Below are 69,152 nucleotides of genomic sequence, written 5' to 3'. Positions count from 1 at the left end.
TCTTTGTCTAAAGTTCTTGTGTATCTGTTCGATCTTGCCCCCCCCCCTTCCCTCCTCAATGATCCTTAGGTCAAAAAAGTCAGCCCGTATAGTTTTTACTGAAATAATACCTGAATTCAACGTTGACATTGTTTTTTTGCGGGGGGAGGGGTTTTTTCTTTTAGTTTTTTGTTTATCTCTGTACACTACCAATTGTAAATAAACGTCTAGCCTTCTTACCTGTAACTAAATATAATTTTTATGCAATAAATTATATTTCCTAGTTTAATGAGAGGTTTCAGGGGTCGTGTCTTTGTGTCTTTATGTCAGACGTCAACACTGCCAGTGGTAATGAGACGGGCGGGGGGGGGGGGGGGGGGGGGTAGAAGTCTTTCATCTTACAGTAATATGACAGGTGTCAGGTGAACACAAGTCCCCAGCAACATGTGTCAAGGTAAGGTTCCCCTCTGGTCCTCTGTCACTCTGAGAGGCTCTAATTGGGCCTGTGTCACTCTAAGTGGTGAGAGGCATTTTGAGATCAAAATGACTTCTGCACATCATCTTTATGTTCTTGACCCAAAATGAACTTGGTCTTGACCAAAATGTAGTGAATCTACAGACTTCTACAAATCTACAAACCCAAGGAATCTGGTCTAGCTGAAACGTTGGCCCATGCGCCACCTAGAGGAAATACTGGGGTATTTTCCACATCTCAGTTATAGTGACTCAGTAGGTGTATTATTCTGCTCCTGCTAAAATATACCAGGCTTTAGTGTACTTCTGCTCAGACCCCAGCAGTTTGTTAAAGTCTATTATATACTATTATATATACACTCAAGAAATGTTATAAATTGGTTATTACTGGATCTTGTCATCAGTAGTACCAGTAATAGTAATCAGTAATACCAGTAATATACCAGTAATGTTAACGCTCTCTGAGTAAGAACCTCGATTGGTAACAATGTTAACACTCTCTGAGTAAGACCTTTATTGGGAGTGATCTTTGATAGTGCCTTTAAATTCACTAAACAGATCAGTTCAGTGGTTAGGAACAGCTTTTTCCACCTCAGAACCCTAGTGAAGACCAAGGCCTATCTCTCCCAGAGCGACCTGCAGAGAGGGATCCACGACCTTCATCACAACTCGGCTGGAACTACAGCAATGCTCTCTATACTGGCATTGATCAGGCATCACTCCGCCGCCCACAGCTCGTCCAAAATGCGGCTGCCCGACTCCTCACCAGCACTAAAAAACGTGAGCACATCACCCCAGTCCTGGCCTCACTCCACTGGCTCACCTTCCGTCACCGCATTGATTTTAAATTACTTTTAACTGTTTTTTAAATCCCTAAATGGCCCCACAGTACCTAACCGAGCTCCTGCGTCTCCACACCCATCCAGAGCCCTAAGGTCAGCCGACCAACTGTTGCTACAAGTCTAGGCTCATAACCAGAGGGGACAGAGCTTTTTCCATAGCCGCCCCTAAACTGTGGAATAGCCTCCCCCTCCACATCAGGTCGGCCCAGGCCTGGAGGTCTTTAAGTCCCGGCTGAAGACTCATCTCTTCTCCCTGGCCTTTGACAGAGCTGAGCCTGCCTCCTAGGTCGCTACTTTTAGTCCTTTTATGCCTTATTTTTGTATTCCACTGCACTTTTCCTTCTTTTATTCTTCTTTTATTTTTTATTTCTATCTGAATCCCTGCACTTATTCGTAGTTGCACATTTTGTTGATATTTAGTATATGAATTGTATATGTATTTCTTCTTTGCTCTATGCTTTTATCTGTGAAGCACTTTGGTACTGTAGAACTGTTGTGCTATATAAATAAAGTTGATTATGATTATAAGAAAATAAATAATAATAATAATAATAATAATAATAATAATAATAATAATAATAAATAATAATAATAATAATAATAATAATAATAATAATAATAATAATAATAATAATAATAATAATAATAATAATAATAATAATAATAATATAATAATAATAATAATAATAATAATAATAATAATAATAATAATAATAATAATAATAATAATAATAATAATAATAATAATAATAATAATAATAATAATAATAATAATAATAATAATAATAATAATAAAAAAAAAATATATATATATCAAATATATATAAACAGGCACCATGTCCTTCCGGACATAATTTACACACAAAATAAAATTACCACTGCATTGCTATTGCATACTCTATCTTGTATCGCCCTCTGCTGGAGATGTTGATTCACACAAAACAGGTTATCCTATAACCCTAGTTATATGATTACTGGCAAGGCATTTGGCTTCACCTATTGGACTATGCCTGCGCCTATACTGTAGATGCTTGTTGAAAGATCTTTTCATGCACCTATCATTCACCTAACCACGCCCACCTCCCTAGTATATAACCAGGTGACCTCTCTAGTATATAACCAGATGAAGTGGCGATGACCACCTCCATGCTCACCCTTCCAAGCCCATATTTCACACGAAAAAAGAACTGGGACCTTGGGGCTAAAAAGCTAGATGCTTTGCCAGTAATCATATAACTAAGGATAACCTTTGTTATATTTCATACTGGCTTCATGTCTTGCTTCGCCTATTGGACTAATGGGTGGAAAGCAAGCGCGTAGCCCTGATAAATGTACCCCCTGAGGTCCCTTCTAGACCATGGAAAACAGTGAGGGTCTTAAACCCTCTGGAGTCGGACCTCGCTGTTTGCACCCGCGTGTGGGTAAACAAAGGCCGAGAGGATGTCTCAGAAATGGCCAGAGTGTCACGCATTTCAGAAATCGGTCAAAATAGAGAAATGGCATTTTTGAGTGCTTTGAGATGTTATATGTCTGCTTATTGGCAAAACTTAATACGACTTGTAAATACGTTAATTGTTATTAGATTGTAAGGCTGTTTCCCCTCGCAATAATATGAAATAACTACAATGTCGAGGGGAGGGGCTGATTTAAGTGTCGGGGGGGGGGGGCAGTTTCAGTGACGGTGATCTCCATAAATAAACACTGACTAAGCTCCGAGCAGAAAGGCTATGGACAACAACACAGCATTAGCCTTGGCAGCAGCTATCAATCGTATTGGAGAATTCTGTGTTCAGGGTTAGGGTTATAAGGGGATGCAGACCAGAGAAAGACTTTCATCTTGTTTACATCAGGGTCCCCCATTTTCAATTCATAATGACATTTATGACATACACAACATACAGATATACAGATATAATAGTCTAATCTAATCATGACATTTATGACATACAGATATACAGTACTGTTACATTTGTGACATATGAGATATGCAAATATACAGTACTGTTAAACAGTAAATATACAGTAAATTATCCTAACAGTCAAATATATACATACGAGGGGGAGGGAACTTTATAGGAGGGGGTGGGAGGGAGGGGGGTTCAGACATTTATGGGGGCCAGTTTCGAATTGCAGCCTCTCGTAGGTGCTCTTTGAGAGCGGTTTTGAAGGTAGCTAGTAGGGCTGGGCGATATGACGATATTATATAAATATCGGGTACAGTTCATTAACGATACACTTTTTAAACGTATCGTGGATATCGTGATGTTTTGCCCAAGAGGCTTGTGTCGCGTCAATCTGGTCCACACGTTGACACTTTTGAACAGCGCCGCCCCACACACACACTACTGCATCAAAAGTGACTACTTATGATAACAAAGGCATTCGTTTTGTGGCATTAACGTTATAATAATAATAATGCAGGACCTGTTCAGAGGTCTCTATATAGTTACACTTTCAATAACATCAGCGTATTTACATAGTGCCGACCGAGGTCGACCTAGATATAGCAAGCTCGTTCATATCTCAGCCCGTGCTGACTCAGTTGTGCCCATTCTGCGGTCTGTTAATAACGTTTTCAATCAGACAGATGTATGGAAAGGCTTTTATTATAACATCCGTTGAAGTAAAATCATTATGCCTCCAGTCGTTTAGTCCTTCTGCGGAGCTAAAAGCTAAACGTCGGCCGCGGCGAGCTGCCATTGTTATTGTCATTGAGCTCTCCAATGGCGGAAGTAAAAAATAAATACGCGCTTTCCGATTGGTGCTAAGAACAGCAGGGCGGGTGCAAGCGATGTGACGTAATTGGCAGACGCGACTGTCAATCAAAATGATTCTGTTTGCCGACTGAATGAATGAGAACGTTATTAAAAGATTGCAGCATGGGTACAAATAATACAGTACAGCTCAATACAACAACAGTCAACAGCGGACTGGAGGATGCAGACCAGAGAAAGACTTTCGTCTTGTTTACATCAGGGTCCCCCATTTTCAATTCATCATATTTCATATCTAAATCATATAATATCTCATTGCTAAATATATGCAATATATAATCTAATAATCCAATAATCTAAATCTAATATATAATATAAAAATGCTAAATGCATGGGTATTTTATTTTGTCTTTAATGTTAGCTTGCAAACTCAAATACTGTCTTGGTAAGCCTCATAATGAATTTTGGGGAAAAAAAGAAAAACATCGTGATGCGTATCGTGTATCGCCGAAAGGTCAGAAAATATCGTGATATCATATTTAGGCCATATCGCCCAGCCCTAGTAGCTAGTGACTCAAATTTTTTTACGGCTGTGGGTAGGGCATTCCACATTGATGTGGCATAATTGCGGAACGTGTTTAGTCCCTTGTTTGAGCCGAATCTGGGTTTAACATTTGTGGAACTCCCTTGGGTGTTGTGGTCGTGGTATTCACTGACCTTTGGGAAGTATTTCGACATGTACATGGGTACCTTAGTGGTGTAGTGTATCTTGTAGACCAGGCCCATTGCAAGTTGCTGTACTCTGTCGTCTACTCTAAGCCATCCTAGGTTGTCAAAGTGGGCAGGGGTGAGGTGGGTTCTAGTATATTAATGTAGCACTTGTATCACTAACAGTAACAGCTGTTTGCCACGGACCAGTTCTAGGTTTGAATGAGGAGAGGAGTAATATACACAGTTAAAGGAGTAGTAGACCAGAGACACGGTTATAACAGTGGCTGGTAGTTTATTCACAACAAGTGCGCTAGCTAGACAATTGCAATACATACAGTGACAGTGAGGTAAAGTGAAGTATCCCTTTTAGGTTCTTTCATTAACCACTCCTTCTTTCAGGAGGGTTAGTTCGATATCAGGTTCTAGGTTGATTGGATCAACACATTTGGTTCGGTTCAGACGTCTCTGAGGTTATCACTAGCTAAAAGCTAGGTTTAAAGTTGGACATTAGATGTATCCCTTTTTCGTGAGTAACTCATTATCTTTCTTCTGCAATTGCAGATCAGTAAACTCTATAACAGTTTATCATTCAGTAAACTCTATATCAGTTTATCATTTCAATAGGTAAGTGTTAAACATATTAATTTAAACCTTTAAGTGTGCAGGGAATGCAAGCAGTGGCGGCTGGTCAATGGGGGCGCTAGAGCGCCGCCCTCCCTGGTTAAAAGAGAGAAGAAGAAGAAATATTTTTATCTTTTTTTTTATAGCCCTATAAATAATATAAACATGTTTAAAATGAATAATATTTACTCATTTTAAGTATGTTTGTGTTTCCAATGCACAATATAACGTTAATATATCAAATATAAATAATTGTTTTCATGAACAGGAAGTGATTGTCTGATACAGAATACGTTCCGTAGCCGCATTTCTCTCGGGCTAGCCGTAGCCGCATTTCTCTCGGGCTAGACACAATAGCGCTTACAGTGGGCGTGCACGCCGTGCACTGGTTTCATCGCTGTATCCGTCGCAGTCAATCAGTGCGTAACGCGCTGTGCGTTGAAATATGATGTATTATGATGGAGGCCGGGCGCTTCTCCAAGCGATCTATTATCATCTAAGCAAGCAGCGTCGATACTTTCCGTAGCCGCATTTCTCGGAGACGCTCTCTGATTGGCCGACGCCAGTATTTTCCGTAGCCGCATTTCTCGGAGACGCTCTCTCTGATTGGCCGACGTCAGTTTCTGGTTAAGAAGTTAGTAGTTAGTTACTCGATGCTGTTGTGTTGTGATGCAGTCACTCTGGACAGTGGATATACATCGACAACAACAGTCTGGGACTGTGGGACAGTGGACATTATACACTTTATCAAGCCCTCCGGACCACGTTTCAACTAACTACAGTGAGTTAATGAGTTAATGCGGTCTGTCTCTCTCTTGCTCTCTCTCTCTCTCTCTGTCTCTGTCTCTGTCTCTCTCTCTCTCTCTCTCTCTCTCTCTCCCTCTCTTGCTCTCTCAACACAGTGTGTTAATTTCACTGTGGGTATTGCATAATGGCTGAATGAATGAATGGTAACTTGTTTAAAATGACAAGATAGGCCTATATATATGTGTTCATTATTGATTCGACGGGGTGCTAGAAAAACCTGGGCTGCGTTATACAGGCATTCAGAAAATAAAAGCTATTTACCATCTTTCATTGCTTCATCATCTTTTCATTGCTTTTAAAATGAATAATCAATCAGGCTACTTTTAGCTATTCTAAGCTAAAGTAGGCTACCTTATCACAGCACGTGGGAATATCCATCTGTCTTATGCTAAGTTAGGCTAAAGTGCACTAGCATATGCAAACATTCCTCACATTCCATATTAAACTCTCAAAAGCAGTCAAAATGTATATAGACCATGTTCTTATCATACAGCATATCAATACAATTATAAGTACTTCTGAAATGGTTTCTTTCTAGTTTTCATTTAACCAAATTGAGCTTGGAGCTTCGCTAGCATGATTCAGGATGAAGCTACATTATTAGCTGCATTGAGCTAGCGATTTTGTACATTCGACAATGAACAGCACAATATTGATGAAACTCACCAAAACCGCTTCCGGAAGTGGTATGCTCTTTAACTGCAACAACTTCTTCGGTTTTGTAACTGGGGGAATCTTTTATGACTGTTTGATAACTATTTTGTGGCGCTAGTTCATTTCAGTATCCAGCAGCATTCAGCTGCGTCGGTCTCCGTCAATCTATAATCTCATCTGCCGTATGGCAAGGCTCACCTGGCGTAAGGCAAGGCGTGGCTGTTGTGACACCTATCTCGCGTCATGAGGTAATTTAAAGGGGCAGTGAGGCAATTCAAAGGATTTGGTCAAAACATTGCTAATCTCATATGAATATACATATGACCCAATAACATTAAAGGAAAACGCCAACATTTTGGGAAATTAGCTTATTTGCCATCTTCCCTGGAGTTAGACAAGAAGATACATACCATTTTCTTCTCTGTGTGTGCAGTAGGCTTAGGGAACGCCTGCACCGTTAGCGTAGCTTAGCTTCATCACTGGAAGTGGGGCAGTCCTTTACCCTGAAGTTCCCTACAGTCACGAAATACACTCCAAATACAACTCCAAAACGTTCCTGTAAACATGTTGTGACCTGTGTATTTACCACGTGGAGAAATACAAAATAATTGAATTAGACAATTACGTTTTCTAAGCAAATATACTTGGAACAATTTTTTGCCGAACCACTCCTCTCTGGGCTCAGTCAGTGATTTCACGCAGTGATACTTTCTAACGTGATGCCACGCAGTGTTTGTTTACATTCTCATTTCATTCAAAGGATCTGAACCGATTGAAGTTTATGGATACCATGCCTTCAAATCCTCTTACCTTGACGATTAAAAGAACCGGGCGGACACTAAAGCAGATAACGAGGCATAATTTTTACTTCCGGTCGGGGGGTTTCAAAATAAAAAAGCAACGTCTAAAGCAGCGGTTCTCAACAGGGGTGCCTCAGAGAGCTGCCAGGGGTGCCTTGAGATTTTTTTTTTTTTTTTTTTTATTATTCTTTTTGGATTACAGACAATTATCACTAAAGTGCTATCTGTTGCAGCTGCACTGTTTTCCATGAAAATACCATATTTTGATCAATTTGACCATTTCTCAAAATCTGAAAATCATTATTTAATAAAACACAGAAAAGGATCACCAAGTTACTCTGGATAAAAAAAACTTTACAGACAACATTGAGACAAAGCTTCCTGACACATCTCCATCCAAACTCTTGGAAGAACTAATTGAAATCTCATCTGATACTACCTGGAGAGCTCGTTTCAGAGTGTGGTGTTGAGTACCAACTATCTCATGATGCAGCAGTTAAGGTGTTGATACCATTCAGCACCACATATCTGTGTGAAGCTGGCTTTTCATCCATGACAGCTCTGAAAACAAAATATAGGGCCAAGTTGAGCCTTGACGATGACATGCGTGTTGCCTTGTCAAAGATCTCCCCACGTATTGACCGTATTATTAGCCAGCAGCAGCAGACCTCGCATTGAGCTAGAAATGTCCACTGAGTGAACGAGTGGTTATTTTCTGTATTTATTTATATTTTTTGAGAAATGGTAACTTGGTGATCCTTTTCTGTGAAATGGTCACACTTATCCAAATATGCTATTTTTATGGAAAAGAGTGCAGCTGCAACAGATAGCACTTTAGTGATAATTGTCTGTAATTTTATTTAAAGAAATATGCTATTTGATTTACTACTACAAGCAGTGTAATGTCAACAGTACTAAGCCATTTAGACCTGAAACACCTGTTAATAATGCATTATATAGCCTGCATATTAGTGTTGTCACGATACTGGAATTTCGACTTCGATACGATACCTTGAAAAGTATCGATACTTTCGATACTTTCAATACCAAAAAAAAAATGTATTAAAATCTTTTTTTTATTATAATTTTTTTTTTTTTTTTTTTCAAATTTTGCTTTTGTTGCTGGTTGATTCTCCTCAGCTTCTCTCTGGTACTATACGAGAAGATAAATACACTTTTAAAACCCTTTGTTTATCTTTAGATCAGAGAGAGAAAGAGAGAGTGGCTGCTGGAGATTTTAGGTCTACTGACTGAGCGCACCGAAAACAAGGGTGAGAGAGAGAGGGAGAGAGAGAGAGAGGGAGGGAGAGAGAGAGAGAGAGAGAGAGAGAGAGGGAGAGGGAGGGAGGGAGGGAGAGAGGGAGAGAGAGAGAGAGAGAGAGAGAGAGAGAGCTCCGTAGCTGAGCAGGATCGCATTTTGTCAACACACTGGGACCTGGAGGAAGCGATATAAGGAAACGTTATCTTTGAACCTGTTGTCAAGCGTCTTCAATATACCCCCCCCTCCTCACTAATGGAACTGGTGTTGCAGAGTCACGTTAGTTAGTTAGTTAGTTAGACACTGTAGTTTAGCGTTAGCTGAACGGCTAACTGGCGTTAGCCACAATAGCCAGTTGATCAATTCTATTCATGTCTCCTCCTCGACTTCCACTCCGCTCGACCGAACGTTGGAAACGGGGTAGTTGTGTCGAGTTCATGCGTGTACTGGTGTAGTGGGCTCGGCTTGACGTTACTCCGTTTCCATGAAGTAATAGGTGGCCAGCTAGCTAGCATTAAGCTAACGGAGGAACGACAGCTAACGTTGGCTAATAATAGCGTTGTTTACAAACTGAAGACAGGGCTGCGCTGCCCGGGGGAGGAGGCTGCAGCAGCTTGTGTCTGTTGCTCTGAGCGAGGAGGAGGAGGCGGAAGCGCAAGGCTCTGGCAGCGCGTCTGTCTGTCAACAACTTGCGGGAGCAAGCCAGCTGGTACCGATACTGCAGAAAGTATCGGTACTTCGGGAAATGAGTATTGAAGCCGTTTTAAATATTCAGTATCGATATGTATCGATACTTCGATATTTTTGACAACACTACTGCATATACACACAAATGTGTTTCCCGGTTTCTTAAATAAACATTATTTTGAAAGCAAGCACTTTTGTCATCATTGTAGCAAAAAAGACAGGACCGGAAAAGTCTTTATCGTATGTAGGGGTGCCCTGGAATATTTTATTGAACACAGGGGTGCCTTGGCAGCAGAAAGGTTGAGAACCCCTGGTCTAAAGCAACGGAAATACGTTTATTTTGTACATTATCTAACGTTAACACAAACCTAAACTAACGTTACAACTAACCTAAAGGTCAGGTTAAGACAAAAGGACTTCCAAGGGCTTTTGACCCCGTTTCACCTTTTGTATTTTGATATGGTATTTTGTATTTGATTGATGCACATTGTATATATGGGTACTGATATTTCTCCTGTAAGAAAATAGAGTTAAAGGGTAAATGCACCCAGTAAGATACTTGAACCACTGATATTTCTCCTGTAAGAGGGAGAGTTAAAGGGTAAATTCACGCAATAAGATACCTGAACTACTGATGTTCTCCTGTAAAGAGGACAAGTTAAAGGGTCAATGCACCCTGAGAAATTCGAACAGCTAAAACATGCGGAGGCGGAACGTGTGCATGTGCGCGCGGAGGCGGAACGTGTGCACGCGGAGGCGGAACGGGCTCGCGCGCAACTCAGGAGGCTTGGGGTAGAGGCACGGGCGGCACATCCCGAGGAACCTAGGTTCGATGTAACTAAATACCTACGTCTCGTACCACAGTTCCTAGAAAAGGATGTGGATAAGTATTTTTCCATGTTCGGAAATGTAGCCGCGACACTGAGGTGGCCGATCGAACACTGGACGTTGCTGCTCCAGAGCGTCCTTACGGGTAAAGCGCAACATGTGTATGCGTCGCTGTGCCCGAATACCCAGGACTACGCTATGGTCAAGGCTGCGATTCTCAGGGCATATGAGCTGGTGCCTGAGGCATACAGGCAGCGGTTCCGTGCTCTGAGGAAAAACAGCTTGCAGACCTATGTGGAGTTTGCGTATGAAAAAGAGTTATTGTTTGATCGGTGGTGCGCGTCGGAGAAAGTGGACAACCTACATAAGATGCGGGAACTCGTGCTCCTTGAGGAGTTCAAGTCGTATTGTTTGCCCGACAATGTTGCTATGTACATGAATGAGCATAAAGTAACCGAGTGTTCGGTGGCTGCGAGCCTGGCGGACGAGTTTGTACTAACGCACAAGACACTCTTTGACAGACCAAGTTATCCTGTGTGCAGTGTGGAGAGTAGGCCGAGGTGGGGTTTTGGCAACAAGACTGCGGGCCCTGGTGGTATCAGTGGGGGCGAGGTTGTTGAGCGGGGCGTGAGGTCTGAAACACGTGAGTGTTTTAACTGTGGCAAAAGAGGCCATATAAAGGAGAATTGTTTTGCCCTTACTCGCCCCAGTAAGCAGATTTAGTTGGTGATGGCACACACACACACATCGGTTGAGTACGACAAAAGGGGTGAGGATATTAAAGCTTACCTACCGTTTATCAGCGGGGGGTTTGTAGCCTTATCTAGCGATGGGGTGAGGGTTCCTGTGACCATATTAAGGGACACAGCTGCATCCCAATCGTTTATTCTGAGAGATGTGTTGCCCTTTGACAGTAGTTCAGAGGTGGATGCTGGGATAACGGTTAGGTCTTTTGGGATGCATGTGATGAAAGTCCCGCTTCACACTGTCCACCTGACATCTGAGTTGGTGTCGGGCCCAGTGGTAATTGGGGTAGAAAGTTGCTTTCCAGTCGCGGGGGTGTCACTAATTCTCTGGAACGATTTGGCAGGGGGTAGGGTCTTCGTGAAGGCAGATGTGACTTGTGTGCCAGCACAGTCTGGTGCGGTAGACGCCCTGGCAGAGGCATACCCGAGGGTATTCTCCTCGTGTGCAGTAACGCGGGCCATGGTTGTTAAAGCTCGGGCAGAGGAAAGGGGCGATGTGGACTTGTTCGACACCATCGTAGCGGCTGACGACAGGGTGCCTGAGTGTGGTGGCCCACTTGGGGATGATCTCCAGGTTGTGGTTCCACGGGAGCCTGAGAGGGAAGGGGCGCTCCTGGGGCAACCCGGCTCATTGTCATCGTCTCAGCTTGATCCTACAATTGCCCATCTTGAGTCTGATAATGTTGTTTCATCTATTTCAGGTGGTCTCGGTTCGTTGCTGCCCACTATTTCCTCGGCTGAGGCTGCCAGTAGCACGGCTGGGTTTTCTTTCGCTCGCGAGGAACTTATCGCGGAACAGGTTAGGGATTCAAGCCTGTCAGGTCTTTTTGCGTCCACTGTGGGGGTGAAGGGGAGTAACGGTCTTAAGAGTTGTTATATCCTGAGAGACGGGGTGTTGCTGCGTAAATGGTCTCCTGACCTCGATGCGTCATTGGAGAATGATTGGAATGTGGTGACGCAGGTTGTGGTTCCTTTTAAGTACCGTCATGATATTCTTTGTTTGGCTCACGATCATAGGCTTGCAGGACATCTGGGGGTCAACAAAACATTTGATAGAGTGCTGCGTAATTCTTTTTGGCCAGGGTTGAAACGGGATGTGGTGCAGCACTGCAGGGGGTGTTCCACGTGTCAGGTGGTGGGGAAACCTAATGACGTCATTCCACTGGCGCCGCTCTACCCTATCCCGGCAGTGGGAGAACCCTTTGAGAGGGTTAATATTGATTGTGTGGGTCCGCTCCCTAGAACTAAAGCAGGTAATAGTTTTCTTTCGACCATTATGTGTGCTAACACACGTTTTCCCGAAGCGATTCCGTTGAAACGGATAACGGCCAAGACAGTGTCACAGGCCTTGGTGAGGTTCTTTTCTGTGTTCGGTTTACCTCGCGTGGTCCAATCCGATCAAGGTACGAATTTTTTATCTCGTATCTTCTCGCAGGTTTTGAAACAGCTGGATATATCACATCGTTTCTCTAGTCCATACCACCCGGAGTCACAGGGGGCGTTAGAAAGGTTCCACTCCACGCTAAAAACTATGCTTTGGGCGTTCTGTCGTGACACAGAGGATGATTGGGATGAGGGGGTTCATTTGATGTTGTTTGCTGCAAGGGAAGTGGTGCAGGAATCTTTGGGTTTTAGCCCTGCAGAGTTGGTATTTGCGCATTCAGTTAGGGGGCCGCTCAGGTTGTTGAGGGAGAAATGGTTGGGGGAGAGTGAGCCGAAGAACCTATTAGACTACGTCTGTGGCTTTAGGGAAAAGCTGAAGAGGGCATGTGATCTGGCGAGAACAAATCTGATTGACACACAAGAACGGATGAAGGGCTGGTATGATAGGAAGGCTCGGGATAGGACGTTTGTGCCAGGGGAGAGGGTCTTGGTATTACTTCCGGTAACATGGTCCAGCCTACAGGCTCGGTTTAGTGGGCCGTATCCGGTTAGGGAAAAGGTAGGGGAACTGAATTACCTAATTGAGACACCGGATCGTGGGCGGAAGACCCGCTTGTGTCATATTAATATGATTAAGCCATTTTATACAAGGGATCCTCTGGTGGGTCCTGTTGACAGTACTATTGTGCCCGCTGTGCCGGCGTCGGCTTGTGTGTTGGCCCCATCTAGTGTTGATGTGAGTAATGACAGTCTTGTTTTTTCAGAGGGAGCTGGTGAAATGGAAGATGACGTCATTATTCCGTCTAAAGCGGTCGTGGAGGGACGTTTGACAAACACTGAGTCTTTGGTCACCCTTGGCTGTCGTTTGGGCCATTTATCAGAGCTGCAGCGAGATGATATCATGAGTCTGATTAGGGCTCATGGTGAGCTTTTCTCCGATATCCCTTCACGCACAAATGTATTGCATCATGACAATGTGGGGGAGGCATTGCCCATTAAATCGAGAAAGAGGCATTGGCTTTGGTTTTGGCTCTCTCCCATTTCGAGGTGTATGTTGGTTCCTCTCAGTTACCGGTTAAAATATACACAGACCACAACCCATTGGTCTTTATAGGCAGGATGCAGAACGAGGAGTGAGGCTGCTCATTGTTTCTCGACCACTGTTTTCCCCTGCTGAGGCTGTGCCCTGTAATTAGGGTGGGCTGTGCGATCACAGAATGTGTTGGGGGGGGTTAGGGCCATCTATATAGGGGCTGTCGGTACAGTTGATATCAGTATCATTGTCCCATGATCTGTTTATATATATATATTCCTTTTTGTGTCTGGTTGCTTCTCTGTTTATGTCCACTTCCCCTTTACGACTTGGGGTTGTGGCCATACATTTGAGGGGGGGGGGTGTTATGTGTGGAGTCTATGTTTGTGCCCTGATCAGGCACTCCTAATGTGATTCGTCATGTCTATTTGTAGTCCCTATCGTTCTCTCCCCAGCTGTACCCATTTACAATTAACCCAGGTGTGTCTTGTCTCGTCATTCCCTCATGTATAAGTATTCTGTTTTCCCCTTTGTCTGGTGCTGATCCTGTCTGTGTAGTATGTGTCCTTGTCTGTCGTTACTTTAGTTTATTCTTCATTTCATCCATGGTAATTATTTTATTAAATATTTCTTATAAACCTACTTTGACTGCCGTCTCCTTGTTGTGTTGCATTGACTCGACAGCGAGCTTAAAGAAGGTCAATGACAACATAACACATATGATGGGGAGGACTGTACATTAGGAGGGGGTGGGTGGGTGGGAGAAAATATATACATATGGTGGGGAAAACATATAAAGATAGCAGGTTCACACTGAAATCTTTATTTAGAACATGTAAATACAAACAATATAAAATCAAAACAAATCATTGCTCTATGAAATGGAAAGAAATAAACAAAAACAAAACATACTGTACTCAATTTACATGTTCGAAAAAGAGTAGGAAGACATAATTTCATACACTTATTTAATCCTACCCCTTTTCCACTACTCAAATGTGTACTAATTTAAAACCTTACAAAACAAAAACTATATATATATGCCAAACAAAAATGATATATGTAAAACATGAAAGAAATAAAATAAAAATGTAAATACCTGTGAATGTCAAATCCCTTCCTCATCCCTGTACCTCGTGAAAATAATTTCTTTATAATTCAGTTTGAATTGTCTCATGTTTGGACATTGCTTTAGCACAACATCCAGACTGTTCCACAGTTTCACTCCACATAATGGAAATGCAGTGTCTTCTTCTGGTAGTGCACTAAGAACTTTTAAATTGAGTTCTCCCACCCACCCACCCCTCCTAATTTATTATTATATTTTATATTATTATATTTTATATGACTATATTGTATTTGTACTGTGAAGCTATGCATCCCCCACCCTGTACCCCCCCCCCATGCTGCTTTGACACCCGAATTTCCCCAAGGGGATCAATAAAGGATTATCTTATCTTAATGTACAGTTCCTTCCCCCTCGTATAATAATAATAATAATAATAATAATAATAATAATAATAATAATAATAATAATAATAATAATAATAATAATAATAATAATAATAATAATAATAATAATAATAATAATAATAATACATTCGATTTATAGTGCACTATAAATTTGGAAACCAAATCTCAGAGTGCTACAGAGTAAAAACTTTAAAAACAAAGGCAATTAAAAAACAACACATAAAAGCATAAAAAAAAAAGATAAAACAAACAAGGCATGTATAAAAAGGTTAAAACTAAGGGAAGGCTTTCATGAAGAGGTATGTTTTAAGTCCTCTTTTAAAGGAAGCAGTGGTCTGTGGTGCTCTGATGTATAGTCATATACAGTGGCGGCCGGTGTGAAGGGGGGGGGACAGCTGACCAAGCGAACACTGACTCGACATAACGTTACCCCGTTTCCAACGTTAAGTCGAGTTCATTCATACTACACTAGTACACGTATGATCAATCCAATAATGAACACATATGTATATCTTGTCATTTTAAACAAGTTACCATTCATTCATTCATCCATTATGCATCACCAGCGGCGAAATTAAATGTTATAGTTCAACAACAACACGCTGTGTTGAGAGAGAGAGAGCGAGAGAGAGAGAGAGAGAGAGAGAGAGAGAGAGCGAGAGAGAGAGAGAGAGAGAGAGAGAGAGAGAGAGAGCGTGAGAGAGAGCGTGAGAGAGAGAGAGAGAGAGAGAGAGAGAGAGAGAGAGAGAGAGAGAGAGAGAGAGAGACCGCATTAACTCACTTTGTTTAGTTGAAATGTGGTCCAGGAGGGCTTGATAAAGTGTATATGTCCACTGTTCCACAGTCCCAGACTGTTGATGTATATCCACTGTCCAGACTGCATCCAGCTAGCCATATAGCTTCTTGTTAGCCAAGTTAGGCACCACAACACAAGTACTGTGATGAGCTGTGTCTTTGCAAACTACCTGGCGTTCTATCGCCCTGCTCTAAGACAAACTCTAACCTTAACCAACTTTGAAAGAGTGCCTAAGCTTAACCGTCGAAAGAACTTGCCGTCATGCTCTAAGACAAATTCTAACCTTAACCAACTTCGAAGAGTAACTAAGCCTAACCAGTGTAGAAACTGACGTCGGCCAATCAGAGAGCGTCTCCGAGAAATGCGGCTACGGAAAGTATAGACGCTGCTTGCTTAGATGATATAGATCGCTTGAAAACGCGCCCGGCTTCCATCATATATTTCAACGCACAGTGCGTTACGCACTGATAGGCGAAATTTATTTGGTTGACCTATTTCATTGGCTGCGAGGAAACAGCGATGAAACCAGTGCACGCCCTGCCGTGCGCGATACGAGTCGCCCAGCCTGAGAGCTATAGTTACTAGTGACTTCCTGTGAATTAAAAACAATTGTTTATATTTGATATATTAACGTTATATTGTGCATTGGAAACACAAACATACTTAAAATTAGTAAATATTATTCATTTTAAACATGTTTATTTTATTTCTAGGGCTCTAAAAAAAACTATAAAAAAATAAATCTTCTTCTCCTCTCTTTTAACCAGGGAGGGCGGCGCTCTAGCGCCCACTATGGACGAACCGCCACTGGTCATATATTTACTGTTAGGATCTCTGTTTAACAGTACTGTATATTTGCATATCTTGTATGTCACAAATGTAACAGTACTGCATATCTGTATGTCATGTATTATCATAAATGTCATGATTAGTTTAGATTAGATTATTAGATTTGATCTTTTATATCTGTATATTGTGTATGTCATAAATGTCTTGATGAATTGAAAATGGGGGACCCTGATGTAAACAAGATGAAAGTCTTTCTCTGGTCTGCATCCCCTTAACAATTGTGTGTATTGAGCCGTACTGTATTGTACCCATTCTGCAATCTGTTAATAAAGTTTTCAATCATCAATCAATCAAGATACAAGATACAAGAGTTTTATTTGTCACGGCATACAGGTATACAGTGAAATGCAGGGGTCTCGCCCGCATCGATGTGCATAATACAAGTAATAATAATAATAATAAGAGTCCAACCAATAGAGCGACATAGTGCAATAAACAAGTAAACAAAGTAGGCATATCGGTATCTGTACATGAGTTATTTACAGAGCATGGTAGGACATGCTAGGTCCTGTGGTAGTGCAGTACACTGTTAGCTACGGATGAGGCACTGGGTCTTTATATACACTGCTATACAATGCTATATTATACAATCTCAAGCTATACTATTCTTAAAGTGACCTTTCCTTCTGTAAAGTGTAGCATGAGTGTGTGTGTGCTCATGTTAAAGTGGCTGCTAGTGTGTGAGCGTGTACAGTGTGTGTGTTGTGTGTGTGCTCATGTGTGCTTGTGTGTGGAGAGTTCAGTGTTCAAGGCTCTGATGGCCTGGGGGAAGAAGCTGAGCCTAAAGGCCTCTACATGCTACAGCAACTTCAAAGCAACTGCACCACAACATCGACAAAGCAACGGTGTTGCAGACAGTCTGCCTTTATGCTTCTGCAACATCGACGCACAGCCTATGTAACATTGTACCCCGTATGTAGCTAGGTTCCCTAGATAGATGACACTTCCCTTCTCAACCAACCCATTGATAACAAGCAGAAAAATAAGCATCATTTTTACTTCCGGGCGGGGGGTTTCAAAATAAAAGAGCGACGTCTAAAAGCACCGTAAATACGTTTATTTTTTACAATATCTAACGTTACACGAACCTAAACTAATCTAAAGTTAGTTTAGGTTTGTGTTAACGTTAGATAATGTACAAAATAAACGTATTTACGGTGCTTTTAGACGTCGCTCTTTTATTTTGAAATCCCCCGACCGGAAGTATTATAGTGTCTGTTGCTAGCAGCTTAACCTTTGTCGGCCGGACCGGTTCTGTGCTTTTTCGAGCTAACCTAACGTCATTAGTTTCCAATGGAGAGGAGAGAAAGACCTCGGCTCACATGCAGCTCAAACTACCTGTTGGAATAAATTAATTGATTGATGTTTAACTTGTCCCTGTGTGTGTCCAGTCATTTCGACTAGCAAACGTTGTATTTAACGTTACCTCAGGATACCATTGTATTTAGTTGGTTAGCTATGTAGCTAATGTGGATAGCATTTTGTATAGCATCAATGCTAGCTGGCTGGCTACAGCTTTATTTACTAAATTATGGAGGCTTTTTAATCGTCAAGGTAAGAGAGGATTTGTCATGATCAACTGAAGGCGTATGCTATGGAACAATATGTGCTTGGGTTTTCAGAAAAAGGCCAGCTATGACGCTAATTATTTAGCTAATATTGATAGCATAGCTTGCTGGCTACAACAATGGAGGATGGTATTCCTCCCTGCGGGACCAATATTATTCTATGACAGCCCCGCCCCCATTCGCTAACCAACCAATCACTGCTACGCAACATCAGCGCAAGGTTCTTCAGATTAGATTTGAGAGAGATGTACGCAACATCCTCGCAACACAGTCTACAAGACCCTCTGCAACAACCGCGTTGAAATCGCGCTGATGTTTTGTTGCAGTTGCTTTGAAGTTGCTGTAGCATGTAGAGGCCTTAAGTCTCTCTGTCCTCGTTACTGGTGCTCGCAGGCATTTGCCTGACCGCAGCAGCATGAACAGGCTGTTGTTGGGGTGGTGAGGGTCTTTCATTATCCTGCAGGCTCTGGATTTGCACCTCTTGTTGTATAGAACCTGCAGGGGTGGTAGTGCAATACCCGTGGTACGCTCGGCTGAGTGCACCACTCTCTGTAGGGCCTTCTTGTCCTGTGCCGTGCTGTTGCCATACCAGGCAGTGATGTTTCCAGTCAAGATGCTCCCTACAGCTCCGGAGTAGAAGGACTGGAGTATCTTCCCAGATACTCTGAACTTCCTTAACTGTCTCAGGTGGTAGAGGCGCTGCTTCGCCTTTTTTACGACTGAGTCTATGTGTGTTGTCCATGTCAGGTCCTCTGAAATGTGGACCCCCAGGTACTTGAAGCTGCTCACCCTGTCCACGGTAGCCCCGTTTATCCTCAGTCACATCAATCAATCAATCAATCAATCAATCAATCAATCAATCAATCAATCAATCAATCAATCAATCAATCAATCAATCAATCAATCACATAAGCGTGATTCCGAAACCTAGCCGCATTTCTCTGAGACGCTCTCTGATTGGCACTGACTGACGCTCTCTTATTGGCCACTGACACGTTTGCCCAATCCGTGACGAGCTGTGTCTTTGCCCATTTCCACGTCAAACAGCCTGCAAACTACCTGCCGTTCTATCGCCATGGTCTAAGACAAACTCTAACCTTAACCAACTTCGAAAGAGTGCCTAAGCTTAACCGTCGAAAGAACTTGCCGTCACGCTATAAGACAAACTCTAACCTTAACCAACTTCGAAGAGTGCCTAAGCTTAACCAGTGTAGAAACAGGCGTCGGCCAATCAGAGAGCGTCTCCGAGAAATGCGGCTAGGTTTCGTAATCACGCATCACATAAGCACTCGACGCGACGCTTCCGGACACCAAACACGGACTATAATCAGAAGCGTGTGCGCAGCGTGTCTACATCCGCATGCGCGTCCACGTCAGTTTCCGAGTATGCCAGAGGCCTTAAGCTGTAGCCCTATTTTCAGAAATGTTGCTTAAAGGTACATGCCTAAGTAAATGGAAGATTGCTCCACTTCTACAAGGTCAATTCGCATGTTCTTGGTATCTAGGAACATCTAGGGACCTGGGGGTATGTATTCCCAGTGTCATGAATATTGTGTCTGTTACTAGGCTTGAGTAAATTGTAATAGAAAAAAGGAGAATATAAATTATGATTTTATTTAGCATCTGTGCTGGTGAATAACACCATGAAAACATTGAGGTTCTTCTGATTTCACTCATGGAGCTAATTCAGCACCTTCTTGAGATCAATTGTACAAAGAATCTAAGCAAATGAATAAAGGGAAAATGATTAAACAGAAGGATTTGTAGATAAAGTAATAAATTATAATCAATTTTAATTATAAATTCATATTTGACCTTGAACTTGACCTTGATACCTTATTATGGCCAAATCATACATCTATGGATAGGGAAAAGGCTCCTCTTTCCAATGGCAGTGTTAAATCTGGATGTAGTAATTTCCTCACGGTTTTACGATAAAAGAGATATAATTAGCTCGATAATTAATTAATCGATAAATTCGTATTTTCGGTAAATCTTATAAAACATCGGCAAAAATTTTAATATACACTTTGACTGCTGTTTTGATAGGGTTAAGGTCTTTACTCTTAGATGCATTTGAAAAAAAAACACAACAACCTCTTGAGGACGATTCGTGACGCACCACTTTGCCGACCTCTAGCGGCTCAGCTGTGCATTTCTTTTAATACAATATAGATCGAATTAAAGCCCTATTTGTTGCCTGTCGATTGCCCTTTCGGGTAACAAAATCTGTTCAGCGGTTCTTGAGTTACATGCCGATATGTGAGGCGTGAGCCAAAGTACACAAGCCCCGACTCCCGAGGCTCTAGCTCCGTCAATCATTTGGCAATCTCGAAGATTCTTGGACAGGGTTGTAGCCAATGAGTGTGGCTTTCCAATGATCTAATACGGTCTCTATTGATCGATTTATGATAAAGAAAAGCAGGGTTTTAACAGGTTTTAAGGTCCCCTGAGTTTGCTCGGAACAGGGTAAATCTGCATTTTGCTATGATGCCTCTAGCTCATGGAATGAACTCCAACAGTCCTTAAGCTTGAGATTCTCCCCTCTGTTGCAAAATGTAAGACCTTGATCACTAATCAAAGTCGATAAAGTTGTACAGTATGTGTTTTAATTGATTTCTTAATTCTTGCTTTTGTCCACCCTCGTCTTGTTGTCTTGTTGTCTTGTTGTTACCACGTACCAAACATTTCCCAAACATTTCGTTCCAGTTTACTACATTTCCCACAATCCTTGCGTGCTGTTTACACTTTCTGTCACGGCGTCGTCCACCCATGTCAAAATAAAGAGTCTAGTTTATCTCCGTTTTCCAAGATTTCAAAATAAATCCTAAATCCTAAAACGATCCTAAAAGACAATGCATGCGTGTGTGTTAAAAACTAACCACTGTGTGTGCCGCTAAAACATTGAGTGTCGAATGTTCGCATGCCGAATAAAGACCTCTGCGACAGGTCCTGCATTATTATTATTATTATACATCACAGCCTCTCTCTCTACATCACAGCCTCTCTCTCTACATCACAGCCTCCCTCTCTACATCACAGCCTCTCTCTACATCACAGCCTCTCTCTACATCACAGCCTCTCTCTCTACATCACAGCCTCTCTCTACATCACAGCCTCTCTCTACATCACAGCCTCTCTCTCTACATCACAGCCTCTCTCTACATCACAGCCTCTCTCTCTACATCACAGCCTCTCTCTACATCACAGCCTCTCTCTCTACATCACAGCCTCTCTCTCTACATCACAGCCTCTCTCTCTACATCATAGCCTCTCTCTCTACATCATAGCCTCTCTCTCTACATCACAGCCTCTCTCTACATCACAGCCTCTCTCTCTACATCACAGCCTCTCTCTACATCACAGCCTCTCTCTACATCACAGCCTCTCTCTCTATGTCACAGCCTATCTCTACATCACAGCCTCTCTCAACATCACAGCCTCTCTCTCTATGTCACAGCCTATCTCTACATCACAGCCTCTCTCAACATCACAGCCTCTCTTTCTCTACATCACAGCCTCTCTCTCAACATCACAGCCTCTCTCTCTACATCACAGCCTCTCTCTCTACATCACAGCCTCTCTCTCTACATCACAGCCTCTCTCTACATCACAGCATCTCTCTCTACATCATAGCCTCTCTCTCTACATCACAGCCGCTCTCTCTATGTCACAGCCTCTCTCTCTACATCACAGCCTCTCTCTCTACATCACAGCCTCTCTCAACATCACAGCCTCTCTCTCTACATCACAGCCTCTCTCTCTACATCACAGCCTCTCTCAACATCACAGCCTCTCTCTCTATGTCACAGCCTCTATCTACATCACAGCCTCTCTCTCTTCATCACAGCCTCTCTCTCTACATCACAGCCTCTCTTTCTCTACATCACAGCCTCTCTCTCTACATCACAGCCTCTCTCTCTATGTCACAGCCTCTATCTACATCACAGCCTCTCTCTACATCACAGCCTCTCTCTACATCACAGCCTCTCTCAACATCACAGCCTCTCTTTCTCTACATCACAGCCTCTCTCTCTACATCACAGCCTCTCTCTCTATGTCACAGCCTCTATCTACATCACAGCCTCTCTCTACATCACAGCCTCTCTCTACATCACAGCCTCTCTATCTACATCACAGCCTCTCTCTCAACATCACAGCCTCTCTCTCTACAGCACAGCCTCTCTCAACATCACAGCCTCTCTCTCTATATCACAGCCTCTATCTACATCACAGCCTCTCTCTCTACATCACAGCCTCTCTCTCTATGTCACAGCCTATCTCTACATCACAGCCTCTCTTTCTCTACATCACAGCCTCTCTCTCTACATCACAGCCTCTCTCTCTATGTCACAGCCTCTATCTACATCACAGCCTCTCTCTACATCACAGCCTCTCTCTACATCACAGCCTCTCTCTCTACATCACAGCCTCTCTCTACATCACAGCCTCTCTCTCTACATCACAGCCTCTCTCTACATCACAGCCTCTCTCTCTACATCACAGCCTCTCTCTACATCGCAGCCTCTCTCTCTATGTCACAGCCTCTCTCTACATCACAGCCTCTCTCTCTATGTCACAGCCTCTCTCTCTAAGCCCCTACATCACAGCCTCTCTCTCTAAGCCCCTACATCACAGCCTCTCTCTCTAAGCCCCTACATCACAGCCTCTCTCTCTAAGCCCCTACATCACAGCCTCTCTCTCTAAGCCCCTACATCACAGCCTCTCTCTCTAAGCCCCTACATCACAGCCTCTCTCTCTAAACCCCTACGTCACAGCCGCCGAAGAACAGAGGATCGCAGTGGAACGTCTAAGTCATCCCCCTGTTTAAACGTTATTTTAATAGATTGTATTATTTTAATGTCTCTGGAACATGTATAGTAAGAAAAGCAAATCTATCATACATTATAAGTTATAACTGATTATTTGGTGTCTATAGTGCACAATAATTATAATTTTTTTTTTTCATCTCTTTAATAATAGTTTTTTAGTTATCTGCTTGTTTTCTGGTCAATATGTGAAGTCTAAGATGTCTGACTTCGGTCCATTTGTTTTCTCAATAAAATAAATACAATTAAATGAATGAATGAATTAAATGAACAGAATGCATGTAAAAAGAAAAATACACTATATAGAGAATTTATAAAACATAGAACTAAAGAGGCAGAAAATAAATATAAGAAATATAAAAATAAGTTAACTAATATTATGAGAAGATGTAAGAAGGATCATTATAGTAGAATATTAGATAACAACAAATATAATATTAAAGGTGTTTGGAATATATTAAATGGTATTATCAGGAATGGATCAAGACAAATAACTATCCTCAGTATTTTATGGAGAATGATCAAACTATTAGCAATATGGATGATGTGGTTAACAACTTTAATAATTATTTTGTAAATATTGGACCAGAATTAGCAGGGAAAATCCCAGATCCAGTGACTCCTGAAGACATAAAAGACAATTATATTGAAACAAATCCTAGTTCAATGTTTCTGGAAGCGGTAGATGAAAATGAAATTATAGAAACGACTAATAAATGTAAAAACAAGACATCTACAGACAGTAATGAAATAGATATGAAAATAATAAAAAAAAAATGTCATTAGTGGGATTTCAAAACCACTCACGCACATCTGCAATTTATCATTCAAAACTGGTCAATTTCAGAATAAAATGAAAATAGCAAAAGTCATACCTCTGTTCAAGACTGGAGATAAACACCACTTCACAAATTATAGGCCTGTTTCTCTACTTCCGCAGTTTTCAAAAATATTAGAAAAACTCTTCAACAACAGATTAGATAAATTCATTGATAAACATAATTTACTCACCGATAGCCAGTATGGATTCAGAACACACCGGTCAACATCACTAGCATTAATAGAACTCATTGAAAGAATTTAAAATCACAAATTCCATAGATAAAAAAAAAGTAAAACATGTAGCTGGAGTATTCATTGATCTAAAAAAAGCATTTGATACTATTAATTGTTACGATGGGGTTGCTAAATGAAGGTGAGAACACAGTTTGCAGAGAGAGAACAGAGGCAGAGACGAGGAGCGAAGCTTGAGAAATGTATGTTTACTTGAGATCCAAAGCAATACAAACAAAATACAAAAACTACTTACAAAACACTTCTCCATACAAAACAACAAAGCAAGGAAGACGACAGGAGACACGACGAGCAGGGGAACACCGAGGACTTGGAGGAAATGACGCCACAAGGAAGTCAGTAACAAGCAGGTCTTAAATACTACCACTGATTGTAATGACTAACAGTTGGCAAATCTCAGGCAATAATACAACAAGGCAAAATCTGATAAACACACTAGGAATACACCAAACTAGACACAGAAGACATAATCACACATAACAATTAGACAGGGAGACGACATCACACACAGACAGGGATGGCCCAAGATAACAAATAATTTGATATTAACTCTATTACTTGGAACCAAAACAAGATGGCCGACTTGTACCATCAGGCTAGAGGGAGGTAGGGAACCAATGTCAGGAGGTAGGGGACCAATGTTCACACCATGTCTGTAGTGTTCTCTCTCCCAGGTCTGACCTGACCTGGGAGTGCTGTGGTGTTCTCTCTCCCAGGTCTGACCTGACCTGGGAGTGCTGTGGTGTTCTCTCTCCCAGGTCTGACCTGACCTGGGAGTGTGACAGTACCTCCCCCCGAACGGGGTGCTTCCAGACCCCCGAAAATACCGTCCGCCCACGGGCGACGCAGGAGGCCGGGACCCCGGAAACAAACCAGGGCGAGGATCCGGAGAACTGGGGCCGGAAGGCTGAGGAAAAAACCCTGGAGGGGCATAGCAGCCAGGGGGGTCGAAAACGGGCGCAGATGCCCGGAGAGGGGGGGTGGGGACGGGAAGAGAGGCCCGGAGAGGGGAGGCGGGGAAAGAAACAGGGAGCTGGAGAGGGAAGCCGGAGCTGGGAGCAGAGGCCCGACGAGGGGGGGTGGGGACGGGCACCGAGACCCGGGGAGGGGGGCAGGACCTGGTAACAGAGGCCCGACGAGGGGGGGGGGGGGGGATGGGCACCGAGACCCGACGAGGGGGACTGGACCTGGAACAGAGGCCCGACGAGGGGGGGTGGGGACAGGTGTAGAAGCCCGGGAAGGGGAGCAGGACCCCGGAGCCGGATCCCGGACGAGAGGCCCTCCAGCCGCCGGACTAGGGACCGGTTCAGGAGAGCCGGAACGGAGGTGCGGCGGCGACGACCCCCGGAGCAGGATCCCACGCAGGCCACGGCGAAGACCACGGCGAAGACCACGGCAAAGACCACGGCGAGGACCAGGACGCCGATCACGGCGCAGAGCTGGACCAGACGGGGAGCCAGGATCAGTCGAGGAGCCAAGAGCCGGCACAGCAGCCGGACCAGGTGTAGAGGCCGGGCAGGGCCGGCGAGGCGTGGTGTAGGATCCGGGGATGAGGAGTCTGGACCCAGTGTAGAGGCTGGGCTGGGCGTGGAGGCCGGAAGGGGAGCGGTGGCAGCCGGCGTTGCAGCCGGACCAGGAGTAGAGACTGAGCCGAGCGTTGAAGCTGGACCAGCTGTGGAGGCCTTGTTAGCCATACTAGCCTCTGGGGCTAGGCTAACTGTGGGGCCTGGACTCACTGTGGGGGAAATGCTAGTTGAGGACGTCTGGTTAGCTATATGAGCGGAGCTAACGGGCGGAGCTGTGTTAGCTGTGGACGTCTGGTCAGCTATAGGAGCAGAGCTAACGGGCGGAGCTGTGCTAGCTGTGGACGTCTGGTTAGCTATAGGAGCGGAGCTAACGGGCGGAGCTGTGTTAGCTGGGGACGTCTGGTTAGCTATAGGAGCGGAGCTAACAGGCGGAGCTGTGCTAGCTGTGGACGTCTGGTTAGCTATAGGAGCGGAGCTAACAGGCGGAGCTGTGCAAGTTGGGGACGACCGGTTAGCTATAGGAGCGGAGCTAACGGGCGGAGCTGTGTTAGCTGTGGACGTCCGATCAGCGATGGACATCTGAGCAGCCTCAACGGCGGTGGGGGGCTCTAGACTGACCGTGAGCCTGATACTAGTCGGCAGGCTAGCTAACCTAGCCATCGACGCATACCTATCCATGATGTCAGTGACATGTTCGGCCATCTCCCGCATCGCTGGCTCCTGTGTCGGACTCTCCGTGGCGACCTTGCCGATCATCCGGAGCAGGAACACCCACTTGTCAGGTGAGTACTGCTGCATGTCACCGTCCATCAGGCTCCGGATGATCATCATGGTATCGATCGCCCTTTCTGCTGTGTTTTTTAATGGTGGCGTCATTCTGTTACGATGGGGTTGCTAAATGAAGGTGAGAACACAGTTTGCAGAGAGAGAACGGAGGCAGAGACGAGGAGCGAAGCTTGAGAAATGGATGTTTACTTGAGATCCAAAGCAATACAAACAAAATACTAAAACTACTTACAAAACACTTCTCCATACAAAACAACAAAGCAAGGAAGACGACAGGAGACACGACGGGCAGGGGAACACCGAGGACTTGGAGGAAATGACGCCACAAGAAGTCAGTAACAAGCAGGTCTTAAATACTACCACTGATTGTAATGACTAACAGCTGGCAAATGCCAGGCAATAATACAACAAGGCAAAATCTGATAAACACACTAGGAATACACCAAACTAGACACAGAAGACATAATCACACATAACAATCAGACAAGGAGACGAGATCACACACAGACAGGGATGGCCCAAGATAACAAATAATTAGATATTAACTCTATTACTTGGAACCAAAACAAGATGGCCGCCTGTACCATCAGGCTAGTCTGGCCACTAGAGGGAGGTAAGGAACCAATGTCAGGAGGTAGGGGATCAATGTCAGGAGGTAGGGGACCAATGTTCACACCATGTCTGTAGTGTTCTCTCTCCCAGGTCTGACCTGACCTGGGAGTGCTGTGGTGTTCTCTCTCCCAGGTCTGACCTGACCTGGGAGTGTGACAATTAATCATGATATATTAATCAGGAAATTGGAAAGATATGGGATCAGGGGGGTAGTATTGGACTGGGTGAGAAGCTATCTAAATAAAAGACAACAATTTGTGACAATGAGAGATTATAAATCTGAATGTTTGGACATTGCTTGTGGTGTCCCCCAGGGGTCAGTGTTGGGTCCAAAACTGTTCATCTTGTACATTAACGATATATGTAAAGTATCCAATATAGGGCGCCCCAGTGGCGAACCACATAGCGCGCTCAGCCGCGACACGGCCGACCCGGGTTCGACTCCCGAACCCGTCGTTATTTGCCGAATGTCTTCCCCCCACTCTGTCTCCCATTCCTCCTCTGTCTCTCACTACTGGACTGCCCAGTAGAAATAAAGCGATAAAACACCAAAAGATAAATCTTAAAAAAAGAAAAAAGAAAAAAAAAAAGTATCAAATATATTTAAATGTCGTTTATTTGCGGATGACACTAATCTTTTTTTTCTGGTGAGAATATCCAGCAGCTTTTAGAGGTCATCACATCTTAAATGAAGAAATTTAAAAAATTGTTTGATAGAAACAAATTATCATTGAACTTGAGCAAAACTAAAATTATGTTATTTGGAAACTGTAGATTAAATACTCAAGTACAAGTTAAAATAAATTATGTGATTATTGAAAGAGTTTATGAAAATAAATTCCTAGGTGTAATAATAGACCATAAAATCTGTTGGAAACCTCACATAAAACATGTCCAATCAGTCATGAGTAAAGTAAAGCACATTCTGGATAGAAAATCACTCTACATTCTCTACTGTTCACTAGTTTTACCATATTTAAATTACTGTGCTGAAGTCTGGGGAAACACTTATAATTCTACACTACAACCACTTTTTATACTCCAAAAAAGGGCCATAAGGATAGTTCACATTGCAGGTTATCGTGATCACACAAACATATTATTTTTAAAGTCAAAAACATTCAAGTTAAATGATCTTGTGGAATTTAAAACGGCACAATTAATGTATCATGTACTTCCAGGAAACATTCAAGAACTGTTCTTTGATAGGGAGGGGGGTTATAATCTGAGGGGAGAACTCAATTTAAAAGTTCTAAATGTACGCACTACCATGAGAAGACACTGCATCTCAATATGTGGAGTGAAACTGTGGAACAGTCTAAATGTGGTGCTAAAGCAATGTCCAAACATGAGACAATTCAAACTGATGTATAAGGAAATGATGTTCACAAGGTACAGGGATGAGGAAGGGACTTGATATTCACGGGTGTTTACATTTTTCTTTTTTTTCTTTCATGTTTTACATATATATATTTTTTTTTCTTTTGCATATATATATATATATATATATATATATATATATATATATATATATATATATATATATATATATATATATATATATAGTTTTTAATGTTTTAAATACTCATTTGAGTAGTGGAAAAGGGGTAGGATTAAATAAGTGTATACTTCTTCCTACTCCTTTTCTTTTTTTGATCCACTTTTTCTCCCATTTTCTACTTTTCTCCCATCCCAATTTTCATATCATCCAATTCAACCCTCCCCTGTCTTTGAACGCTGTTTCACAAGCCGGCTGCAATGTGGACTAAGTCATACATAGCACAAGTCCCCAGGGTTAAGGCACTGAGATCCCACCTATAGTCTAGAAGGAAACATAGGTCCACCTGCATGGTCTGGATTTCTTTTCGCCACCTGTTTTTTCTTAATCATTGAAGTGTCTATTTTAAGATTTTAACAGGTAACAGGTTGAAATAATGTCCCATGGGGTTTATTTTTAACTCTTTATTACACCTATCCTGAACAAAAACCTGAAAAAGAAGAAAAAGAAAACAGCATCACTTTTTAAGTTAACAACATATAGAGACAAATTAAAACATTTCCCCAAACAATATTGACCAAAGGAATTCAGTAAAATAGTTATTTTTAAGATTCAAACACACATCTTGATTATATTTCAGGACAAGAAAATGCAAAAAAAGCTGAAAATGTTTAGATCACATCTCTATTTTCCCACTTTACTCATTTAATGTAGTCCATCAGATGAGATCAGTTTGAGGTTAATATTGGAAATACAATGTTAATAAATATTGTATCATGCTGTTATGCCATAAATATTGTAGATTTTGTGTAAACAAGGCCAAAAGTGGAAGACTAATGTGAAAAGACTAATTCGTCCGACATAGACAAATTAACACATTTTCCTATACAATTTGAAATTCAGTGAAATATGTTTTGTTAAGGTTCAAACAAAGTACTATTACAGTACATCTTCTCTGTTGGCACAACATTAAAACATAAACTACTAATCATAATCATCATCATCATCATCATCATCATCATCAAAGAGATCATCAAAGTCTATCTCTCCAATCTCCATCCTCATCACACTCGTACTCTCCATCCTCCTCATCCACTTTATGTTTTGCATAATCTGCCTCCTTATTAAGAGCTTCTTGCTCTTCTGACTCCACTTTCTGGGCCAGTACCGCAACAAGAGAAGGATGGAGGATGGGTCCAATCGTCCAGACAGGCTCTAACACCCCCTCATCCATCATCTTCTCCCAGCCCATATCCTAATCATAGGGTTTGGGCATCTCAAATATTGTTTTGATATTATTTCAACCTGTTACCTCAAAAAAAATCCAGACCATGCAGGTGGACCTATGTTTCCATCTCTAGACTAACCCCATTGCTACGTGGACCAGGATACAGATTCACAGGGAAGTGAGATCCCACTGCTGCCACCAATGTAACCGAGTGGATTTGAACCTGGGACCATAGGATCCACAGGCGGCTGCACTAACCAGCTGAGCTTGAGGGTCAGACCCGTTAGCAGGTGCTGGTTGACTGCGACTGACTCGTTAGTAGTTTACAGTGCTATATAACATGCTGCCACCTGATGTCCCACTAGAGCACCAGCATGTCGTTTATCCAATCAGGTGCATCCCATGTGGGGAAATGGGAAATAGGGAGGGGATACGTTTGTCTTGTTTACATCAGGGTCCATGGGGGAAGGGGGACCCTGATGTAAACAAGACAAACGTCTTTCTCTGGTCTGCATCCCCTTAACAATTGTGTGTATTGAGCCGTACTGTATTGTACCTATTCTGTTAAATAAAGTGTTCATTCATTCATTCATTCATTCATTCATTCATTCATTCATTCATTCATTCATTCATTCATTAGTTTGTCCGTTCGTTCATTCATGCATTCATTCATTCATTCATTCATTCATTCATTCATTCATTCATTCATTCATTCATTCATTCATTCATTCATTCATTCAAGCAACAAACAACAACAGTTAATTTTGTACCTGCATGTTTTTTCTTTATGATAAATTAATTAATCAATCATTTGTTTTGGGGGAAACGCAATACTTTTATTCTGCACCTTTCTAAAAGCTCTGTGGATCTATTATTATTATTTGTGTATTATTACTCTACACAACATTTTTATCTATAGCACCTTAAAAAATAAAAGCGGTGGAACGTCGTCCAACTCTCTGAGTAGGAGTGCGGACTCCTCCAATGTACAGTTTCTTCGTCAAATGTATATACTCTCTTTTTTAGACTCTTTTTGTATCACAAACAGTACTGTATTTGTAAATCTGGTATGTCATAAATGTCTAGATGTAGCAGTACTGTATGTCATATATGTTAACCCTTTCACCGCCGCGCTACCAAAACGGTTAACCCTTTCACCGCGACAATACACAGAAGGTTAACCCTTTCACGACCGTCGGTTGTGTGATAGTAAAGGGTTAACCTTCTGTCGACTCGTGTGGCAGTGAAAGGGTTATGATGAATTGAAAATGGGGGACCCTGATGTAAACAAGACGAAAGTCTTTCTCTGGTCTGCAACCCCTTAACAATTGTGTGTATTGAGCTGTACTGTATTGTACCCATTCTGCAATCTGTTAACAGCTAGAAAATAATGCTAAACACTGGAAAAGGCCATTTATAAGATAGTTCCCCTTTAATAAAATGTTCAATCAATCAATCCAGACTCGTTTTGGAATTGTTCCTTTACTTTGAAAAAGGTCCCACCGGAAGCTGTATCGTCGCTGTGCGGACCCCAGACGAGCTGTCAGCTGATCTCTGCTGCTTCACTCTGAAGGAAGCGTCTAAAAACAAGGACGTTTACAAGCAAGGAATCGACAAAGACGTGAGTTTACAACATTGTATTTACTATTTACTGAACATAACAAGGTAACTTTAATAGCTCATTCTGCGGCAGTGGATCGGGACTGTCCGTGTCGTTACCTGGGGGGGGGGGGGGGGGTATTGTTTATGTTTTTAACCGTTTTTAGTGATTGATTGATTGAAAACTTTATTAACAGATTGCAGAATGGGTACAGTACAGTACGGCTCAATACACACAATTGTTCAGGGGATGCAGACCAGAGAAAGACTTTCATCTTGTTTACATCAGGGTCCCCCATTTTCAATTCATTATAATCCTTGTTACATGTCTGTTTTGATTGATTGATTGAAAAGTTTATTAACAGATTGCAGAATGGGTACAGTACAGTACAGCTCAATGTATCCCTCACCTACTCTTACTAACGTTAGTTACGCTTTATACCTGTATCACTGCACATTATTATACTACAACTCTGTACATACATCTGATTAGTACTATTAGTAGGCCTACTACTAAATAATGATGTATATATTTTATACCCAGTTTAATCACTTGTACATTGTATATTACTATTGCACTTTACTGTTACATTTGCACTCTGGTTGGATGGCAAACTTATTTTCGTCGTACTGTACTTGTGCTGATAACGAGATGATAATACATTTGAATCTAATATAATAATACATTGGATTTCATATAACACTTTTTGAGTTTAAGGTTTAAGTTATCAAGTGAAGTTAATGTTAAACTGTTGTTGTTACCATAATAAGCTGCATCTAGATCAGTTGGACATGTTGGTGGCGGCTGTGTGTGCAGACTGTGAGAGAGGTTTTAACTTAAACCGACCCATTCATTAACACTTTCACTGCCACACTACAGAAGGTTAACCCTTTACTATCACACAACTGAAGGCGGTGCTCCACCATTACTAGCATCTTTAGCGCCGCATCAGCTATTCATCTGAAATGTGGAAGTGTAGAACTCAAAGTGTGCATGTGTGTGTGTGTGTGTGTGTGTGTGGAGGAGGAGTCACTGCTTCCTGTGTCCATAGACTTGAACTAGATACATTTGTCATTTTGAGATTCCAAGATTTTTTTGTCCATCTAGTATTGTTTGTGTTCAGGGATTTTCGTCTAAAATGTGAACAGAAATAAAGAAATTAATGTGTGTGTGTGTGTGTGTGTGTGTCAAGCTGACCCAGTGAAAATGTAGGCTACACTCAAAGCCAAAGCAGAATCTCAAGGCACACCAACTCCTACAGTAGTCCCACAACAACGGCCCACCAGTGTAATCAGTCATGCGGATTGTCTCATATCACGACGCCGTTGTTATTCGTGACATTTGCCCTACAGGACAGATTATGGGATTTTAAATGTGACCGGCGTGAGTCTGTGGATTTGGACCGGTGGGGAGGTGTGTCACGCGCTGCCCCCCCCCCCCCCCCCCCCGCGGTGCAATGTTCAGCCCCCGTTCTCCCGCCCCAGGAATCCGTCCCCTGACACCCGGCACGTTGGTGAGACATTCTGCCCAGATGAACCGTCTCCGCATGTCACCGGGAGGTCTCACCGTCTTTCTCAGACAGACAGACAGACACGTCGATTAGCCTCCGCGTGCCGTGCGTCCCTGCCGTCTGTCCTCAAACCGTCTGTAGTGTGGTAGTGAAAGGGTTAATCTTCTGTAGTGTGGTTGTGAAAGGGTTAATCTTCTGTAGTGTGGTTGTGAAAGGGTTAACCGGCTGTTGTGTGGCAGTGAAAGGGTTTAACTACAAAGGGTTAACCCTTTCACTGCGACAATACAGAAGGATAACCCTTTCACTGCCACACAACAGCCGGTTACCCCTTTCACAACCACACTACAGAAGATTAACCCTTTCACTACCACACTAGTAACACTACAGACGGTACAGAACCGTCTGTAGTGTGGTAGTGAAAGGTTAACCCTCTGTAGTGTGGTAGTGAAATGGTTAATGAGACAGGCTTGTGTGCCCTTGAATTTTTTTGTAAACCATGATTTTACAAGTTTATTGTATAATGGCAGTGTGTCCCTCACTCCCTCGTAATGCAGTTACGATACCCATCTTTGCTATACAACCCATAACACGTATTTAAAACTTTGTTTTTCAACCTCATTGCATTTTCTTTTTCACAGGTGTGTTGATCAGGGGCGGAGCTAGGGGGTGGCTACCTGGGCTCAAGCCCCGGATGTATTCTGAAAAGCCCCGAATCTATTTAAAAAAAAAAAAAAAAAAAAAAAAAAAATTTACAATTCATCATTGTTACATGAAAATATGTTTGCACCAGATTTAGCAGAAGCTAATTTCCATCTGTGGTCTATCCAGCTGCTAACTGTATTTGAGTGAGTTAAGTCTTGGTGTTATGGTAGACTCAGACCTAAGCTTTAAATCACAATCAACAAGTTGACAAAAACTTAATTCTTCCACCTTAGAAACATATCTAAAGTACGGCCATTTATAAATCAAAAGGACGCTGAAAACCAGATCCATGCATTTATCTCAAGCCAACTCGACTACTGTAATGCACTCCTTACCGGCCTCCCAAATAAATACGATGATAACTATTTTATTGCAATGCACTATTGCATTATTTTATTCTATTTTACTAACTATTTTATTGCACTGCACTATTTTACTTTGTATCAGTGAATCATAGACGCCTGGCCATAAGAGCATTCGGAGCATCTCTGCTCTCCCACTATTGAACTTGGGGGAGCAAAGGTATGCTCTTGCTCCACCACTTTTTGATTATATGAAAAATATGATATATCCCCCCCCAATATATAAATCAACCATAACTACGTTATGGTTAACTGAGTTTTATAGTGAAAAGAGCAGCTTTATTGGTCAAGATTGAAGGCTCTATATTGCAGGAAATTGCACGTACAGGTTCATTAAATAAAAAATAAAACTGTCGTGGAGGGGGTCGTGCATGACCCCCTCCAAACCACCCCTTGCCTGCCCCAAAAAAAATACAAAAAAAAAGAAAAAAAAAAAAAAAAAAGGGGGGGGGGGCCCATCTGGGCTAAGCCCCGGATCTCCTACAATCCTAAATCCGCCCCTGGTGTTGATGTAAAATTAGTTTACCCAAAATGTTAGAACTGATGTTGTTGTTGTTGTGAAAATGATGACTAAAGCCCTATGCTGTGTCTGCCTATCCCCCGGGACATCAACAGAATCAAGCCATTTCAGATATTCAATTAAATCTTTATGCAATCCTGAAAGATCTCATTTACAATGACGCCAGGGAATTAAATGAATGAAAACAACTACAGACTGAGGTGAAATGGTTGGCTGTTATAGATTTAAACTGACCCAGGCATGGATACTAAAGTACTGAGTTTTAAGGTGCTTTGCTTACATTCCATGTGTCACAGGCACATAAGCTAAAGGCAGATTTTCCTAATTCAGTGCAAACCACGGGGACCTCAAGATATACAATCTGCTTCCTCTGAAATATTGCATAATACACATAGGTTACTCTCATCAGTCTGTATCTTTAAGTCGCCCCAAGAATAGGAGCGGGTATTGTCTGAAATGTTTCCATACTGATCTCAATACGGATCACTAGGATTCAATACCGGTATTGTACTTTTTTCCTACTGAGTTATTTGCATCCCGTGTGCGTGTATGAGCCAATGAGAGGCTCCGGTTGAACAGTGTGCGTGTATGAGCCAATGAGAGGCTCCGGTTGAACAGTGTGCGTGTATGAGCCAATGAGAGGCTCCGGCTGAACAGAAGAAACACGCCAGTCACCAGCCTTTTATCTTGGAACAAACACGCTTATGACGCTGATGAGATTAACTACTTAGGTATCGAAATCCGGTATCGAATGACACAGAATTCTTTCCCGATACTCGATAGTATTGAAGCAATCGGATGACGGATCATACCATTTGGATACCCAGCCCATATTCACACCTAGATTCTGATAAGCAGGTTCCATGGTTACATGACGGTAACCACGGTGACTAATGGATTGAGAGTTTCACTGGCGAGGCCTAATTTAATGTCGTTAAATTAGTCGTTACAAGAGACCGATTCAACACAATCTGGCTGCCGTCCAATGTGGCTTCGCAGAACTGGCACACTCCCATCAAACATGGACCAGAGCGTCGCTGGTGGTGACTAGAGGTCCTTTACCACCAACTCAAATAACTGATGCACGGGTGTCAGAAAGTCACAAGTCTCCATCTTAAAAACCCACAAGGACAACAGAAATGAGCCTTTCCTCCAGATAGCAGACACGCGTTGTTGTTGTGCAACGGAAGCTCTGTTCCCTGTTTCGAGGCTCGGAGAGGACAGTGAGAGTAGACCGACTGAAGCTGATCTGGCATCACGTGTTGCTACAGACGAGGAAGCTGAAACTTCTGAAACACACTCCTCTCCTGCTGCTCCTAGAAGCTGAAACACGCTGTCTGTCTGTCTGTCTGTCTGTCTGTCTGTCTGTCTGTCTGTCTCAACGGTTTGATTGTAATGGATGAAATTACTGATGTTCAGCATTATGTATTTTAATTGCTTGATTCATATAGGGCTGTGTGGTGTGTCCTAGAGACCCAAACCCACCAGGCCGGTCCCGCTACAAGCCACCCAGAGAGACCCAAACCCACCAGGCCGGTCCCGCTACAAGCCACCCAGAGAGACCCAAACCCACCAGGCCGGTCCCGCTACAAGCCACCCAGAGAGACCCAAACCCACCAGGCCGGTCCCGCTACAAGCCACCTGGAGAGACCCAAACCCACCAGGCCGGTCCCGCTACAAGCCACCCGGAGAGACCCAAACCCACCAGGCTGGTCCCGCTACAAGCCACTCAGAGAGACCCAAACCCACCAGGCCGGTCCCGCTACAAGCCACCCAGAGAGACCCAAACCCACCAGGCCGGTCCCGCTACAAGCCACTCAGAGAGACCCAAACCCACCAGGCCGGTCCCGCTACAAGCCACCTGGAGAGACCCAAACCCACCAGGCCGGTCCCGCTACAAGCCACCCAGAGAGACCCAAACCCACCAGGCTGGTCCCGCTACAAGCCACCCAGAGAGACCCAAACCCACCAGGCCGGTCCCGCTACAAGCCACTCGGAGACCTCTGATCACCATGGCTACCAGCTGAGGGCAGAAGCAGTGATATTACAGCCTAGCTGACACCAGCTGGAGGTAAGTCAGTCTGGAACTAAAACACTCACACTGTGTTCAGATACAATATAGTTCAAAATACAGGTCCGAAATATCTATCCAATTACTTTAATCAATTCCGTGACAATCATTCATATTCCACTAGAACAGGGGTGTCAAACTCATTTTCACAGAGGGCCACATCAGCATTATGGTTGCCCTCAAAGGGCCAAAGACCGTATAAATGTTAATGTAATGTAAAATAAATGTAGCTACACATTTACATATTGTTAAACATGTTGTTTCTGTATTTATTACTTATTCAAGTTATACATATTGCAAATGCATTTGCATAAATGTAAAAATATATGTTAGCTTATGTTATTTTAACAAATAATTTTAGTTTATCAGAACCCCATATTACTCCATCAATCAATGATCAAACCATTCAAGTAAATAACAAAGAAGAATATCATCAAATACAAGCTATGACATTAAGTTTGTTCAAAACCTTTTTGTCACAGTCAAGAGGGGCAGAACTAACAACTGTGAGCTGCAAAGAACACGTGGGACAGATGTAGCAGATGTTACAAAAACAAATGGCTGCACACAACCTTGCAGAGGCCATACATCCAACTAATGGAAGTTTAATTAACTTTAATTAACAGATTGCAGAATGGGTACAGTACAGTACAGCTCAATACACACAATTGTTAAGGGGATGCAGACCAGAGAAAGACTTTCGACTTGTTTACATCAGGGTCCCCCATTTTCAATTCGTAATGAAATTGCTATTATGTGTCTGCATGAACACACAACTGTAACTGTACTCAAAAATAACAAAATAAGGGTTGTCTCAGTTCACAACTATATTGGTCAAGTTTTGGGTGGGACTTTGCGTCCCTACAGCTTCCTATTCAATTGAGCAAGATGCTCGGTTATGTCACACAGCCAGTTTGCATCTGACAGTTCAGACAATATTTCTTCAACCCTTTGTTACCTATTCCGCCTGGATCTTTTTTGTATTTTGGGCTGTAAAATTGTCAAAGAATGTCTGAGGAGTAAGTGCTTTTGGCTTTTTTCCTTTGTTACTTCATCAATACCTCAGATGTTCAACATACATGTATGTGTAAGAATGTGTAATAACTAAGGCTGTAAAAGTTAAAGCTTTATTAACGCATTAACCCACAATTATTTTAACACTGCTATTTTTTAACCCAATATTAATGTAAAAAAAAAAAAAAAAAAATTTTTACCTGGGCTCTTGGGGGGCCACATCAAATGACGTGGCGGGCCGCATTTGGCCCGCGGGCCGTGAGTTTGACACCTATGCACTAGAAGGAGCAGTACGACACTCTCACATGCGCATATCTAGCCGCATATGCATGTCTAGGACACACATACTCGTATGTGTACATAACTGAATTACACACACTCGTATGCACAAGGCTGAGATATACATGCCAGAGGCACACATACACGCATATACTCACTTGTAGGGAACAGGCATACACACACGTACTTATACACATATTTGAAGCATAAGCTCTCACTTACACATATAGGGGATATACACATACATAGGGGACACACACATACATAGCTGAGACGCACATGCATATACACACCTGAGATATACACTCACACAGGTGGCAGATACGCACATGGATACGAGACACACACAGAAGGTAGGATTACAGTCACGTACCTGAGAGATGCACACACACACACATATGAGACATACACACATACTTACGTGAGACACGTACCCACATACACATATCTGAGACACACATTCATACATGTTCTCACGCACACCTACATATATTTGAGACGCATCCTCTCACATGCACTATGGAGAAAGATGGCATCCCGATAGAGGATGCAGCACATACCTGCTCGCAGGTAGATCGGTCTACATGTAACGTATGTGCATCAGGGATATATATGCACAATGTATAGTAATGTTTCTTTTTTTTGTAAGTGCTTTTTTAATTTCCATGTCAGTTGTTAATGTGTTTGTATGAGTCTTTTGTATGTTTTGTATGATGTTACGAAAAAGAAAAAGACAAATCTTGGATGTTGCATATTATGCTGTGGAAAGATGTCTTGTGAATATTGGAAAGATTTGTGCAAAAATATCAATATAAAAAAAAGGAGCAGTACGGATTTTATTCTGCCAAAATTCAACTCACTAATGGGCACAAATACTTTTTTATATTCTGCGGCATTGGAGTGGAACAAGCTTCCAGTGGCCCTGAAAAACATCGAAGAGGGGGGAAGCTTAGACGTGCCACAAAGAAATGGCTAGCCAGTGAATTATAGAATAGCCACGTCTAGGAAGGAGAGGGTAGGGCGTGTTTTATGGGGTTGCTATGTGTTTTATTATGATGCTCTATGTTTTTATTATGATGATCTATGTTTTATTATGATGCTATATGTTTTATTACAATGCTCTGTTTTTATTATGATGATCTATGTTTTATTATGATGCTCTATGTTTTATTATGATGCTCTGTTTTATGATGATGCTCTATGTTTTATGATGTCTGTCCATGTCCAAAATCAGGGACCATGATGGAAATAAGTGCTTGCACTTTCTCATGTTTTTATCCCTTGGATGCTGTCTTTTACTCCACAATAAAAATCAATCAATCAATCAATCAATCAATCGATGCTGAACCAGATGTAGAGGTGGCGCGAATACATACAAATCCCTTAACACCTCTCTCTCTCTCTATCCCTCTCCCTCTGTCTCCCTTGCTCTCTATCTCTCTCTTGCTCATCAGCCCTCTCTTCCCTTTACACCTTCTCCTCCTCTCTCTATCCCTCTCCCTTCTCCTCTTCTCTATCTCTCCTTTCCCATCTTCTCCCTCTCTCTCTCTCTCTCTCTCTCTCTGAAGATGTCGTCTTCAGACTCTTTGTGCAACAGCGTCAACGCCTCCTACATCGCGGCGGCTCCCGCTAACCAGCTGTCCGAGGAGGAGGAGGAGGAGGATGAAGATGAAGACGAGAAGGCTCTCCTCCCCCAGCAGGCGTCAGCGAGGGCCCTGGCGGCGCGCCGCAGCCCCGAGGACTCGTACTGCCTCGTCTACATCATCTTCTTCACCCTGGGCATTGGCTCCCTGCTGCCCTGGAACTTCTTCATCACGGCCAAACACTACTGGCTGTACAAGCTGAGCAACACCTCGGACGCCAGCATGCACCCGCAGGACCGCTCTGCGCTCGGCGTGAGTGCCCTTGTTCTGTGTGTGTGTGTGTGTGTGTGTGTGTGTGTGTGTGTGTGTGTGTGTGTGTGTGTGTGTGTGTGTGTGTGTGTGTGTGTGTGTGTGTGTGTGTGTGTGTGTGTGTGTGTGTGTGTGTGTGTGTGTGTGTGTGTGTGTGTGTGTGTGTGTGTGTGTGTGTGTGTGTGTGTGTGTGTGTGTGTGTGTGTGTGTGTGTGTGTGTGTGTGTGTGTGTGTGTGTGTGTGTGTGTGTGTGTGTGTGTGTGTGTGTAATGAATGGGGATACATGCCGGTGTTTGCAGTGCTAAAACTATATTAAATATTATAGCTATGGATCTAATAATATAGTCGATTGTCATTGAGTTTCTTCCGGTCAAGATGCAAAAAACAGATTTTCATCAATACATTCCCGTTTTATACCGTGGTGAATAGGAGTATAGTTTTAGAGTAATTCTGTGTAATCCCAGGAAACGCCGCTAAACAGCGTTTTAGTGCATTTCACTATGAACCGTGCCATTCCTCGCTTGGATCAACAATCAATCTGAAATCAACGCTAGATTATCGGTATTATGTTTCATCATGCATGCATGAAAGGGGGGGGGGGGGTTCTATGCTTCGATCGTCACCAACGGAATACGTTACACAGTACATTACAGACACACGCTCTGATCGCGGGGAAGGAATTATCGGATCAACGCAAGATTGATGGATACATTTATTAACGTTACAAAAAAGAAAAGAAAAGGTAACCAAGATTTGAACCTGGCACCATACGCTCCACAGGCAGCTCACTAACCAGCTGAGCTAAACGGGCCGTCATGAATTGCTACTAACTAATCCATCATTTACACTTTACACCATTATTGGCATTAATAAATCAGATGTCATGCTAATATGTCATGTTCTACAGTAGGACTTACTGATGATATGATACCCATTAAAACAAGTCATTAGAATAATAGAAGCCTACTTTGCTGGAACGATTCATTTCAAAACAGCGTGTGTATTCTTTTGTGTGTGCGCGCCGCTCGCGCGTTGAGGCTCGCTCTCCACGCATTATTTTTACCTGAGTAACGCCCCTGTTGATGTCGGAGACGGTGGAATGTTGGTTCTGCTTAAATGGGTGTAAACGCGGGGTGGTTCGCCAGAGAGCACCAAGGTTCAGAGGGTCAGAACGGAGCTGGAGCTTGAACCGGAGACCGGGCGGTCTAAAAGGGATATCTGTTTCAGTCCTGTTCTCATTCTAGCAGCCTCTATACCTCTCTGTTTCAGTCCTTTTCTCATTCTAGCAGCCTCTATACCTCTCTGTTTCAGTCCTGTTTTCATTCTAGCAGCCTCTATACCTCTCTGTTTCAGTCCTGTTCTCACTCTATCAGCCTCTATACCTCTGTTTCAGTCCTGTTCTCATTCTCATTCAAACACCTGTTCCACCGTGACCGGTTTACAAGATCCAGCCTTTAGACACCGGTTTATAAAAGGTTTGGTGATATAGTCATATGGTACATAGTGTTTTGGATCAATCAGCCAGTATCACCTCTCCATCGTTGTCGTTGTGTAGTTTCTGCGTTGTGTTTATTTCTCTCTGTCTTCTCATACTGGCTGTACAATCTTTGTCATTCCCCTTTAATGCAATCTGTAACCATAAGTATTCGACACTGGACAGCGTAGTACCTTTCTTGGAATCGTTGTTTATTACATTAACAAAAGCCTCAGATGTTACCCATCTCGTATTGTCCTTGAAAAGTCTTTGATGGAACACTAAATTCATTATTCTATCGTCGCTTCTGCTGTTAGTCCAATGGTGGCTGAGGCCTCGTCGTTAGCCAAAACCCTTCTCCCGTTAGCCGAAGCTAATGATGATGTGTCATCTCCCCTCCCCCACCGGCGAGGGTGAGGGAGGGATGAAAGTCTCTGATCCACATCCGCTCGCGTCAGCTTCGTGTCTAGATCTAACTTACACCCGGAAGGAAACTCACATTTATAATATTCATCATCATCATTATCATCTCTGCATATCAATGACAGGCCCGCCTCTCTTCTTGTTGCCATGTGATGCGCTGTCATGGCAATTGCTGTTCACCCTTCACCCACATTAAACGTCTGTTTCTAGTGGTGTCTCTCTCTCTCTGACCATTATGCTAATGCAATCCTTATCAAGATGAAGGTATGACCTTCAAGCCTCTTACACCCTGCTCGCCGTGGAGACACACTGCCTGCTGACGTCTCTCTCTCTTCTCGTCTGTGTTGCTCTCAGATGGCTATAAGCAGTGCTGTCATTATATACATTTTGTTTACATTATATACATTGAAAAAACCTCGACATCCTTCAATAGCAACCATCATCTCCCCCAACATGGGAGAAGAATGGGTGACATTGTAAACATTGTGTGCTCTAGTCTGTACCCAAGATGACGTGTCTTTCACCCGTGTTTCGCAGGACTACTTTGAGAGCTACCTGGCCATCGCCTCCACAATCCCCTCAGTCCTGTGTCTGGTCCTAAACTACCTCCTGGTCAACAGGTCAGCTGTCACCTCACACACACACACGCACGCACGCACGCACGCACGCACGCACGCACGCGCGCGCACGCACACACACACACACACACACACACACACACACACACACAGACACACAGATTCATGTCCGGCAGTATGGCTACATGAGTAGAAATTGGAAGATCACCGGTTCGAGCCCCGGTCAAGGCCGTTGTCGGAAAGTGGTGTTGTTGTCCAGCAGGGGGCACTCTGTCCTCTGGACTTGTCAGTAACAAGGCCCCTGTTACGGTGATAGGGACACCGTACAGCTGCGAGTGCCGTCCTTCGGATGAGACGCTAAACCGAGGTCCTGACTGAATCGTTAAAGTCGTTAAAGAACCCAGGATGCCTATCGCAAAGAGTAGGGGGTTCCTCTACGTTCCTGGCCAAATTCCCAATCAGGTCTCTGACATCAAGGCCATCTAATCATCCCTTCCCCTTAATTGGCTGATATAAATCCCTGTCTCCTGAGCCGTTCAGCCATTGTGTAGTGTGATGTGTGCCTGGCGCCAGTGTATGGCAGCCATTGAGCCTGCGTAGCCCAAGGTTGGGTGCTACCAGTGGTGGTGAAGGAGGCAATTTTTAAGTGTCTAGAAAAGCGCTATATAAATGTAATGATCATTACATTCATTAATTCGTTCATTCATATATATACAGTATATTGTATATTAGGGTTGTCAATCCTAATATATAGGATTGCGATTAATCATGATTCAAATGTTTAATCGCATGATTACCTATCACCCAACACACCACATCATCACCTGGAAAAAATAGGAACCATTCATAGTATGACAAGAGCCAGTGTGCTTAACCCTTTCACTGCCACACGGCAGCCGGTTAACCCTTTAATCCGCGGAGCTAATGATGGAGCATCGCCGTCGGTTGTGTGATAGTAAAGGGATAACCTTCTGTCGTGTGGCAGTGAAAGGGTTAACCTTCTGCCGTGTGGCAGTGAAAGGGTTAACTGTAAGATAGTTATGAAGGGTTAACAGTGAGGCAGAAGCTCTTTATACTGACTCAGTGCTGTGGAATAAACTCTCACTCTCTACTAAACTGTCCCAGAGCCCAGAGGTGTCTTTAAGCAGCAGTTTGAGAGCTCATATTTGACGAGTAGCTCTTAGAGAACATTGACTATATGAGGACAAAGCCTGGGCCTTGTGGTCTTTCTAGCTGTTATTTAATCTTATTATAGCTGCATTGATGTACGATGATGGATGTGTATGTGTATCATGATGTTCCATGTTGACAACATTTATGGGGTCAAGAGAAGTGATTTATTATTTGTTTTTCTTTTTAGTTATTTATTTTGATGTAATCAAGTTTTACAAGTACAACCACAATGACATATTAGAAGCAACTGGCTGTTACATTGTATCACTATTTAGCAAATGTTTGCTTGTTTACATGCATATATTATGTTACATCCTCTCTCCTCCTCTCCCCTCCTCTTCTCATCTCCTCTCCTCTCCTCTCTCACGGTCACCTCTCCTCTCCACTCCTCTTCTCATCTCCTCTCTTCTCCTCTCCTCTCTTACCCTCTCCTCTCTCCTCTCCTCTCACACTCTCCTCTCCTCTCACCCTCTCCTCTCTTCTCTCCTCCTATCCTCTTCTCTCCTCCTCTCCTATCTTCTCCTCTCCTCTCCTCTCTCACCATCTCCTCTCCTCTCACCTTCTCCTCTCCTCTCTCCTCCTACCCTCTTCTCTCCTCTCCTATCTTTTCTCTTCCTCTCCTCTCATCATTATGTGTGTGTGTGTTGGCAGGCTGTCCTCCAACGTGCGGATCCTGGCGTCTCTGTTTGTGATCCTGGCGGTGTTCATAGTGACCACGGTGATGGTCAAGGTGGACGTGACCAAGTGCAGGATGGAGTTCTTTGCCGGGACGCTGGCGAGCGTGGCTCTGGTCAGTGGGGCCTCTAACCTCCTGGCCGGCAGCGTCTTCGGCATCAGTGGATACTTCCCCATGAGGATCTCCCAGGCACTCATATCAGGTACAAGTCCACTATATCTGGATACTTCCCCATGAGGATCTCCCAGGCACTCATATCAGGTACAAGTCCACTATATCTGGATACTTCCCCATGAGGATCTCCCAGGCACTCATATCAGGTACAAGTCCTGAAGTCCTGCCAGGAGACAGGTTGTTAAATGAGACGGTCTGGTTTACAGAGAGGAGACAGGCTGTTAAATGAGACGGTCTGGTCTACAGAGAGGAGACAGGTTGTTAAATGAGACGGTCTGGTCTACAGAGAGGAGACAGGTTGTTAAATGAGACGGTCTGGTCTACAGAGAGGAGACAGGTTGTTAAATGAGACGGTCTGGTCTACAGAGAGGAGACTGAGGTTGTTAAATGAGACGGTCTGGTTTACAGAGAGGAGACTGATGTTGTTAAATGAGACGGTCTGGTTTACAGAGAGGAGACTGATGTTGTTAAATGAGACGGTCTGGTCTACAGAGAGGAGACAGGTTGTTAAATGAGACGGTCTGGTCTACAGAGAGGAGACAGGTTGTTAAATGAGACGGTCTGGTCTACAGAGAGGAGACTGAGGTTGTTAAATGAGACGGTCTGGTCTACAGAGAGGAGACTGAGGTTGTTAAATGAGACGGTCTGGTCTACAGAGAGGAGACAGGTTGTTAAATGAGACGGTCTGGTCTACAGAGAGGAGACAGGTTGTTAAATGAGACGGTCTGGTCTACAGAGAGGAGACTGAGGTTGTTAAATGAGACGGTCTGGTCTACAGAGAGGAGACTGAGGTTGTTAAATGAGACGGTCTGGTCTACAGAGAGGAGACAGGTTGTTAAATGAGACGGTCTGGTCTACAGAGAGGAGACAGGTTGTTAAATGAGACGGTTAGCCTAGGCATTGTCCAACTTACTAACACCTCTCCCGAGGGCTAACCGACACTGTCCACTTCCTGATCTCCAACCTACCAGAGTCAGCCCATGTCACCCCACTTCTCGGAGAGCTGGCTCCCCATCGCCACACGAATCCGCTTCAAGGCCCTCGACCTGGCATATCTCGCAGCGAAGGGAATGGCTCCCGCCTACCTCCGGTCAATGGTCTCTAACTACACACCCTCAAGACCCCTACGCTCTGCATCTTCTGGCCGCCTCAGACCCACTCCTATCCGAGCTCCGGGAGGGTCATCAAGGAGAAGCCGGCTATTCTCTGTCCTCGTTCCACAATGGTGGAACGAACTTCCCACCACAGTTAGGACATCTTTCGCTGTCTACTAAAACACACTCCTTCAATCAATAGCTGAAATGAAAGGGAAAAAATTATAATAATAAAAGAAAAGAAAAAAATGACTGACCTTCTTACTGTCTTCTATCATGTTTCAAGTTTCTTTAATAGTTGTCATACAGAAGTACAGAATACTTTTATACAAAATGCTTCTTACTGTTACGCTCCAGAGACTGTGCTAGACAAGTATGAAATAAAATAAAGTAGCATGTAAAAAGAAGTAAAAATAGAGGTCACAGTGTTCAGTATAGACATATGTACAATGTTCGATGCAGACTAGAAGTAACTGAGTTACCATACAATATACAATATACTATGCAATATACTAATATACAGTACTATATAGTGCAAAGCAGAAATGGGATGAGGTACAATTTAGGTACAATTTACAGTAAGGTGTACGAGTTGTAGTGCAAATCCTTTACCAATAAATATAAAGTGTGTTTGTGTGATCTAAAGTGTGGAGAGTGGGTGCTGCAGTGTGTTGTTTGTTTAAAGTGAGTGTGTGCGTGTGGATGTGTGTGCTGTGTGCATTTGATGGTTGTTGCATAGTGTTTATTGTTCGTTGAGCAGCCTGATGGCCTGGGGATAGAAGCTTCTTCTGAGTCTTTCTGTGCTCGCCTTGAGACTCCGGTATCGCTTGCCTGACCGCAGCAGTTCAAAGAGGCAGTTGTTCGGGTGGCTGGAGTCCTTGATGATTCTCTTAGCCTTGCCCCTGCACCGCTTGTTGTAAATGTTCTGGAGGGTGGGAAGCCCCCCTCCAATTGTGCGTTCCGCTGAACGTGTCACTCTTTGTAGTCTGCTTTGGTCTTGTGCAGTGCTATTCCCAAACCAGGAGGTGATGTTGCCAGTCAGGATGCTCTCTATTGTACATGAGTAGAAGTTCTTAAGGATCTTCTGACTGACTTGGAACTTCCTTAGGCGCCTGAGGAAGTAGAGGCGTTGTCGTGCCTTCTTCACAACACTGTCAATGTGTGTGGTCCATGTCAAGTCCTCGGATATGTGGGCTCCGAGGTACTTGAAACTGTTCACTCTCTCAACCGGTGCCCCGTCGATGCTGAGGGGGCTGTAGTCCTTGACCCCCGACCTCCTAAAGTCCACAATCATCTCCTTTGTTTTGCTGACGTTCAGGGAGAGTCTGTTCTCCTGGCACCATCCCGCCAGGACCTTGACCTCTTCCAGGTAGGCCCTCTCGTCGTTTGCACAGATCAGGCCCACCACTACTGTGTCGTCAGCAAATTTGATGATTGTGTTGTTGCTCCGCTGAGCCACACAGTCATGTGTGTACAGGGAGTAGAGGAGGGGACTCAGAACACAGCCCTGTGGGGCCCCTATGTTGAGGGTGATGGATGAGGAGGTGCAGTTGCCTGCTCTCACCACCTGGGGTCTGCCCGTCAGGAAGTCCAAGACCCACTGGCAGAGGTCATAGTTCAAGCCCAGGTCCCTGAGCTTGGTTATGAGTTTGGAGGGGACTATGGTATTGAATGCTGAGCTGTAGTCGATGAATAGCATTCTCACATAGTTCCCCTGCCTCTTGTCCAGGTGTGATGCTGCTGTGTGCAGCACATGGGCTATGGCGTCCTCCGTGGACCTGTTGGGGCGGTATGCAAATTGCAGGGGGTCCAGGTTGATGGGGAGGGAGGAACAGATGTAGCCCTTCACTAGCTTCTCAAAGCACTTCATGGCTATGGAGGTGAGAGCTACAGGGCGGTAGTCGTTGAGGCAAGTGGGTGTAGATTTTTTGGGTACAGGGATGATGGTGGACTTCTTCAAACAGGTGGGGATGACAGCCTGTTCTAAGGACGGGTTAAATATGTCAGTGAATACCGGGGCCAGTTGGTCGGCACAGACTTTTAGGACGCGGCCACTAATTAATCTTCCTTGTCTATATTACCTACTATACTAATATGTCTCTATTACTATGCACTCAACACTGCAGCACCCAAGTTTCAACACTGTTTGATGAACATTGTTACTCAGCTGAAAGAGTCGTACCCTTCCTGCTGACCTGTTGTACAGAACCTGTAAGTCGCTTTGGATGAAAGCGTTCAGCTAAATGACTAAATGTAAATATAAATGAATTGAGACACGGCTCAGTTATGTGTTTTTTTGTTAACGTGTCTCTCTGATGTAACCTCCCCTCTCTCTCCTCCCCCTCTCCTCCCCCTCTCCTCTCCCTCTCCTCCCTCCCTCTCCTCCCTCTGTCTCTTCACTCTCCTCCCCCTCTCCTCCCCCTCTCCTCCCTCTCTCCTCTCCCTCTCCTCCCTTTGTCTCTTCACTCTCCTCCCTCTCTCCTCTCCCTCTCCTCCCTCCCTCTGTCTCTTCACTCTCTCCTCCCCCTCTCCTCCCTCTGTCTCTTCACTCTCTCCTCCCTCTCTCCTCCCCCTCTTCTCCCCCTCTCCTCCCCCTCTCCCTCTCCTCCCTCCCTCTCCTCCCTCTGTCTCTTCACTCTCCTCCCTCTCTCCTCTCCCTCTCCTCCCTCCCTCTGTCTCTTCACTCTCTCCTCCCCCTCTCCTCCCTCTCCTCCCTCTGTCTCTTCACTCTCTCCTCCCTCTCTCCTCCCCCTCTCCTCCCCCTCTCCTCCCCCTCTCCTCTCCCTCTCCTCCCTCCCTCTCCTCCCTCTGTCTCTTCACTCTCCTCCCCCTCTCCTCCCTCGCCCCCAGGCCAGGCCATGGGAGGGACTCTGACCGCGGTGGCGTCTATAGTCGACCTGTCCGTAGCCAAGGACGTCACACAGAGCGCTCTGGCCTACTTCCTGACGGCGGACGTCTTCACGGTGCTCTGTATCGGCATGTACCTGTTGCTGCCCAGGCTGGCGTACGCACGGTCAGTAGTTAGACGCACGGTCAGTAGTTAGACACACGGTCAGTAGTGAGATGCACGTCAGTAGTTAGACACACGGTCAGTAGTTAGATAAGAGACACGGTCAGTAGTGAGACGCACGGTCAGTAGTTAGATGAGACACACGGTCAGTAGTTAGACACACGGTCAGTAGTGAGACGCACGGTCAGTAGTTAGATAAGACACACGGTCAGTAGTGAGACACACGGTCAGTAGTTAGATAAGACACACGGTCAGTAGTTAGATAAGACACACGGTCAGTAGTTAGACGCACGGTCAGTAGTTAGATAAGACACACGGTCAGTAGTTAGATAAGACGCACGGTCAGTAGTTAGATAAGACGCACGGTCAGTAGTTAGACACACGGTCAGTAGTTAGATAAGACGCACGGTCAGTAGTTAGACACGCGGTCAGTAGTTAGATAAGACACACGGTCAGTAGTTAGATAAGACACATGGTCAGTAGTTAGATAAGTCACACGGTCAGTAGTTAGATAAGACACACGGTCAGTAGTGAGATAAGACACACGGTCAGTAGTTAGATAAGACACACAGTCAGTAGTGAGACACACGGTCAGTAGTTAGACACACCGTCAGTAGTTAGATAAGACACACGGTCCGTAGTTAGACACACGGTCAGTAGTTAGACACACGGTCAGTAGTGAGACACACGGTCAGTAGTTAGACACACCGTCAGTAGTTAGATAAGACACACGGTCAGTAGTTAGACACACGGTCAGTAGTGAGACACACGGTCAGTAGTTAGATAAGACACACGGTCAGTAGTTAGACATACGGTCAGTAGTTAGATAAGACACACGGTCAGTAGTTAGACACACGGTCAGTAGTTAGACACACGGTCAATAGTGAGATGAGACACACGGTCAGTAGTTAGACACACGGTCAGTAGTTAGACACACAGTCAGTAGTTAGACACACGGTCAGTAGTTAGATAAGACACACGGTCAGTAGTTAGACACACGGTCAGTAGTTAGACACACGGTCAGTAGTTAGACACACAGTCAGTAGTTAGATAAGACACACGGTCAGTAGTTAGACACACGGTCAGTAGTTAGATGAGACACACGGTCAGTAGTTAGACACACGGTCAGTAGTTAGATGAGACACACGGTCAGTAGTTAGATAAGACACACGGTCAGTAGTTAGATAAGACACACGGTCAGTAGTGAGACACACGGTCAGTAGTTAGATAAGACACACGGTCAGTAGTTAGATAAGACACACGGTCAGTAGTTAGACGCACGGTCAGTAGTTAGATAAGACACACGGTCAGTAGTTAGATAAGACGCACGGTCAGTAGTTAGATAAGACGCACGGTCAGTAGTTAGACACACGGTCAGTAGTTAGATAAGACGCACGGTCAGTAGTTAGACACGCGGTCAGTAGTTAGATAAGACACACGGTCTTAGACGCACGGTCAGTAGTTAGATAAGACACATGGTCAGTAGTTAGATAAGTCACACGGTCAGTAGTGAGATAAGACACACGGTCAGTAGTTAGATAAGACACACGGTCAGTAGTTAGATAAGACACACAGTCAGTAGTGAGACACACGGTCAGTAGTTAGACACACCGTCAGTAGTTAGATAAGACACACGGTCCGTAGTTAGACACACGGTCAGTAGTTAGACACACGGTCAGTAGTGAGACACACGGTCAGTAGTTAGACACACCGTCAGTAGTTAGATAAGACACACGGTCAGTAGTTAGACACACGGTCAGTAGTGAGACACACGGTCAGTAGTTAGATAAGACACACGGTCAGTAGTTAGACATACGGTCAGTAGTTAGATAAGACACACGGTCAGTAGTTAGACACACGGTCAGTAGTTAGACACACGGTCAATAGTTAGATGAGACACACGGTCAGTAGTTAGACACACGGTCAGTAGTTAGACACACAGTCAGTAGTTAGACACACGGTCAGTAGTTAGATAAGACACACGGTCAGTAGTTAGACACACGGTCAGTAGTTAGACACACAGTCAGTAGTTAGACACACGGTCAGTAGTTAGACACACGGTCAGTAGTTAGATAAGACACACGGTCAGTAGTTAGACACACAGTCAGTAGTTAGATAAGACACACGGTCAGTAGTTAGACACACAGTCGGTAGTTAGATAAGACACACGGTCAGTAGTTAGACACACGGTCAGTAGTTAGATGAGACACACGGTCAGTAGTTAGACACACGGTCAGTAGTTAGATGAGACACACGGTCAGTAGTTAGACACACGGTCAGTAGTTAGATAAGACACACGTCAGTAGTTAGATAAGACACACGGTCAGTAGTTAGATAAGACGCACAGTCAGTAGTTAGACACACGGTCAGTAGTGAGACACACGGTCAGTAGTTAGACACACGTCAGTAGTTAGATAAGACACATGGTCAGTAGTTAGATAAGACACACGTCAGTAGTTAGATAAGACACACGGTCAGTAGTTAGATAAGACACACGGTCAGTAGTTAGACACATGGTCAGTAGTTAGATAAGACACACGTCAGTAGTTAGATAAGACACATGGTCAGTAGTTAGATAAGACACACGTCAGTAGTTAGATAAGACACACGGTCAGTAGTTAGATAAGACACACGGTCAGTAGTTAGACACATGGTCAGTAGTTAGATGAGACACACGGTCAGTAGTTAGACACACGGTCAGTAGTTAGACACACGGTCAGTAGTGAGATAAGACACACGGTCAGTAGTTAGACACACGGTCAGTAGTTAGATAAGACACACGTCAGTAGTTAGATAAGACACACAGTCAGTAGTTAGACACACGGTCAGTAGTTAGATAAGACACACGGTCAGTAGTTAGATAAGACACACGGTCAGTAGTGAGACACACGGTCAGTAGTTAGATAAGACACACGTCAGTAGTTAGACACACGGTCAGTAGTGAGATAAGACACACGGTCAGTAGTTAGACACACGGTCAGTAGTTAGATAAGACACACGGTCAGTAGTTAGATAAGACACACGGTCAGTAGTTAGATAAGACACACGGTCAGTAGTTAGATAAGACACACGTCAGTAGTTAGATAAGACACACAGTCAGTAGTTAGACACACGGTCAGTAGTTAGATAAGACACACGTCAGTAGTTAGACACACGGTCAGTAGTGAGATAAGACACACGGTCAGTAGTTAGACACACGGTCAGTAGTTAGATAAGACACACGTCAGTAGTTAGATAAGACACACAGTCAGTAGTTAGACACACGGTCAGTAGTTAGATAAGACACACGGTCAGTAGTGAGACACACGGTCAGTAGTTAGATAAGACACACGTCAGTAGTTAGATAAGACACACAGTCAGTAGTTAGACACACGGTCAGTAGTTAGATAAGACACACGGTCAGTAGTTAGACACACGGTCAGTAGTTAGATGAGACACACGGTCAGTAGTTAGATGAGACACACGGTCAGTAGTTAGATAAGACACACGGTCAGTAGTTAGACACACGGTCAGTAGTGAGATAAGACACATGGTCAGTAGTTAGACACACGGTCAGTAGTTAGACACACGGTCAGTAGTTAGATGAGACACACGGTCAGTAGTTAGATGAGACACACGGTCAGTAGTTAGACACACGGTCAGTAGTTAGACACACGGTCAGTAGTTAGATAAGACACACGGTCAGTAGTGAGACACACAGTCAGTAGTTAGATAAGACGCACGGTCAGTAGTTAGACACACGGTCAGTAGTGAGATAAGACACACGGTCAGTAGTGAGATAAGACACACGGTCAGTTGTTAGATAAGACACACGGTCAGTAGTGAGATAAGACACACGGTCAGTTGTTAGATAAGACACACGGTCAGTAGTTAGATAAGACGCATGGTCAGTAGTTAGACACACGGTCAGTAGTTAGATAAGACACACGGTCAGTAGTTAGACGCACGGTCAGTAGTTAGATAAGACACACGGTCAGTAGTTAGATAAGACACACGGTCAGTTGTTAGATAAGACACACGGTCAGTAGTTAGATAAGACACACGGTCAGTAGTTAGATAAGACACACGGTCAGTAGTTAGACACACGGTCAGTAGTGAGATAAGACACACGGTCAGTAGTGAGATAAGACACACGGTCAGTAGTGAGATAAGACACACGGTCAGTAGTTAGACAAACGGTCAGTAGTTAGACGCACGGTCAGTAGTTAGATAAGACGCACGGTCAGTAGTTAGATAAGACACACGTCAGTAGTTAGATAAGACACACGGTCAGTAGTTAGACAAACGGTCAGTAGTTAGACGCACGGTCAGTAGTTAGATAAGACACACGGTCAGTAGTTAGATAAGACACACGGTCAGTAGTTAGACACACGGTCAGTAGTTAGATAAGACACACGGTCAGTAGTTAGATAAGACACACGGTCAGTAGTTAGATAAGACACACGGTCAGTAGTTAGACACACGGTCAGTAGTTAGATAAGACACACGGTCAGTAGTTAGACACACGGTCAGTAGTTAGATAAGACACACGGTCAGTAGTTAGATGAGACACACGGTCAGTAGTTAGACACACGGTCAGTAGTTAGATAAGACACACGGTCAGTAGTTAGATGAGACACACGGTCAGTAGTTAGACACACGGTCAGTAGTTAGATAAGACACACGGTCAGTAGTTAGACACACGGTCAGTAGTTAGATGAGACACACGGTCAGTAGTTAGACACACGGTCAGTAGTTAGATAAGACACACGGTCAGTAGTTAGATAAGACACACGTCAGTAGTGAGATAAGACACACGTCAGTAGTTAGATAAGACACACAGTCAGTAGTGAGATAAGACACACAGTCAGTAGTTAGATGAGACACACGGTCAGTAGTTAGATAAGACACACGGTCAGTAGTTAGATAAGACACACGTCAGTAGTTAGATAAGACACACAGTCAGTAGTTAGATGAGACACACGGTCAGTAGTTAGATAAGACACACGGTCAGTAGTTAGATAAGACACACGGTCAATAGTTAGACACACGGTCAGTAGTTAGATAAGACACACGGTCAGTAGTGAGATAAGACACACGGTCAATAGTGAGATAAGACACACGGTCAGTAGTTAGATAAGACACACGGTCAGTAGTGAGATAAGACACACGGTCAGTAGTGAGATAAGACACACGTCAGTAGTTAGACACACGGTCAGTAGTTAGACACACGGTCAGTAGTTAGATGAGACATACGGTCAGTAGTTAGATAAGACACACGGTCAATAGTTAGACACACGGTCAGTAGTTAGATAAGACACACGGTCAATAGTTAGACACACGGTCAGTAGTTAGATAAGACACACGGTCAGTAGTGAGATAAGACACACGTCAGTAGTTAGACACACGGTCAGTAGTTAGACACACGGTCAGTAGTGAGATAAGACACACGGTCAGTAGTTAGACACACGGTCAGTAGTTAGATAAGACACACGGTCAGTAGTTAGATAAGACACACGGTCAGTAGTGAGATAAGACACACGTCAGTAGTGAGATAAGACACACGGTCAGTAGTTAGACACACGGTCAGTAGTTAGATAAGACACACGGTCAGTAGTTAGATAAGACACACGGTCAGTAGTGAGATAAGACACACGTCAGTAGTGAGATAAGACACACGGTCAGTAGTTAGATAAGACACACGGTCAGTAGTGAGATAAGACACACGTCAGTAGTGAGATAAGACACACGGTCAGTAGTTAGATAAGACACACGTCAGTAGTGAGATAAGACACACGGTCAGTAGTGAGATAAGACACACGTCAGTAGTGAGATAAGACACACGTCAGTAGTGAGATAAGACACACGGTCAGTAGTGAGATAAGACACACGTCAGTAGTGAGATAAGACACACGGTCAGTAGTTAGATGAGACACACGGTCAGTAGTTAGACACACGGTCAGTAGTGAGATAAGACACACGTCAGTAGTGAGATAAGACACACGGTCAGTAGTGAGATGAGACACACAGTCAGTAGTGAGATAAGACACACGGTCAGTAGTGAGATGAGACACACAGTCAGTAGTGAGATAAGACACACGGTCAGTAGTGAGATAAGACACACGTCAGTAGTGAGATAAGACACACGGTCAGTAGTGAGATAAGACACACGGTCAGTAGTGAGACACAGTAGTGAGACACACAGTCAGTAGTTAGACACACGGTCAGTAGTTAGACACACGGTCAGTAGTTAGATAAGACACACGGTCAGTAGTTAGACGCACGGTCAGTAGTGAGACACATAGTCAGTAGTGAGACACACAGTCAGTAGTTAGACACACGGTCAGTAGTTAGATAAGACACACGGTCAGTAGTTAGATAAGACACACGGTCAGTAGTTAGACACACGGTCAGTAGTTAGATAAGACACACGGTCAGTAGTTAGACACACGGTCAGTAGTTAGATAAGACACACGGTCAGTAGTTAGATAAGACACACGGTCAGTAGTGAGATAAGACACACGGTCAGTAGTTAGACACACGGTCAGTAGTGAGACACACAGTCAGTAGTTAGATAAGACACACGGTCAGTAGTTAGATAAGACACACGGTCAGTAGTTAGACACACGGTCAGTAGTGAGACACACAGTCAGTAGTGAGATAAGACACACGGTCAGTAGTTAGATAAGACACACGGTCAGTAGTTAGATAAGACACACGGTCGGTAGTGAGACACACGTCAGTAGTTAGATAAGACACACGGTCAGTAGTTAGATAAGACACACGGTCAGTAGTTAGATAAGACACACGGTCAGTAGTTAGATAAGACACACGGTCAGTAGTTAGATAAGACACACGGTCAGTAGTTAGACACACGGTCAGTAGTCAGATAAGACCTGGTTGCTGGGAACCTACAATAAACCAGTAGTAGATGATCATAATGTTCTTGGAGACACATAGTTGACAAGAGAATCTGCAATGTAGCTTGGTGCTGTTCCATTTAGTGCTTTGTATATAAGGGCTTGGTAGACAGTGTGAATGGCATTTAGTAAGGTACGCTGATATCAGCTAAAACACACACTGTGTTACTGTAACATTGTCTACCAACATAACACTAGTTAAAGATGGGGGCGATCTCCGGTAGACTGGCATGGTCCTTTTCAAGGTGCTATAGATAACATTCAGCCACTAGATGTCACACTAGAGCACAAGCATGTCATTTATCCAATCAGGTGCATTCCACGTGGGGAACTGGGAAGTAGGGAGGGGATACATGCCTGCAATACATACATGCATGTAAACAACCACAGACATTTTGGACCCGCAAACATTTAGAAAATTATAAATTCATTATTAAAAATTGTTTTTTGGGGGGGGGAAAGCAATACTTTTATTCCACACCTTTTTTTTTTCACTTTTTCTCCTTATTTTCTATTTTTCTTCCATCCCAATTTCGTATTTCCAATTCTTCCCTCCCCTGTCTTGAACGTTTCTAGACTATGCCTCCCACTGGTCGGCTGTAGTGAGGATAGAAGCCTTGCATCACGTGTCTCCTCCGGTACACGAGGAGGCAGCCTGTCGCATTTTTTCACTGCAACAGCTCGAACTCTCAGTGGCGAGGAGTAACGCGTGGGAGGCTCACGCTGCCCCCGATACTTCCTGTTTCCGCCGTACCGGCGTCACCCAACCGACCTGTAGGAGTCGCTGTCCACAACGTCCAATCCCCACCCACCGGCTTTCCCACCCTCTAACACTGCCAATAGACCTATCGCTAAGCCACGCCCCCTTTGAAAACTCGGACACAGAGCCGACCGTGAATGACTCTCGTTGACGATGGCTGCAGGCAGCCCCTTTCCTGACTGTGATGCAAGCCTTGCTTCACAGTCACGAAAGGGGCTTATGCCGCTGGAGATTTACCACAGCAGGTAATAGACCTGTTTTTTAAAGATAACACAAATATTTCATCTAGAAGCAGACAGAGAGGGTTACAATATGCAGTGGAAAAGTACGTTCATGAGATACACATTTACCTTAGACCTCCATGGTGATGCAAGCATTAGATATAGATAACGTCTCAAGCATTACTTACAGTTGACTTGATTGAAGATTACAAGAACTATGATGATAATCCATGATTACTATTGCTGATACATTTAGTTTAGTGGTCCAACGCAGTATACGAGCTAGACCCGACAGTTGTGTCACTAGTCACTAGAATGAGGAAAAAAGTGAGAGCTGTCACTTGCCAACATTCCTCCTCCATAAACGGGTGAGACTTCAGAGAATGGTATGCTGCACATTCTAGTGTACATCAGGTCAAATGATTGATTACACTAACTATAAATGTATAGTGATAGAGACCAAAGTAAAAATACCTAATAATAAAATAGACCTAATATAGGGGGCGACAGTGGCTTGGGAGTAGAGCAGTCGCCTGGTAATCCGGAGGTTCCCGGTTTGATTCTCGCTCCTCCCGGGCAGCGTGTCGAAGTGTCCTTGAGCAAGACACTGATGAGCAGGTTGGCACCTTGCATGGTTGCCTCCACCGTCGGTGTGTGAATGTGTGAGTGAATGGGTAAGATGTGAGAAACAAATTGTAAAGCGCTTTGGATAAAAGCGCTATATAAATACAGCCATTTACCAAAATACCTGTAAATCACAGTAAATGGGTATACAGGTCAGGACATAGCTTTTCTTATAACACTAAGTATAAGTTATATTTAATATAAATATAAATAAATGCATATACAACACATTCTCAAGATAGATCACTCTGATTAGAAAAGAAAACCCACAACTAAAGTGTACATAAATAGCCACTATTTTTACAATAAATATACATGGATTTACAGTTACACAAATGGATGTACGATATAAACTGGAATAGCGAACAATATCATGTGTTGTTGTGATACATCTATGGTAATTTAACATTATATTCTTCTAGTACCTCCATTATGGATTAATAGCCTGGTCTGTTGACATTTGCAATATCAGCAACTGTTGATGAAGATTAAGTACTTTAACATTGTAAACCAGCAATCTGAGGGACACAGAGCAGCATAACTGGACCACTTTAACAACCTTCAGGTCAATCGAGGGTTGAATGCACTGAAATACAAGAACACCCTATAGAATATGTACTGTACTTTTACTTTTGAAACTTAATACAGTACTGTAGTTGTAATGGTACATAATTCACCCACAGACCTATTGTTAGGAACATTCTAGAAAATTAGTGCTGCCCGAACATTCTGGAACGTGTGTGATGATGTCATGGCAGTACATTCTAGAACCTTAGGTCTGCCCGATCATTCTGGAACGTTGGTGATGATGTCATAGTAGTACCTTCTAGAACCGCTAACATTCCTATTTAAGCATTCTGTTTAGCTTTCTAGTAATGTCCACCTTCCATTGGGGGAGCCTGGTGCCCACAGGCCGGCACTCCTCATCTGGAGTAAGAGGGGAGGAGAGAGGGTTGATGGATAAGTGGAGAGGGATGAGGGGGAGGTGAATGAGGAGAGAGGTGAATGAGGAGAGAGGGATATTATTCAGTTAATGACATGATTGTAAAGCTGCACACATTCCATGATGCTCACTTTAGTCCAAAAACATAAATCAGACCTCTTTCATTGTCACTCATGTCCTGTCTTGGGTTGACCTGTGTCGTCTCTGTGAGGGCAGTAACATCTCCAGCACACCTCATTCTGTGAAAAAAACACAAAAAGCTGAGTATTAGCTAAGCATAGAGAGATAATAATAATAGTTCATTTATGGAGCATCTTTCATACATAAAATGCAGCTCAAAGTGGATTTTATTGACAACAAACATAACAACTTTGACAGATCAACATTTGTGTTTGCCTTGTCAGGGATAAAACGAAAAGTCCAGGGCCCTCATGTATCAACCTGATGTACGCACAGATATGTGCTTAAGCCGTGCGTACGACCATTCCTAAGCAAAGTGTGGGATTTATCTATTTGAACTTGTGCTTGACTTTGTGCGTATATTTAAGCAAAGGTCGGACCATGCGTAGGTGGCGCCGGTGGTAGAATATTTTCACAACGCGGAAATAAGCACTGTCCAGTCAGACTGACTGTGCTCTGCGTAACTCAACTCGTTATTATTTTGCGCATATATTGCAGAAATACGGGAACGTTTTGATTATATTTAAAAGGCTTTGCCATTGTTAAACGTAATAAGTGGAACCCCGAAGCTGTAAGCAGAATACAAGTCATATGAACACCCACGATATAAAAACGCATTGCAACGAGAACAGACAGAGGTTATTTGTTGAGTGTATGTGTATACAAAACCCTTGCAATAAATGTGTCTTATGAATGAAAAGCATACATGCTCTGGACACAGAGCATATATCGTGTGGGTGATATTACAGAATTTCACTTATTTAGTTTTACAATGTCAAAGCCTAAATCAAAACGTTCCCGTATTTCTGCAATCTATGCGCAAAATAATAACGAGTTGAGTTCTAACAAAGAACGTATTACATGCTGGTAGGCTGATAGAGTAAACTATGATATGAATATGAATATGATATGATCATATAAATACTGGTCCGTCCGCGAGGATATCGAGGACTCGGATAGCCATTAAGCCATTTGAGAATATAGGCGGCCTATAGCCTATACATATTATTTAATGTTTTCATAAGCGTAAAGATACAACAGCTAGATTAATGATCAAGTTAGTTTACTGTATGCAGGCTTCGCAGGGCTGTGTGTTATATATGCGCAAGTTACTGTTGCATAATGTAGGCTGGCTGCTATTATATGTAATTCATAGGCTACCTAATACCAACAACAAAATAGATTGTATCATATGCCTCTACACACATTATATTATACACATCATATTATATCTTGGTTCGGCAGTGCCTCTGTGAACAATCTCTCAGAGTTTGCTCCATCAATAAACGCGCATTTTGGCTGATAATGTGCCGGTGGCCGGAGTCTCATTCAGGCCTAATTGTATTTAATTCAATTGTAATGTTATTACTGGGGTATCTAAAACATCACAATGTAGATCAGGGTTATCCACTGAAGCCATAATGACTCTGATCAGAACCACGGGCTCATGACGAGCGCACACAATAGGCATTGTAGAGCGCAGAGTTGGCGTGCTGAAATTGATTTAATTTCAGTCATTACAGTGCTTAATGTCGGGTCATCTCTTGTCATCTATTTCTGTCAATGTGCTGGTTCTGTAGCAGGACTGGGTCAGTCAACATCCTTGGCTCCCGGCGCACTGAAGATTATACGTTCAAGTTGTTGGTGATCAATCTCGCTCTCAGTGAAGTCTCTCAGAGTTCGCTTGGGTTAGTCCACTTTTCCACATTTCATGGGGGTGTTCCATTACCGTATATGGTTAATCGGGGCGGTTCTGGTATGCAAAAATACGTGAAAGTGTGCACGAGCCTCGGCGTAGGACCAAGGTGATATTTATCATGACAGGTGTGCGTAGGACCTGTGTACGCACGTGTGATGAATACTGTTTTTTTTGTGCGTGCACACATTCTAAATTCTGTGCTTAAGTATGGAAATAGAACATTTTCTACGTCACGTTGATGAATGAGGGCCCAGGACTTATTTACTGTTTACATCGTTGTCCCTATTGTTACTGGTTTCAAGTGGCACTATGGCATCTGAAGTGCATCGAGCATTCTTAGTGCATGTAGTAGTATTAGTATTCTGTTGTCTGTTAGCCAGTTCTTTATACTATCAATGGTGGTCACTACATTACATCTATAACTGTCCTTGTTGGTCATCATTTCCACTGTTATGCACCTGGCTTGCGGTAACGTTGCTGACGTTATGATGCAGAAAGCTATACAGAAGGCTCACGTTATGATGCAGAAAGCTAACCTTATGATACAGAAGGCTCACGTTATGATGCAGAAAGCTAACCTTATGATGCAGAAATATCTGCGGTATCGTTACATGTTGGCAGCTAACGTTAGCTAACTGGGCTGGATATACGAGAGCTAGTTCGCAGTCAAAGTCAAACGTTAGCAAACTAATAGTTTGGTCTACGTTTCTAATACATGCCGTCAAATAGTATGTCTTTATGAATTGACCTTACCTTTGAGCAAACATAAGTGTCCTTGGTAATGGTCTTCACATTCAGTTGTGTATGTGTATCGCTTGCATTTCTCTAGTTTTCGTTTGGGCTTCGGGAAAGGTATGAAATATACTCCTCCATCCAGTCTTTCAGGGTACCTGGTGTCCGAATTACAGGTACCCCACGCACAGCATTTTACCATCGGATATTAGGTAGATAATAACATATAAACTGAACTCTTACACAGTGGTTTTGATCACAGCCATCTGGTTTGATGCAGCCCACAAATGGCTTTTCTGGTGTTGACCGAGTTTTCTGCAGCAAAGTTTTTGCTGTGATATGATTGGACAAATTCTATTTTGGGGCGTGGTTTAGCGACAGGTCTATTGTGTTAGTATGACGGCCGGCCAAGCCGGTAGCAACGCAGAGAGCTGGGCTCGATACCAGCATATCCTGCGTTAGTGGCGAGCGCCTTGCCCACTGCGCCACTCAGCCGCCTTATTCCACACCTTTCTAAAAATCGATGTGGATGTATAAATTTTTTTTTTTTTATGATTACTCTACATACAAATATTATCCATAGCACCTTTGAAGCTTGAATGTGAAAGAAGTCTACACCTCCCACAATGCATTCCTCCTTCAGTAATTATTCATTATTACATTATCCATGTATTCACTAAATTTACAAATGAAATATTGCTCACACTGCTCACAGCTGTGATTTACCATCACTTTTTACTCCCCCCTGGATTTATTTGTAATCCCTAATCCCCCTAATCCCTGACCCATTAATCCCTGACCCATTAATCCCTGAACCATTAACTCTTTGACTGCCACCGACTTTCCCCATCTGTACCGGCTGGCGCCAGCGTTATTGACCATTTTAGCGATGTTTGCAGACCCATCGTGTGTTCTGTATTATAGCTATGGAGACAATAGTATGGCTCATTTTACAGGCATTGTTCATAGTCCATTACTGACTAATCAGTTCATTTCTACACACTGTAGTTTGTTACACGCTACATGCTAAACATCGCCCCTTTCCAAAATAATCCAGTATTTTTTCCATAGATTGCGAGATATGACACGTTATATGCAATAAGCCCAAATCGTTCTGGTTGATCGCCTGAACCCCCAAATACTACCAAATCAAAGGTATATACCATGTACATATGTGCCTTCACAAAATCATCAAGGGGGGGGGTTTACCCCGAAAATGCGATCGTTACAAAAAAAGCTTGGTTTAGGGCTGGTAAAATACGACACAACACTGTGATCGTTACAGAAACATGTTTCAGGTTCGGTAAAATAGACAGAATATACCTTACCTTAGCTAGAAGGTACTCCAAAAATAATAATTCCAATGATCCCATCGGCGATCGTGATTACTCGTTTATATGTAATTACTGGTGTATACGGGACACTATAGGTTTTGAGGCGAGCAGATCTGCTAGCGATTGCTCTGCAAGAGCTCCTCCCCCTCAGAGCGAGTCAGGACAGACAGGGATCAGGACAGACACTGTCTGAACTAATCTATCAGAGTTCAAAAGTTAGGCGATACTGCCACCTGGTGAGATTCGATCGTCATTGCAATTCCAACATAGGCAGATGAATCAGGGACACCTAGAGGGCTCCGGCTGACCGTATAGAACGGGGATCAAAGGAAAATATCAAAGGATCAAAACCAGAGAAATCTCGGGTTTTGGCACTCATGGCGAGATAACCCGATTTATCTCTGGTATGGCACAGAATGAGTTAATCCCTGACCCAATAATCCCTGACCCATTAATCACTAGGGGTGGGAATCACCAGTTTCATCACGATACGATACGATATAGATTCTTTGGGCAACCATACGATATTTGCTGATATCACAAAGTCTGCCACGATATGATACGATTCGATTCAGGTGCCTGCGATCGATGAGACAATATCATATGCCCATTTAACACAATCGGTAACATTTAGATCAACTCAAAAAAGGCAACGAAAATATCATTTGACATTTTTTTCTAGCTCTTCCAGACATTTAAATGAAAAACAATCTATTGTTTTTAATACAAATAGACCTCCTGTTCACTGTAAAGTGCCACGTTTTCATATATTGAGCTTTAAACTTTAAGTTACATTTTTTTACTCACAACACACAACCTAAAACCCCTCCCTACCTCCCTCTCCCAAACCGTTCCTAAAACCATTTGTTTTATGTTACATGATCATGTATTCATTTATTATGTAATTTTTTATGTTTTAAATATCAACATTATCTGTCCATCCTCAGTAAATACTATCAAACTCCTCCATCTGGTCTTTCCAAAGACCAGACATGGGACGCGAACGCACACACACACACACACACACACACACACACACACACACACACACACACACACACACACACACACACACACACACACACAGAAGGGGACATTGAACATAGGGAGAGAGCCCCCCGCCCCCCTTCCTCACAAATAGAACTCCGCTGTTTTCTCTATGCCTCTGAGCAGGGTTAGCTCGGAGGCAACTTAGCTTAGCTAGCGTAAGCAGCTAACGTTAGTTTAGGTCTTTAACGCAACGTGGGCATAAAGGAATGGCGAGGATGCAAAGAATGTTAGATGCATTTGACCCGTTGCGGGGGGGAAAAGCAGGGACTTATTTCGGGTCGCAAAATGCAACCAAATAGGCCACTCTGGGGCTATGCTGTAACGTCTACACACACACGGAGCTAGTGCTGTTGTTGTTGGGCGGATATGAGACTCGCCGTGGGATTTTCAAAATAAGAGTATCGATATGAACCGATCTTTTTACATTGCATCAATCCTATTGTATCATTGATAATTAGATAGATGTATCAATCTGGATCGGTGTATCGGCCAACCCCTAGTAATCTCTGACCCAGTAATCTCTGACCCAGTAATCTCTGACCCAGTAATCCCTGACCCAGTAATCCCTGACCCAGTAATCTCTGACCCAGTAATCCCTAACCAGGTAATCTCTGACCATATTCCATTTATTTTCCAGACACTACATGTTGCTAGCCACGTGTACCAGTGCAGGCATCACTGACAGCCAGGGGGCGCCAGTGCCTCCTCTCCAGCCTATCCTGAGGAAGACTTGGGTCCTGGGGCTGTGCGTCTTCTACGTCTTCACCGTGTCCATCATGGTGTTTCCCGCCGTGTGCTCCAGCATCCAGTCCGTCCACCAGGACAGCGGCAGTCCCTGGACCACCACCTACTTCGTCCCCCTGACCAGCTTCCTGCTGTACAACATGGCCGACTTCTGCGGGCGCCAGTCCACGGCGTGGCTGCAGGTCCCCGGTCCCACCAGCAGGGTTCTGCCGTGCCTGGTCCTGTCCCGCACCGTCCTGGTGCCTCTCCTGATGTTCTGTAACTACCAGCCCAGGGACCACATGCACACCGTGTTCTTCAACAGCGACCTGTTCCCCATCGTCCTCATCTGTCTCTTGGGACTGTCCAACGGGTACCTGGGCACGCTGCCCATGATCTACGGGCCCAAGGTGGTGCCTCGCGAGCTGGCCGAGGCCACCGGGGTGGTGATGTCCTTCTTCCTGACACTGGGCCTTGCGGTGGGATCAGCCTTCTCCGTGCTCCTCGTCCACAGCATCTAACTCATTCTAACGTCATGTAGACCTAAAGTAACAAGTAACACATCCAACAGAGGCCTTTCACAGAATGTTTACAATGCCCGTTTGTCCTCCATGTTGGAAGAGACAACGGTTGCTATGTGTTGATATATGAGGAATATATCAAGGAAAATGTCATTATTTGTTGTATCTTGTAACGAGTCACGGTGGAACGGTAACCTCGTGCTTTTCCAGTCTTTTACCTGCTCGATGCTGCACAGGAATTAGGCGTTCTCTTTCGAAAAGTGGTTACCGGGCAGCCATGTTGGAAGAAAGAGAGCTACACAAACATTGGGTGTGAGGCCTCTAGCGCCTGAGACGTGAGGGCGGCTGCCCCGCTGTCTCCAGTGGAAGAGCAAAGCGCTGTAGACGCAGCGGTACGACGACTGAGAATCACACGTCCATTATAATCCTGCACACAGATAAAGCATTAAGCTGATTGAGTGTTTTCCCTTTTCTTCATTCAGCCAACGATGGCTACAGCGGAAACTGGGACCTAAAAAAAGAAGAAGCTTGGAATGAAAAACCAAATGGCCGACCTTGACCGACCCAGTCGTCCGCACCTCACCTCACAGGACCAGACGGTGTCGCCGGGTCGTGGTCTGATAAGTCAGTGGTTCTCAAGGAGGGGTCCGGGGTCCCCCAGGGGTGCATCCCGGGTGCCTGATCAATGAGAGTATACGAGTGACTATTGTCATCATAGGCTTCACTCTTTCCGCTGCCATCTTCTCAACTACAGTATAGGGAGGTGTAGTGGTTACGTCATTGGTGTTTCCCGCGCGGTCCACCCTCCTTGAAATTGCCATGTATTTCCAATGGACCCATTTCTAAATCGTCTCGTTTAAAACAAATAAAGCATGAACATTGGCATGGTGTACCTTTCTGTGTATATTCATCCACAATCTATAGCTCAACATGAAAAAATGGGCAATTAACACATTGGACGCCAGACCCGAGATATCCCGGGTTAACTCGCCCTGCGCTGGGCGCCAAACCCGAGAAAAGTCGGGTTTTAATCGTTATTTCTTTTATTCGCTATATATATTGGGAATGGCTCTGAGATCGCAAACAGCCAATACTGCCGCCTAACGCCTTGCGGCCGCTATTGCACTCCATTTGAGACGATGTGGTTTGTTTTCTCGGCCGAGCTGGTGCGGGCGGGCGGGGTCTAAATACTCCGGCAAGACAAGCGCTTATAGGGATGGCATCAACGAGGGTCCCCGCCCCCCTTTCATGTGCAATGCTGGATAACGTTGGACACACGATCGCGATCAGTATTTGGAATGGCGATCAGATAATTGGATTATTCTTTTTGCAGTACATCATATACAAGGTAAGGACTATATGTTATCAATCTTGCGTTGATCCGATATTTTTTTCCCCATGATCGCAGTGTGTGTCTGTAATGTACTGTGTAATGTATGTCGTTGGTGGCGATCGAAGTATAGAAAAACGACCCCTCTCTTGCATGCATGATGAAATGAAACATAATACCGATAATCTAGCGTTGATTTCAGAATGATTATTGATTCAGGCGAGAAATGGCATGATTTATAATGAAATGCAGTAAAACGCTGTTTCGCGTCTTCCTGGGATTACACAGAATAACTCTAAAACTATACTCATATTCACCACGGTATAAAACGGAAATGTATGGATGTTTTTTGCATGTTGACCGGAAGAAACTCACTGACAATCGACAATGTTATTAGATCCATAGCTATAATATTTAATATAGATTTAGCACTGCAAACACCGGAATGTATCCCCATTGAACAGAGCGCTGGCACACAACGGCCCAACGCCCATAGCGACCCCTGGCGCTGAAAGTGTTAATCATAAAAGTAGCTAAATAATAACGTTTATGTTTTCGTTCACTGAGGAACTACACTCACTTTGGCGCTGCTGACTGACGTCACCACAGCGTAGACTCCTGGCTGTATTAGGCGACAGCACTGAACGACAGGCGTTCTACTGCTAAGTGTAGTTCTTTTTTAACAACAAATTAAAAACGTTATAACTAACTTTATTTCAACCAAAAATGCTCAAACAATAATGTTAGTGATAGAAGGGAACTCATTTTGTGCAAAAATGGGAAGCTTGCCAATGTCCATGACTGAGGCAGAATTATTACAATAGCCGATAATACATTTTCCAAATGATAAATCCCTATACGGGTGGACCGCTCTGGAAACTAAAGTCAGACTACACCTCCCTATAGACAACCATGGAATTTTGGACTTAAAGGGGCACTTCACCAAAAGTGTTGCACATAATCTCACACACATCCAAAAACTCTAAACGGTTTTGCACACATTCATTTTGTTCCCTATTGTTAGGTTTTAGTGAGTTTTTCCTTACCTTCGCGTGGGGTATGTCTGGGAGTGCTTGCATTCATTCATTTATTTGCATTTATTTTAAATTCGTTGGACCTTATGGTGTTCTTGTTTTGTTCTTGACTTATTGTTATGTTTCTTCTTGACTTGTTTAAAGAAGACATGTCCGGCCCATGGGGACATTAACGTGTGTTGTCGGGCCTTACAAATAAATTTGATTTGATTTGATTTCGTTTAGTTTGAATGTGGCCACCAGTGATTGTTAACTATAGCTCAATGAAATCATAAGTTAGCAGTCCCTATAAAACGAGGTATTGCTATTTCTTCATCTACGTCATCTCATGCTGATGTAATTAACACAACACAAGGATTCAATGTCACGATGACATTACTGGTGGCCATATTCAAACTAATTTACTCTCAAATGAACTGTCAAACTAAATGAATGTGTGCAAATCTGTTTTTGTACGTGTGAGATTATGTGCAAAACAAATTGGCATTGTTTTTTTGTGAACTGCCCTTTTTATCGTATCCAAAATCTTCTCAAATTGGGGGTCCCTGAGACTATATAGTATATAGTCTTATAAAATGAGGGCCTAATGTGTATCAGTTTCGGGGGGCGCTGAGAACCACCGACTCGCAGTTCTCTGTAGCAGCTTTGGATGAAAACGTTACGCGTCAGTTAGCCGACCAAACGGTACGTGTCAGTTAGCCGACCAAACGTTACGTGTCAGTTAGCCGACCAAACGTTACGTGTCAGTTTGCCGACCAAACGTTACGTGTCAGTTAGCCGACCAAACGGTACGTGTCAGTTAGCCGACCAAGCGGTATGTGTCAGTTAGCCGACCAAGCGTTACGTGTCAGTTAGCCGACCAAGCGTTATGTGTCAGTTAGCCGACCAAACGTTACTTGTCAGTTAGCCGACCAAGCGTTACGTGTCAGTTAGCCGACCAAACGGTACGTGTCAGTTAGCCGACCAAACGTTACGTGTCAGTTAGCCGACCAAACGTTACGTGTCAGTTAGCCGACCAAACGGTACGTGTCAGTTAGCCGACCAAACGGTACGTGTCAGTTAGCCGACCAAACGTTACGTGTCAGTTAGCCGACCAAACGGTACGTGTCAGTTAGCCGACCAAATGGTACGTGTCAGTTAGCCGACCAAGCGTTATGTGTCAGTTAGCCGACCAAACGTTACTTGTCAGTTAGCCGACCAAGCGTTACGTGTCAGTTAGCCGACCAAACGGTACGTGTCAGTTAGCCGACCAAACGGTACGTGTCAGTTAGCCGACCAAACGGTACGTGTCAGTTAGCCGACCAAACGTTACGTGTCAGTTAGCCGACCAAACGGTACGTGTCAGTTAGCCGACCAAATGGTACGTGTCAGTTAGCCGACCAAACTGTACGTGTCAGTTAGCCGACCAAACGTTACGTGTCAGTTAGCCGACCAAATGGTACGTGTCAGTTAGCCGACCAAACGGTACGTGTCAGTTAGCCGACCAAACGTTACGTGTCAGTTAGCCGACCAAACGTTACGTGTCAGTTAGCCGACCAAACGGTACGTGTCAGTTAGCCGACCAAACGGTACGTGTCAGTTAGCCGACCAAACGTTACGTGTCAGTTAGCCGACCAAACGGTACGTGTCAGTTAGCCGACCAAATGGTACGTGTCAGTTAGCCGACCAAACTGTACGTGTCAGTTAGCCGACCAAACGTTAACTGATAACATTAATGTCTATGGTGCATGTACTATTTAAATAACCATAGATTGCTCAATTCTTTACCGATTTTCAAACGGGTTGGTTTTCTATAAACATCAAAGATGTAGTTATGATACTGCATACTTATAAAAAAAAAAAAAATTTAAAGATGTTTTTTTTTTTTTTTTTTACAAACCGCTTAAATCATAGCCACGTTAATAATGCTTGTAATAAACCAAACCGTTTGTAAATCTGTCAATATTTCAGCGAGTTATGAGTATTTTTGTCTGTGCAGATCACTCACCCTCACTCAAGGCTGACTGGGGCAAGATGGCGGCGGTTCAGCGACGCTGGTGACTCCGCCTTAAGCTATCTAGTGTTCTATATATATCTATGGTTTTACCCTGCCTCGTCGGTATATTCCCATGTTTCAAATGTCCTAATTTGACAATTTTATACCTAGAAATATACGACGGCCAACAATTACGTTTTTAAAACTTTCAAAATGGTTGTAAAATTAGACAATACATATTGCAGAGGTTGTTTAATACTAGAACAGCTGGCCTGGCGCTCTTGGAATGCCGAGAGGTCAAACGACCCGACAAAATAAAGCCTTCCCTCGCTGGCCTTCCTTGTGTGTGTTGTCTGTATAATGAACTATTATATGTAGGGTGTCCATCATATTTGTGATTTTCTGATGAGAAAAATTCTAATATATGCATAGTTTTAATAAAATGAAAGGCAGACTGAAAAATGCATTAGACATATTATGTAAAACCAAGTCTACATTGTTCCAAATAATGTCAGGATCAGACTACACCATGTTTTAGTTTTTCATGATGGTCCCTCACCATGTCAGATCAGGTGTCATAAAAATATTTACAATTTTCGCCAGGATATTTGGTATAAATGTACTATAAGTCAGGCTATGAATGATATATCAACAAACCCCTCTGTAAAAAGAAGCAGGGTATATATAGGAAGAAATGTGGGTGTGTGTAGGTGCTAGGTAAATGGAACATTTCATCTCTTACGTGTAAGAAAAACGCATAAAACTAATTTTTTGGAAAACCCCTCAAAGTTCTGTATTG

General features: G+C 43.6%; 1 protein-coding gene across 2 annotated transcripts; it reads left to right on the top strand.

Annotated features, from left to right (window-relative positions):
- Window positions 1–36,287: 36,287 nt before the first annotated feature.
- Window positions 36,288–67,159, top strand: slc29a3 (solute carrier family 29 member 3). 2 transcript variants are annotated; one of them, XM_084321433.1, is made up of 6 exons: window positions 36,288–36,541; window positions 39,403–39,729; window positions 42,161–42,243; window positions 44,026–44,252; window positions 48,169–48,331; window positions 63,408–67,159. In XM_084321433.1, exons 2-6 carry the CDS (start codon window positions 39,403–39,405, stop codon window positions 64,012–64,014), a joined length of 1,407 nt encoding a protein of 468 aa, XP_084177559.1. In that variant the 5' UTR covers window positions 36,288–36,541; the 3' UTR covers window positions 64,015–67,159. The 2 variants fall into 2 exon arrangements, with proteins under 2 accessions (XP_084177559.1, XP_084177558.1); XM_084321432.1 differs by having other exon boundaries at window positions 39,289–39,729.
- The last annotated feature ends 1,993 nt before the right edge of the window (window positions 67,160–69,152 follow it).

This window comes from Notolepis coatsorum, assembly GCF_963971535.1.
Source record: "Notolepis coatsorum genome assembly, chromosome: 9".
Taxonomy (NCBI): domain Eukaryota; kingdom Metazoa; phylum Chordata; class Actinopteri; order Aulopiformes; family Paralepididae; genus Notolepis; species Notolepis coatsorum.
The sequence above is the reverse complement of the archived record's forward strand: the minus strand, read 5'-3'. Positions and strand labels throughout refer to the sequence as shown.

Bases quoted from the DNA above. Each gene is read 5' to 3' on its own strand.
- slc29a3 (XM_084321433.1), top strand. From the start codon at position 39,403: ATGTCGTCTTCAGACTCTTTGTGCAACAGCGTCAACGCCTCCTACATC. The intron at 44,253-48,168 runs GTACAAGTCCAC...CCTCGCCCCCAG, and splicing joins CTCCCAGGCACTCATATCAG to GCCAGGCCATGGGAGGGACT. The intron at 48,332-63,407 runs GTCAGTAGTTAG...TTTATTTTCCAG, and splicing joins CCCAGGCTGGCGTACGCACG to ACACTACATGTTGCTAGCCA.